Raw genomic sequence first — 72,089 nt, forward strand, 5'->3', positions numbered from 1 at the left:
GTGGCATAATATGAACTGGAGGCACTGTAATATGTCACAATATTAACTGGGGACACTGTATGTTATAATGTAAATTGGGGGTACTATGTTCCATAATGTGTACTTTCAGCCCTACAATGTGACATAACGTGAACTGCGGCACTACTATGGTTCAGAAAATGAACTAGGGCACTACCATGGGGCATAACATTAGCAATTAATGTGAAGAGGTATCTCTCTAGAAGCTCATGGACAGGGGCCCCATAAATAAATATGTTGCTATGGGGCTCACAAAGTTCTGGCTACGCCCCTACAATACTGTCTGGTGAAATGTGAATAAGGGACACTACTGTGTTGCATAATGAGTATAAGAGGTTACTATTGTGTGGCATAATGTGTTATAAGGGACACTACTGTGTGGCATAACGTTGATAAGTGGCCCTGCTCTGTGGCATAATATGAATAAGTGGCACTACTGTGTGGAATAATGTGATTAAGTGGCACTACTGTGTGGCATAATGTGATTAAGTTGCACTGCTTGTGGCATAATATGTATTTTCTATATGTTTTGAGGTTTTGTGGAGTGCCTGTGTAATTTTTTGTATGTGTGTGTTTGTGTGTGTGTGCGTATGTATGTTTGTTAAATAATTTGTTTGTAAACTACTTTGCCGATGTGAATGAAAAAATATTCTCTTTAAATGTGCTATTATAATAATACTGTAAAATAAAAATAATTACCAATTTCATGCAATAGAATTGTATTTCTTTCTTTATCAAACTAACTGCATAAACATTAGAAAAGGTAGATGTTAGAATTAGAGATGAGCGGGTTCGGTTTCTTTGAATCCGAACCCGCACGAACTTCACTTTTTTTTTCACGGGTCCGAGCGACTCGGATCTTCCCGCCTTGCTCGGTTAACCCGAGCGCGCCCGAACGTCATCATGACGCTGTCGGATTCTCGCGAGACTCGGATTCTATATAAGGAGCCGCGCGTCGCCGCCATTTTCACACGTGCATTGAGATTGATAGGGAGAGGACGTGGCTGGCGTCCTCTCCATTAGAATAGATTAGAAGAGAGAGAGAGAGAGAGAGATTGTGCAGACAGAGTTTACCACAGTGACCAGTGCAGTTGTTGTTAAGTTAACTTTTATTTAATATATCCGTTCTCTGCTATATCCGTTCTCTGCCTGAAAAAAACGATACACAGCAGTCACACAGTGTGACTCAGTCTGTGTGCACTCAGCTCAGCCCAGTGTGCTGCACATCAATGTATAAAAGCTTATAATAATTGTGGGGGAGACTGGGGAGCACTGCAGGTTGTTATAGCAGGAGCCAGGAGTACATAATATTATATTAATTTAAAATTAAACAGTGCACACTTTTGCTGCAGGAGTGCCACTGCCAGTGTGACTAGTGGTGACCAGTGCCTGACCACCAGTATAGTAGTATATTGTTGTATACTATCTCTTTATCAACCAGTCTATATTAGCAGCAGACACAGTACAGTGCGGTAGTTCACGGCTGTGGCTACCTCTGTGTCGGCAGTCGGCAGGCAGTCCGTCCATCCATAATTGTATTATAATATATACCACCTAACCGTGGTTTTTTTTTTCATTCTTTATACCGTCATAGTGTCATACTAGTTGTTACGAGTATACTACTATCTCTTTATCAACCAGTGTACAGTGCGGTAGTTCACGGCTGTGGCTACCTCTGTGTCGGCAGTCGGCAGGCAGTCCGTCCATCCATAATTGTATTATAATATATACCACCTAACCGTGGTTTTTTTTTCATTCTTTATACCGTCATAGTGTCATACTAGTTGTTACGAGTATACTACTATCTCTTTATCAACCAGTGTACAGTGCGGTAGTTCACGGCTGTGGCTACCTCTGTGTCGGCAGTCGGCAGGCAGTCCGTCCATCCATAATTGTATTATAATATATACCACCTAACCGTGGTTTTTTTTTCATTCTTTATACCGTCATAGTCAGTCATACTAGTTGTTACGAGTATACTACTATCTCTTTATCAACCAGTGTACAGTGCGGTAGTTCACGGCTGTGGCTACCTCTGTGTCGGCACTCGGCAGGCAGTCCGTCCATCCATAATTGTATTATAATATATACCACCTAACCGTGGTTTTTTTTTCATTCTTTATACCGTCATAGTGTCATACTAGTTGTTACGAGTATACTACTATCTCTTTATCAACCAGTGTACAGTGCGGTAGTTCACGGCTGTGGCTACCTCTGTGTCGGCAGTCGGCAGGCAGTCCATCCATCCATAATTGTATTATAATATATACCACCTAACCGTGGTTTTTTTTTCATTCTTTATACCGTCATAGTGTCATACTAGTTGTTACGAGTATACTACTATCTCTTTATCAACCAGTGTACAGTGCGGTAGTTCACGGCTGTGGCTACCTCTGTGTCGGAACTCGGCAGGCAGTCCGTCCATCCATAATTGTATTACAATATATACCACCTAACCGTGGTTTTTTTTTCATTCTTTATACCGTCATAGTCAGTCATACTAGTTGTTACGAGTATACTACTATCTCTTTATCAACCAGTGTACAGTGCGGTAGTTCACGGCTGTGGCTACCTCTGTGTCGGAACTCGGCAGGCAGTCCGTCCATCCATAATTGTATTATTATAATATATACCACCTAACCGTGGTTTTTTTTTCATTCTTTATACCGTCATAGTGTCATACTAGTTGTTACGAGTATACTACTATCTCTTTATCAACCAGTGTACAGTGCGGTAGTTCACGGCTGTGGCTACCTCTGTGTCGGCAGTCGGCAGGCAGTCCGTCCATCCATAATTGTATTATAATATATACCACCTAACCGTGGTTTTTTTTTCATTCTTTATACCGTCATAGTCAGTCATACTAGTTGTTACGAGTATACTACTATCTCTTTATCAACCAGTGTACAGTGCGGTAGTTCACGGCTGTGGCTACCTCTGTGTCGGAACTCGGCAGGCAGTCCGTCCATCCATAATTGTATTACAATATATACCACCTAACCGTGGTTTTTTTTTCATTCTTTATACCGTCATAGTCAGTCATACTAGTTGTTACGAGTATACTACTATCTCTTTATCAACCAGTGTACAGTGCGGTAGTTCACGGCTGTGGCTACCTCTGTGTCGGCACTCGGCAGGCAGTCCGTCCATCCATAATTGTATTACAATATATACCACCTAACCGTGGTTTTTTTATACCACCTAACCGTGGCAGTCCGTCCATAATTGTATACTAGTATCCAATCCATCCATCTCCATTGTTTACCTGAGGTGCCTTTTAGTTCTGCCTATAAAATATGGAGAACAAAAAAGTTGAGGTTCCAAAATTAGGGAAAGATCAAGATCCACTTCCACCTCGTGCTGAAGCTGCTGCCACTAGTCATGGCCGAGACGATGAAATGCCAGCAACGTCGTCTGCCAAGGCCGATGCCCAATGTCATAGTACAGAGCATGTCAAATCCAAAACACCAAATATCAGAAAAAAAAGGACTCCAAAACCTAAAATAAAATTGTCGGAGGAGAAGCGTAAACTTGCCAATATGCCATTTACCACACGGAGTGGCAAGGAACGGCTGAGGCCCTGGCCTATGTTCATGGCTAGTGGTTCAGCTTCACATGAGGATGGAAGCACTCAGCCTCTCGCTAGAAAACTGAAAAGACTCAAGCTGGCAAAAGCACCGCAAAGAACTGTGCGTTCTTTGAAATCCCAAATCCACAAGGAGAGTCCAATTGTGTCGGTTGCGATGCCTGACCTTCCCAACACTGGACGTGAAGAGCATGCGCCTTCCACTATTTGCATGCCCCCTGCAAGTGCTGGAAGGAGCACCCGCAGTCCAGTTCCTGATAGTCAGATTGAAGATGTCAGTGTTGAAGTACACCAGGATGAGGAGGATATGGGTGTTGCTGGCGCTGGGGAGGAAATTGACCAGAAGGATTCTGATGGTGAGGTGGTTTGTTTAAGTCAGGCACCCGGGGAGACACCTGTTGTCCGTGGGAGGAATATGGCCGTTGACATGCCAGGTGAAAATACCAAAAAAATCAGCTCTTCGGTGTGGAGGTATTTCACCAGAAATGCGGACAACAGGTGTCAAGCCGTGTGTTCCCTTTGTCAAGCTGTAATAAGTAGGGGTAAGGACGTTAACCACCTCGGAACATCCTCCCTTATACGTCACCTGCAGCGCATTCATAATAAGTCAGTGACAAGTTCAAAAACTTTGGGTGACAGCGGAAGCAGTCCACTGACCAGTAAATCCCTTCCTCTTGTAACCAAGCTCACGCAAACCACCCCACCAACTCCCTCAGTGTCAATTTCCTCCTTCCCCAGGAATGCCAATAGTCCTGCAGGCCATGTCACTGGCAAGTCTGACGAGTCCTCTCCTGCCTGGGATTCCTCCGATGCATCCTTGCGTGTAACGCCTACTGCTGCTGGCGCTGCTGTTGTTGCCGCTGGGAGTCGATGGTCATCCCAGAGGGGAAGTCGTAAGCCCACTTGTACTACTTCCAGTAAGCAATTGACTGTTCAACAGTCCTTTGCGAGGAAGATGAAATATCACAGCAGTCATCCTACTGCAAAGCGGATAACTGAGTCCTTGACAACTATGTTGGTGTTAGACGTGCGTCCGGTATCCGCCGTTAGTTCACAGGGAACTAGACAATTTATTGAGGCAGTGTGCCCCCGTTACCAAATACCATCTAGGTTCCACTTCTCTAGGCAGGCGATACCGAGAATGTACACGGACGTCAGAAAAAGACTCACCAGTGTCCTAAAAAATGCAGTTGTACCCAATGTCCACTTAACCACGGACATGTGGACAAGTGGAGCAGGGCAGGGTCAGGACTATATGACTGTGACAGCCCACTGGGTAGATGTATGGACTCCCGCCGCAAGAACAGCAGCGGCGGCACCAGTAGCAGCATCTCGCAAACGCCAACTCTTTCCTAGGCAGGCTACGCTTTGTATCACCGCTTTCCAGAATACGCACACAGCTGAAAACCTCTTACGGCAACTGAGGAAGATCATCGCGGAATGGCTTACCCCAATTGGACTCTCCTGTGGATTTGTGGCATCGGACAACGCCAGCAATATTGTGTGTGCATTAAATATGGGCAAATTCCAGCACGTCCCATGTTTTGCACCTACCTTGAATTTGGTGGTGCAGAATTTTTTAAAAAACGACAGGGGCGTGCAAGAGATGCTGTCGGTGGCCAGAAAAATTGCGGGACACTTTCGGCGTACAGGCACCACGTACAGAAGACTGGAGCACCACCAAAAACTACTGAACCTGCCCTGCCATCATCTGAAGCAAGAAGTGGTAACGAGGTGGAATTCAACCCTCTATATGCTTCAGAGGTTGGAGGAGCAGCAAAAGGCCATTCAAGCCTATACAATTGAGCACGATATAGGAGATGGAATGCACCTGTCTCAAGTGCAGTGGAGAATGATTTCAACGTTGTGCAAGGTTCTGATGCCCTTTGAACTTGCCACACGTGAAGTCAGTTCAGACACTGCCAGCCTGAGTCAGGTCATTCCCCTCATCAGGCTTTTGCAGAAGAAGCTGGAGGCATTGAAGAAGGAGCTAACATGGAGCGATTCCGCTAGGCATGTGGGACTTGTGGATGCAGCCCTTAATTCGCTTAACAAGGATTCACGGGTGGTCAATCTGTTGAAATCAGAGCACTACATTTTGGCCACCGTGCTCGATCCTAGATTTAAAGCCTACCTTGGATCTCTCTTTCCGGCAGACACAGGTCTGCTGGGGTTGAAAGACCTGCTGGTGACAAAATTGTCAAGTCAAGCGGAACGCGACCTGTCAACATCTCCTCCTTCACATTCTCCCGCAACTGGGGGTGCGAGGAAAAGGCTCAGAATTCCGAGCCCACCCGCTGGCGGTGATGCAGGGCAGTCTGGAGCGACTGCTGATGCTGACATCTGGTCCGGACTGAAGGACCTGACAACGATTACGGACATGTCGTCTACTGTCACTGCATATGATTCTCTCAACATTGATAGAATGGTGGAGGATTATATGAGTGACCGCATCCAAGTAGGCACGTCACACAGTCCGTACTTATACTGGCAGGAAAAAGAGGCAATTTGGAGGCCCTTGCACAAACTGGCTTTATTCTACCTAAGTTGCCCTCCCACAAGTGTGTACTCCGAAAGAGTGTTTAGTGCCGCCGCTCACCTTGTCAGCAATCGGCGTACGAGGTTACATCCAGAAAATGTGGAGAAGATGATGTTCATTAAAATGAATTATAATCAATTCCTCCGCGGAGACATTGACCAGCAGCAATTGCCTCCACAAAGTACACAGGGAGCTGAGATGGTGGATTCCAGTGGGGACGAATTGATAATCTGTGAGGAGGGGGATGTACACGGTGATATATCGGAGGGTGAAGATGAGGTGGACATCTTGCCTCTGTAGGGCCAGTTTGTGCAAGGAGAGATTAATTGCTTCTTTTTTGGGGGGGGTCCAAACCAACCCGTCATATCAGTCACAGTCGTGTGGCAGACCCTGTCACTGAAATGATGGGTTGGTTAAAGTGTGCATGTCCTGTTTTGTTTATACAACATAAGGGTGGGTGGGAGGGCCCAAGGATAATTCCATCTTGCACCTCTTTTTTCTTTTTTTTTTCTTTGCATCATGTGCTGATTGGGGAGGGTTTTTTGGAAGGGACATCCTGCGTGACACTGCAGTGCCACTCCTAGATGGGCCCGGTGTTTGTGTCGGCCACTAGGGTCGCTAATCTTACTCACACAGCTACCTCATTGCGCCTCTTTTTTTCTTTGCGTCATGTGCTGTTTGGGGAGGGTTTTTTGGAAGGGACATCCTGCGTGACACTGCAGTGCCACTCCTAGATGGGCCCGGTGTTTGTGTCGGCCACTAGGGTCGCTAATCTTACTCACACAGTCAGCTACCTCATTGCGCCTCTTTTTTTCTTTGCGTCATGTGCTGTTTGGGGAGGGTTTTTTGGAAGGGCCATCCTGCGTGACACTGCAGTGCCACTCCTAGATGGGCCCGGTGTTTGTGTCTGCCACTAGGGTCGCTAATCTTACTCACACAGCTACCTCATTGCGCCTCTTTTTTTCTTTGCGTCATGTGCTGTTTGGGGAGGGTTTTTTGGAAGGGCCATCCTGCGTGACACTGCAGTGCCACTCCTAGATGGGCCCGGTGTTTGTGTCGGCCACTAGGGTCGCTTATCTTACTCACACAGCGACCTCGGTGCAAATTTTAGGACTAAAAATAATATTGTGAGGTGTGAGGTATTCAGAATAGACTGAAAATGAGTGTAAATTATGGTTTTTGAGGTTAATAATACTTTGGGATCAAAATGACCCCCAAATTCTATGATTTAAGCTGTTTTTTAGTGTTTTTGGAAAAAAACACCCGAATCCAAAACACACCCGAATCCGACAAAAATAATTCGGTGAGGTTTTGCCAAAACGCGTTCGAACCCAAAACACGGCCGCGGAACCGAACCCAAAACCAAAACACAAAACCCGAAAAATTTCAGGCGCTCATCTCTAGTTAGAATATGAAGTAGTGGAAGTGAAATGATAGGTTATTAAAATATCCAACTTCATATTATTGTGGATCTATAAAACTTTTACAACCCAGTCTGATTTGCACAGAGATTACATCTCCAAAGCTCAGTTCCAAAGACACATGTTAATAAGCTCACAACTTTTAATTAAGCAATATGTATAAGTAGATTCCCATTAAGAGTGATTTGTGGGCTAGTTCATTACAGTGGGTTTCAACCACAAGACACATATCCAATACCAATCAAGGAGTCTGAATATTATCTGGCTTAATGTGAGTTTATGTGTTATACTTTATTGCTGGTTCATAGTGGTTGCATGCATCTTGTATTTCCGATCAGCAATCTTGTGGTTATGGGAAGCTAATGAATGCATTTCCTCAGTGAGAATGTTAAATAATTTCTTTTAAAAATACATGTTTTGATAGATTAATATTACAGTCTTAATTAATTGTACTTTTATAGAAAATGCTTGGTTTGGTGAAAGTTAGGTCAAAGCAAACAACATTTTTTTAACTCTTTCATCACAAAAGATAAAACATTGACCTCCCCTTCTGGTGGGGCTCAGTAGCAATATTTATATCCAGATAGTATTCTCTGCTTACACTCATACATTCTGTAACTTAAAATTATCGACAAGCACAGAGTAACATAAAGCACATGCATGGATCTGATTTGTTTTATAATACGTTCTTCTCAAACACAATAATCTGTTATTGAATAATTCTGTTCTGTGCTGCAGGAGGTACTTCCAGGGTTCTGTAACTCAGTTTATGGTCAGAAATTATCACCAGTGTTTCCCTACTGCAAATCGATATTACTGTACATGACTGATGCCAGGCACACAAAGTATGGTTGGAAATCCTAATGTTACCAAAGTGGGTAAGACATTTTTTTGTTGCATTAGCTGTACATCATTGTGCCAGAGTTACTGTTATATAAAAATGTACCCACCTGGTCAGGAATTAAGAAGTAAATGTTGTGCAGTTAAGCAAATATAATAAAGTTTATATATATATATATATATATATATATCTATCAGGAGGCACTGGCTAGCACCAGAGCTCGGTTTACACACAATATATATTAGCCAAAGGGTACATCTGGACATTATACACAGGTGCAGCAGTATAAACTCCTGGAAATTTGATGAGTTTTTATCAGAGATGTGCGAAAAAGAGAGGCTTACCTGCCATAGACTTTTTACTCCAGAGTTTTGGCTATAAAAATTATTAGCAAAATGCAAAGAAGATTTTTCAAACACATTCTTTGTATTTTTCATATACTTTATACAGTGAAAACTCTGGCACATATGTTAGTTTGGCAGGAAAGGCTCTGACTCACCTGCCTCACCCCACCGCACTTCACTGATAGATAGATAGATAGATATCCCCCCCCCCCCCCCCCCCCCACAAAAGTATAAAAGAGCCAATGGTGTAACTATAGAGGGTGCAAGGGGATGCTATAGGGCCTGGCAGCTTGGGCAGGAGGGGCTCAAAGGCAATCCCAGTCTACCCTCTAATAACCATTTATTTCTTAATTTTTATTTTTAATTACTGGTAGGGAGGCAAAGCCGCTTGTTCTAGAGAATCCGGAAGTGTTGCTGCGCCTGCAGTAGCTGTACTGGGGCAGCGTGGCTGATAGAAGCGCACAGATTGTGCTTATACAGTGCCATATCCATCAGCCGCGCACTGGCAGTGGCGCTACTGCATTCGCAGCCACGCTGATGGATTCTCTAGAACAAGGGGCTGTGCCTCCCTACCAGCAAGTACATTGCTGGGCCCCGAACCCAGCACAGCAGCAGTAAGTGAAAATAAAAGAATTAAGAAAAATACAATAATATTAAATAATAATAATACATTTTAGATGGTGCAGAGGGATTGCCCTCAGGACCCCCTCCCCCCCCTTTCCCCTCCCCCTCATGCTGCCAAGCACCATAACAGCTGCATCCCCTGCACCTTGTATAGTTGTAGGCTCTGGCCATGTCTGTCCATCTATGCCCCTCTCATCCGTCCGTCTATGCCCCATCTTAAGGCATGAGAAAGATACCAGTAGTTATCAAAACTAGTTGGCTGCAAGGAGGACATGGGGACCGTTTGGACTTATCATCAGACTGCAGATCTATGCATATGCTCTTTTGTCTACTCTGTGTGTAGATATAGCCTTCTGGTGAGAGTCCATCGTTTTACCCACTGTATCTATTTTATTGTTTTATTTATTTTAACAGTCATTAAATACTTCACTATTGGAGCACTTTGCTTCTTTCTTTATTCTAGGTCCAAATTGAAAATTGGCTGGAGATTACTATAAGGAAAATTTGTGTCTAGCAGTGTCCGCTCCTGAGTGTGCCTATTTGTCTACAGTTAGTAGACCATCCATTTTGGTATGAATATATGCATGCATAAGTATGAAAGATCTGAGGAGATGTATATACACTTGCACTATGATATGTTATTTTATTTCTCACCACTTAGTAGAATATAGGTGCCATATTGTGAGAATTCACATTGAGATGCATCAAGGTCATACAGAGAAAATTTAGCGCCTATCAAACAGAAACTTCACAAAGGCTTCCAAAGGTGGATATATAACACAAGGTGATCTCTGGTGAGAATTTAGTGTATTCAAATGTAACTTTTCGTAAACTTCTAAAATGTGAATAAATAGTGCCTTGCACAGTATGACAAGAACTTTGTCTGTTTAGTGAACTACTATACCTCCTTCTTTACTCACTATATGTGATCTGTGCACACAAGAAAAGGATAATTGCTCACTCAGTAGTAACTTAGGGGGACATGTACTAAACAGAGATAAAAGTGGAGAAGTGAGCCAGTGGAGAAGCTGCCCATTTCAACCAATCAGCATTGACGTTACATTTATAATTTGCATACTATAAAAGTATACAGAGCAGCTGATTGGTTGCCATGGGCCACTTCTCCACTGGCTCACTTCTCCACTTTTATCACTGCTTAGTACATGTCCCCCTTAGTAAGGAGTGAAAGAAATTTATTATAAATTACGTAGTATATAAAATACAAACAACAACAATGACTAAATTATTAAGATAAAACAAAATACATTAAATGGCACTAAAAAGTCAGATAAAAAAATAGAAACTCTTAAAAATGCAAATCAATTAAAAGAAAAAAAAAGTAACATAATAAATGTGTCTCTTTTATTTGGAAACTCGCAACATCTTTCATGGCTCAACCATTTCCTCACTGCCTAAGTAGCTCAAATACAATAGTAGTATGTTGCCTGGTAAGAAAAAATAAATATAAGTATATATATATATATATATATATATACACAGTATATATTTATTTATTTATTTATTTATTTGCTTATACTGTATATAAAACTACCCCCTATCTCTTCCGTCCCCCAGGGACATAAACATGAAGGGAAACAGGGAACTAAGATTATCACTATTATTATTATGTGAATGGATAAGTGTTTCTCATCATCCTGTTAAACGCGCACTGTAGTGCTAAATGATATGTGCCTCCACTAGAAGCAAATTACTTAGCACTTCAACAAACACAGCATGGAAGCATTCCAATAGAAACTGCACTGCTGACATGCTCAGGCTTCAGATTTATTAAATAAATCAAGTGATAAGGCTTTGAGGAGCAATGGAAAAGAGCAGCAGCGACGCTACAACAATTGGTTTGCATTTAAGCAATGTACTATATAAAATGTTAAGGCAAGAGTAAAAAATTCAAACTCAATGATATGTAACAGATTATATGCTGCCACATTTACCATTCTATTTACAGGATGAGTAACCAAACTTGTAAACATATCAGTAACATCCAGCTTAACTAATGATCTATTCTACATAAACTTTTATAGAGCAATCCATTTAGCTAATGTTTTTGTTTCGTATTTATGCAATAAAAACTATATACATAAACTACAATTATGATTGTATTATATACAATATATTTATTTCAAGAATGAAAATAACCCTTCACTATTGAAATATAAAATGTACACAATACAGTATGCAGCATACTACGACTATAGTGTATTACTGGTGTTGGGGGACTACACACCTTAGAATACCTTAGCTGCCACATGCAGATCGATCAATCTATCTATTTTTTATACATATGTTTATACATATGTTTATATATGTGTGTGTATATATATATATATATATATATAAATATATATATATATACATACACACACACAGTATATATTTTCCTGGGTAGCAGTGACAATACCGCCGGGCGGGGGCCTGGTGGTCAAAATACCAACGCCAAAATCCTAACTTGCGGCCACAATACCGACGTCAAAATGCTGATGAGGGGAGGGGGGGGGGGGGATCCTGGCATGAAAATACCGATACCGGGAATCCCGATTGCCCTCTCAGTGGGACGAGCTCACTTCCTGCAGCATGAGGGGGGTTAGGTTTACACATTAGAAGGGGGGTTAGGGTGTAGGGACAGGAAGGTTAGGGGTAGGTACCAGGGAGGGAGGGTTAGGTTTATGCACTTAGAAGGGAAGGTTAGGGTTAGGCGCCAAGTGGGGAAGGTTAGGTTTAGGCACCCCTGGGGAGGGTTAGGCACCCACAAGGGAGGATTAGGGTTAGGGTAGGGGGAAGGGGAGGGTTAGTGTCTTAACTACGGGGCTGTCAGGATTTTGATGGCCGGTATTCTGAATGACGGCATCCCGTCTATCGGGATAGACCATTCTTCCTCTCTAGAAAGTGCGCATACCAGCTGCCGTCATTGCAGGGAGTATGACCATCATAGTTCCTGGAGGTGAGAGGGCCCTACAATGCAGCTCCATCCTCCCTAGGCCCTTGTTCTGCTACTCATAAGAAAAATAGGATTTTAATACCTACCGGTAAATCCTTTTCTCTTAGTCTGTAGAGGATGCTGGGGTCACCATAGAACCATGGGGTATGGACGGGATCCGCAGGAGACATGGGCACTTTAAGACTTTCAAAGGGTGTGAACTGGCTCCTCCCTCTATGCCCCTCCTCCAGACTTCAGTTATAGGAACTGTGCCCAGGGAGACGGACATTTCGAGGAAAGGACTTATTGTTAAACTAAGGTGAGATTCATACCAGCTCACACCACAAGCATGCCGCACAACGTGGCATTCAACAGAACACAAGCCAACGGCATGAACAATGTCAGCAACAGACTGATCATAAACATAATACAACATGTGTGTAACTACAACTACTAACTGCAGATACAGTACGCACTGGGACGGGCGCCCAGCATCCTCTACGGACTAAGAGAAAAGGATTTACCGGTAGGTATTAAAATCCTATATTCTCATACGTCCTAGAGGATGCTGGGGTCACAATAGAACCATGGGGTTATACCAAAGCTCTAGAACGGGCGGAATAGTGCGGATAACTCTGCAGCACCGATTGACCAAACTTGAGGTCCTCATCGGCCAGGGTATCAAATTTGTAAAACTTTGTAAAAATATTTGAACCCAACCAAGTAGCATCTCGGCATAGTTGCAATGCCGAGACCCCCGGGCAGCTGCCCAGGACGAGCCCACCTTTCTAGTAGAATGGGCCTTCACCGATTTCGGCAACGGCAATCCAGCTGTGGAATGAGCATGCTGAATCATATTACAGATCCAGCGTGCAATGGTCTGCTTGGAAGCAGGACACCCAATCTTGTTGGGAGCATACAGGAGAAACAGAGCTTCCGTTTTCCTAACCGGAGCCGTTCTGGCAACAGTAGCCACTGGCACCACAATAGGTTGGTTCATGTGGAAAGATGAAACCACCTTTGGCCGAAATTGCTGACGAGTCCTCAATTCCGCTCTATCTTCAAGGAAGATCAAATAAGGGCTTTTGTGAGACAAAGCCGCTAACTCAGACACCTGCTTTGCGGATGCCAAAGCCAACAGCATGACCACTTTCCAAGTGAGGAACTTCAACTCTACCTTCTGTAAAGGTTCAAACCAATGTGACTGCAACACCACATTAAGATCCCATGGTGCCACAGGGGGCACAAATGGGGGTTGGTTGTGCAACACACCTTTCATAAAAGTCTGAACTTCTGGAAGGGAGGCCAATTGTTTTTGCAAGAAAACCGATAAGGCTGAAATCTGTACTTTAATTGAGCCCAACTTTAGGCCCGCATCCACATCAGCCTGTAGAAGATGGAGAAAACGCCCTAGCTGAAATTCTTCCGTAGGAGCCTTCTTGGATTCGCACCAAGACACATATTTTCTCCAAATACGGTGGTAATGTTTCGACGTTACTCCTTTCCTGGACTGAAGAAGTGTGGGAATGACTTCCCTGGGAACACCCTTTCGAGCTAGGATTTGGCATTCAACCGCCATGCCGTCAAACGTAGCCGCGGTAAGCCTTGATACACACACGGCCCCTGTTGTAACAGGTCCTCGCGTAGAGGAAGAGGCCAGGGATCTCCTATGAGTAATTCCTGAAGATCTGGATACCAAGCCCTCCTTGGCCAGTCTGGGACAATGAGGATCGCTTGAATCTTTGTTCTTCTTATGATCTTTAGAACTTTTGGAATGAGAGGAAGTGGAGGGAATACATACACCGACTGAAACACCCATGGTGTCACCAGAGCATCCACTGCTATTGCTTGAGAATCCCTTGACCTGGAACAATATCTTGGAAGCTTCTTGTTCAGCCAAGAGGCCATCATGTCTATTTGAGGAATTCCCCAATGACTTGTCAGTTCTGTAAAGACTTCTTGATGGAGGACCCACTCTCCTGGATGGAGATCGTGTCTGCTGAGGAAGTCTGCTTCCCAGTTGTCCACTCCTGGAATGAAGATCGCTGACAGATCGCTTGTATGCTTTTCCGCCCAGCGGAGATCCTTTGTGGCTTCTGCCATTGCCGCTCTGCTTTTTGTTCCGCCCTGGCGGTTTATGTGTGCTAATGCAGTAATATTGTCCGACTGGATCAGTACGGGCCGATTGCGGAGAAGACGTTCGCCTGTACAAGGCCATTGTAAATGGCCCTTAACTCCAGAACGTTTATGTGGAGACAAGTTTACTGGCTTGACCATCTTCCTTGGAAGTTTTCGCCCTCTGTGACTGCTCCCCAGCCTTGGAGACTTGCATCCGTGGTCACTAGGATCCAGTCCTGGATCCCGAACCTGCGCCCCTCTAGGAGGTGAGAACTGTGCAGCCACCACAGGAGTGAGATTCTGGTCTTGGATGACAGGATTATCCTTCGGTGCACGTGCAGGTGGGATCCGGACCACTTGTCCAGCAAGTCCCACTGGAACACTCTGGCATGAAATCTGGCAAACTGAATGGCCTCGTAGGCCGCAACCATCTTCCCCAGCAACCAAGTGTATTGATGGATTGACACTCTTGCTGGTTTCAGAATTTGTTTGTCCAGACTCTGAAGTTCCAGAGCCTTTTCCACTGGAAGAAAAACTCTCTGTAGTTCTGTGTCCAGTATCATTCCCAAAAACGACAACCGCGTCGTCGGAATCAACTGTGATTTTGGCAAGTTTAGGAGCCAACCATGTTGCTGAAGTACTGTCAGGGAGAGTGCAACGTTTTGCACCAACTGGTCCCTGGATCTCACCTTTATCAGGTGATCGTCCAAGTACGGGATAATCGTGACTCCTTGCTTGCGAAGGAGAACCATCATCTCCCCATCACTTTGGTAAAAATCCTCGGAGTCGTGGACAGACCAAACGGCAACGTCTGAAATTGGTAATGACAATCCTGAATTGCAAATCTCAGGTAATCCTGATGCGGAGGTTAAATGGGAACATGCAAGTAGGCATCTTTTATGTCCACCGACACCATAAAATCCCCTTCCTCCAGACTGGAGATCACTGCTAGGAGAGACTCCATCTTGAATTTGAATTTCTTTAGGTAGAAGATTAGGGATTTCAGGTTTAGGATTGGTCTGACCGAACCGTCCGGCTTTGGGACCACAAACAGGCTCGAATAAAAGCCTTCTCCCTGTTGTGACTGGGGAACCCTGACGATGACCTGATTTTGACACAACTTTTGTATTGCGTCGCAAACTACCTCCCTGTCCGGAAGAGAAGCTGGTAAGGCCGATTTGAAAAACGGCAAGGGGAAACATCTTGAAACTCCAGTTTGTACCCTTGGGATACTATTTGTAAAACCCATGGGTCCAGGTCCGAACGAACCCAGAACCGACTGAAGAGTTTGAGACTTGCCCCCACCGATGCGGACTCCCACATAGGAGCCCCAGCGTCATGTGCTGGACTTGGCAGAAGTCAGGGAGGACTTCTGCTCCTGGGAACCCACCACGGCTGGCGATCTTTTACCCTTTCCCCTTCCTCTAGTGGCAAGGAAGGAAGAACCTCGCCCTTTTCTGTATTTATTGGGCCGAAAGGACTGCATCTGATAGTGGTGTGATTTCTTTTGTTGTGAAGGAACATAAGGCAAAAAGGATGACTTACCCACGGTAGCCGTAGATACCAAATCTGCGAGGCCGTCACCAAACAAGACACCACCTTTATATGGTAGAGACTTCATATTCTTCTTGGAGTCAGCATCCGCATTCCATTGATGAATCCACAATGCTTGCCTAGCTGAGACCGCCATGGCATTGGCCTTTGATCCCAAAAGGCCAATATCTCTCGCAGCTTCCTTGATATAACCCAGCGTCAAGAGGATGCTATCCCTATCTAGGGCATCTATATCAGATGACAAGTTATCCGCCCACCTTTCGATAGCACTACTCACCCACGCAGATGCAATGACCGGTCTGAGTAGCGTACCTGTGATCGCATAAATGGATTTTAACGTATTTTCCTGTTTACGATCCGCAGGGTCCTTAAGGGCTCTCGTGTCAGGTGATGGGAGGGCCACCTTTTTTGACAAACGCGATAGGGCCTTGTCTATAATGGTGGGCAATTCCCACTTTTCCCTATCCCCAGAGGGAAACGGATAAGCCTCCGGAATCCTTTTGGGAATTTGAAACTTTCTGTCAGGGCTTTCCCAGATTTTTTCAAATAGGGTGTTCTGTTCATAAGAGGGAGGAAACGTTATCTCAGGTTTCTTTTCCTTATACATACAGACCCTTTTATCAGGGACAGTCGGGTCCTCAGTGATATGTAATACCTCTTTAACCGCCCCAATCATGTACTGAATGCTCTTTGCCAATTTTGGATCTAATCTGGAATCGCTATAGTCGACACTTGAATCAGAGTCCGTGTCAGTACCAGTGTCTGCCAACTGGGCCAACGTACGTTTTTGTGACCTCAAGGGGACCTGAACCTGTAATAACATATCCTCCACAGATTTCTTCCATGTCTGGGTCTGAGACTCAGACTTATCCAACCTCTTACTAATAAGAGCCACATTAGCATTTAAGGCATTCAACACATTTAGCCAAACAGGCGTCGGCGGTGCCAACAGGGTCACCCCCGCAGCCGTTTGTGTCCCTAGTACAGCCTCCTCCTGGGAAGAGCCTTCAGCCTCAGACATGTCGACACACGTGCACCAATCACCCACAGACACACCGGGCATATAGGGGACAGACCCACAGTGAAGTCTGTCAGAGAGACACAGAGGAGATTTTCCAGCTCACAACCCAGCGCCAAATCAATGGGTCTGAAACCACTAAGAAATTGCCTCAGACCTGTAGCGCTTTTACTATCAAGTATATTGCACCAATTTATACTGTGCCCCCCCCCCGCCCTGTTTTGCACCCTGATACTTGTCATGGAAATGGCACCGTGAGCTGTGAGGAGGAAGCTCCACCCCCTTAATGGCGCGCTTCTGTCCCGCTTTTTTAATAATTATACTGGCGGGGGTTAGGACAGTGCCTTGGCACTAGTGCCCTCTCTTGCCAGTGTTAGATTGAGAATTTTTATAGCTGCCCAGGGCGCCCCATGCGCCCTGTAGTGCTGTGTGTGGGAGCCTGGCACGCAGCATCCGTTCGCTGCGCGGTACCTCAGAAAATGCCATCACTGAAGAATAAGTCTTCTTTTCTTCCGTTACTCACCTGTCTTCTGGCTTCTGGCTCTGAAAGGGGGTGACGGCCGGCTGCGGGAGTGAGCATCTAGGCGTACCCAGCGATCAGCACCCTCAGGAGCTAATGGTGTCCTGTAGCCAGAAGCAGAGCCATTAAACTCACTAGAAGTTGGTCATACTTCCCTCCCCTAAGTCCCACGAAGCAGGGAGACTGTTGCCAGCAGCCTCCCTGAACATAAAAAAACCTAACATAAAAGTCTTTTTCAGAGAAACTCAGTAGAGCTCCCCTGTAGTGCGTCCAGTCTGCCTGGGCACAATTCTAAAACTGGAGGCTGGAGGAGGGGCATAGAGGGAGGAGCCAGTTCACACCCTTTGAAAGTCTTAAAGTGCCCATGTCTCCTGCGGATCCCGTCTATACCCCATGGTTCTATGGTGACCCCAGCATCCTCTAGGAAGTATGAGAAAGCTTCTTAGCAGATGAGTGTTAAATAAATAACAGGTTTAACTACAGAACACAGCAGTGCTTAAACTGTGCTAAATGTCATTATAGCAAGTATGATTTTATAGAGGCTGTCATATATTGTAATTATTGCAATTTTATACTTTTGTATAGATAATACACTTGTTGATGGTGGGGTAATAACAACGGAACACTATATTTTTGTGGTGGTACAGTACACCTTGATTCTGTTGTTTATAGGGGATGTAGTCATGTGACCGGCGGTCGGGATCCCACCGGTCACTATACCGACACTGGAATCCCAATCTCTGGCCAGCCCAACAGTTGGCATGCTGACTAACAGAGACTATTCCCACTCATGGTTGACACCCATAGAGTGGGAATAGAACCTGTGGGGAGCGCAGCGAGCCACCAAGCCTGCTGCGTGGCGAGCGCAACAAGCCCACTAGGGGATCAGTTGTGATTGCTCCCCTCATCGGCATTCTGGCGGCCGGGATCCCGGTGTCGGTATGGTGACCTCAGGGATCCTAAACTTCGGTCTGCCGATACCAACCCTATAGTACTGTGCAGAGTAATTCAGGTCTCCCTTAGAGAGCCTGTACACCAACACAACATAAATGCCAAACCCTTATTTTTACTATGATTGGCCAGGAGAAGCATCTTTTAAAGGAAATCCACTAATATTTCATGATCTGGCTCTCTCCACCATTGCCAAATATTATGATCTCAGGGAAATAACTGCTATTCTCCATGATCTAGGCTATGAAACAAGTGGGAGTTAACTTTCCACTTGCAAGTTGAGAGTAATGGCAGAAAGCACTCCATTCACACTGTGAATGATTGCATGTCCCTGCTTTATAGACTCAAGTAGCTCTCCCAGCCCTCACAGCATCACTCCGAGAATGCTAGTCCGGTCAATTGATTGACATTATGAGTCTGCTAATATTAATGTTGCTCCTACACTGTTGATGGTGGATTCTTCATTGTCATGGACTGGCAACACCTGACACCATCTTACAGAACGTTTTGTATCTCTGTTTCTTATGCATATATTGTGTAATGTGTGCCTAGTGTTCCTATTGTCTACAGTATATGGCATTAACAGTGACGCTGACAGTGGGGAAAGAGCCTACAGGTGCAGTGAGCTGGAACAACTGCAACTGCTAGGTGGAGTATCAGTGCCGCAGGAGAGGTCCCACTCAGATAAGTATTGATTACTTTCTTCTTGTGTATTGATTGTATTGGTTAGTTGGTTTTTAGTCTCTTTATTGTACTTTCAAAAGGTAATAGGGAGTTGAGTTTTCAAACAATGGGAGGGGCTGTGATTGACTCACTCAGTGTGTGTCGTGCAAGATGTATGCGTACCTGGAGCAGCCGACCCAGGGTGAATACATATGCACGAGATGTGAGCGAACGGTTACCCTGGAAGCCCAGGTAACTGATCTAGAGCAGACCGTTACGCGACTGAGGAATATTCACAATCTCGAGCGAAGTTTAGATAGAATGGTGGAGGAGTTGCAGCAGGGGTCACTGGTAGATGAGGAAAATCAGGTAGGCAGTTGGGTCACTGGTAGAAGGAAGAAAAAGAGGGGGAGGCACGACATCTCGGATCTATCAAACCCGAACAAATTTGCCCGATTGGATGAAGATTCGGTGGATGACAGCGACGAAATGACGGAGCTCCCTCTAGCAACCGGAGGAGTGGTCCCTCTGGCTCAGATGGGATGAAAGCTAGAGAGGCGCCCAGGCAGATGGTGGTGGTAGGGGACTCTATCATTAGGAAGGCAGATAGGGCAATCTGCTACCAAGACCATGATCGCCGTATGGTCTGTTGTCTCCCGGGTGCTCGAGTATGGCACATCGTGGACCGGGTAGACAGATTGTTGGGAGGGGCTGGGAAAGACCCGGCGGTCTTAGTGCACGTTGGCACCAACGACAAAGTTAGTGGTAGGTGGGATGTTCTTAAGAAAGATTATAGGAATTTAGGCCAGAAACTAAAAAAAGGACATCTAAGGTAATTTTCTCTGAAATATTACCAGTGCCACGTGCTAGCCCAGGGAGACAGAAGGAGATTAGGGAGGTAAATGTGTGGCTCAGAGACTGGTGTAGGAAAGAGGGTTTGTGTTCTTGGAACACTGGGCGAACTTCTCAGTCAGGCGCTATTTTTTTTCTCGTGACGGATTGCACCTGAATGAGGAAGGGGCTGCGGTGCTGGGGGGTAGGATGGTTAGTAGGTTGGAGGAGCTTTTACTTATACTTATGTCAGGGCGGTGAATTTAGACGGGAACATTGGGTTGACCAAAGAGAATAGTAAGGTGGGCAATACTAAGTACGGTGGGGTTGGAGAGGGAGCGAGAAGGACAGTCTGTATCTGTAACTCTACGGATGCACTAGTTAACCAGAATGGGGAATCTTTAGGAAAACAAACAAATAAAGGAACCGATAAACTAAAATGTATGCTTGCAAACCCAAGAAGTCTAGCAGGTAAAATGGGGGAATTGGAATTGTTAGCATCAAAGGCTGAGTATGACATTATAGGTATTACGGAAACATGGTGGGACGACTCTCACGACTGGGTTGCTAACTTGGAGGGGTATTCTCTTTTCAGGAGGGACAGGGCTAACAAAAGAGGAGGAGGTGTATGTCTTTATGTTAAACCATCACTTAAACCATACTTAAAGGAGGTTATCTATGAGGATACTGGCGATAATGTGGAGTCACTATGGGTTGAAATCTCAAGTGGGGGAATTGATGAAAAAAAAATAGTCATAGGTACGTGCTACAAACAACCGGATATTAGCATACATGAGGAAGAACAACTTTTGCAGCAAATCAAAATGGCTGCTGGATTGGGGGACATCCTTGTGATTGGGGGTTTTAATTACCCAGATATAAACTGGAGTAACGATTCATGTGCTAAAGCGAAGGGCAGCAGGTTCTTAAATATGTTTAGGGATCACTACTTGTCTCAATTAGTCGAGGACCCAACTAGGGGTAAAACTACCCTGGATCTAGTAATTACTAATAATGTGGACATTATATCAAACACTAAAGTTGGGGAGACTTTGGGTAACAGTGATCACTATATGATCACATTCGACATCAGTTTCAGGAAACATAGCTACAGGGGTTCCACCAAAACTTCAAGAAAATTATGGGATGCCCTCCTAAAATACAATTGGTACCAGGATGTCTGAGGAAAGTACTCTTTTAGAGATTGCTATCCCCATATGTTTTAGTGGCAGGTATTGCTGGCTTGTTAATCAGTATAATTTCCTGTGTTTTCTCTATGAAAGAAATGACAGAAATCATCAATGTTCCTCATGGAAAAATATGTTTTTTCACGCTGTACCATACACTTGGATGTCTATGACTTCGAAGGTTACAGTATGGCTTTACATTAAAACATATTGTACAAAAAGAGTTGAAAATAATATAAATTGTTGAAAAATTCACAAAACACACACACACAAATACACACACACACACACACACACACACAAATACACACAAAAAAACTAGAGATGAGCGGGTTCGGTTCCTCTGAATCCGAACCCGCCCGAACTTCATGTTTTTTTTCACGGGTCCGAGCGACTCGGATCTTCCCGCCTTGCTCGGTTAACCCGAGCGCGCCCGAACGTCATCATCCCGCTGTCGGATTCTCGCGAGGCTCGGATTCTATCGCGAGACTCGGATTCTATATAAGGAGCCGCGCGTCGCCGCCATTTTCACACGTGCATTGAGAGTCATAGGGAGAGGACGTGGCTGGCGTCCTCTCCGTTTAGAGAAGAGAGAGACACAGTATTTTGGGGAGCATTATTAGGAGGAGTACTACTATACTTATACTATACTGTATACTACTATACTACTTGCTGAAGTGATATTTATAGATTAGATAGTGTGACTGTAAGTGTATCATCTGACTTGTGGGGGAGACACTGACAGTGGGGAGCAGTTAGAGTCTGAGAGCAGGACTCAGGAGTACATATAACGTACAGTGCACACTTTTGCTGCCAGAGTCAGTGCCAAACTGCCATTGTTGTGACCACACTGACCACCAGTATAATAATATATTTTGTGATTGTCTGCTTAGGACTCGGAGTACTAGTTGCAAGTTGCAACGTGAGTGACCTGACCACCAGTTTAATAATCAATCACCACCAGTTTAATATATATATATATATATATATATAATTGTATATAATATATATATATATATATATATATATATAAAATTGTATACCACCTACCCGTGGTTTTTTTTTTTCATTCTTCTTTATACATACTACTATAGTAGCTTACTGTAGCAGTCTGCGGTGCTGCTGACCTGACAGTGTCCAGCAGGTCCGTCATCAGTCATTACATAATAAATATATATAGTACCTGTCCGGCTGCAGTACTAGTGATATTATATTGATTTCATCTCATTATCAATAATTTATCATCCAGTCTAGACTCTATATTAGCAGCAGACACAGTACGTTAGTCCACGGCTGTAGCTACCTCTGTGTCGGCACTCGGCAGTCCATCCATAATTGTATACCACCTACCCGTGGTTTTTTTTTTTTCTTTCTTCTTTGTACATACTACTATAGTATAGTAGCTTACTGTAGCAGTCTGCGGTGCTGCTGAGCTGACAGTGTCCAGCAGGTCCGTCATCAGTCATCATTACCTAATAAATATATTATCTACCTGTCCGGCTGCAGTACTAGTGATATTATATATACATACATATATATATATATATATTGATTTCATATCATTATCATCCAGTCTATATTAGCAGCAGACACAGTACGGTAGTCCACGGCTGTAGCTACCTCTGTGTCGGCACTCGGCAGTCCATCCATAATTGTATACCACCTACCCGTGGTTTTTTTTTTTTCTTTCTTCTTTGTACATACTACTATAGTATAGTAGCTTACTGTAGCAGTCTGCGGTGCTGCTGAGCTGACAGTGTCCAGCAGGTCCGTCATCAGTCATCATTACCTAATAAATATATTATCTACCTGTCCGGCTGCAGTACTAGTGATATTATATATACATACATATATATATTGATTTCATATCATTATCATCCAGTCTATATTAGCAGCAGACACAGTAAGGTAGTCCACGGCTGTAGCTACCTCTGTGTCGGCACTCGGCAGTCCATCCATAATTGTATACCACCTACCCGTGTTTTTTTTTTTTCTTTCTTCTTTGTACATACTACTATAGTATAGTAGCTTACTGTAGCAGTCTGCGGTGCTGCTGAGCTGACAGTGTCCAGCAGGTCCGTCATCAGTCATCATTACCTAATAAATATATTATCTACCTGTCCGGCTGCAGTACTAGTGATATTATATATACATACATATATATATTGATTTCATATCATTATCATCCAGTCTATATTAGCAGCAGACACAGTACGTTAGTCCACGGCTGTAGCTACCTCTGTGTCGGCACTCGGCAGTCCATCCATAATTGTATACCACCTACCCGTGGTTTTTTTTTTTCTTTCTTCTTTGTACATACTACTATAGTATAGTAGCTTACTGTAGCAGTCTGCGGTGCTGCTGAGCTGACAGTGTCCAGCAGGTCCGTCATCAGTCATCATTACCTAATAAATATATTATCTACCTGTCCGGCTGCAGTACTAGTGATATTATATATACATACATATATATATTGATTTCATATCATTATCATCCAGTCTATATTAGCAGCAGACACAGTACGGTATTCCACGGCTGTAGCTACCTCTGTGTCGGCACTCGGCAGTCCATCCATAATTGTATACCACCTACCCGTGGTTTTTTTTTTCTTTCTTCTTTGTACATACTACTATAGTATAGTAGCTTACTGTAGCAGTCTGCGGTGCTGCTGAGCTGACAGTGTCCAGCAGGTCCGTCATCAGTCATCATTACCTAATAAATATATTATCTACCTGTCCGGCTGCAGTACTAGTGATATTATATATACATACATATATATATTGATTTCATATCATTATCATCCAGTCTATATTAGCAGCAGACACAGTAAGGTAGTCCACGGCTGTAGCTACCTCTGTGTCGGCACTCGGCAGTCCATCCATAATTGTATACCACCTACCCGTGGTTTTTTTTTTCTTTCTTCTTTGTACATACTACTATAGTATAGTAGCTTACTGTAGCAGTCTGCGGTGCTGCTGAGCTGACAGTGTCCAGCAGGTCCGTCATCAGTCATCATTACCTAATAAATATATTATCTACCTGTCCGGCTGCAGTACTAGTGATATTATATATACATACATATATATATTGATTTCATATCATTATCATCCAGTCTATATTAGCAGCAGACACAGTACGTTAGTCCACGACTGTAGCTACCTCTGTGTCGGCACTCGGCAGTCCATCCATAATTGTATACCACCTACCCGTGGTTTTTTTTTTTTTTCTTCTTTGTACATACTACTATAGTATAGTAGCTTACTGTAGCAGTCTGCGGTGCTGCTGAGCTGACAGTGTCCAGCAGGTCCGTCATCAGTCATCATTACCTAATAAATATATTATCTACCTGTCCGGCTGCAGTACTAGTGATATTATATATACATACATATATATATTGATTTCATATCATTATCATCCAGTCTATATTAGCAGCAGACACAGTACGGTAGTCCACGGCTGTAGCTACCTCTGTGTCGGCACTCGGCAGTCCATCCATAATTGTATACCACCTACCCGTGGTTTTTTTTTTCTTTCTTCTTTGTACATACTACTATAGTATAGTAGCTTACTGTAGCAGTCTGCGGTGCTGCTGAGCTGACAGTGTCCAGCAGGTCCGTCATCAGTCATCATTACCTAATAAATATATTATCTACCTGTCCGGCTGCAGTACTAGTGATATTATATATACATACATATATATATTGATTTCATATCATTATCATCCAGTCTATATTAGCAGCAGACACAGTACGGTAGTCCACGGCTGTAGCTACCTCTGTGTCGGCACTCGGCAGTCCATCCATAAGTATACTAGTATCCATCCATCTCCATTGTTTACCTGAGGTGCCTTTTAGTTGTGCCTATTAAAATATGGAGAACAAAAATGTTGAGGTTCCAAAATTAGGGAAAGATCAAGATCCACTTCCACCTCGTGCTGAAGCTGCTGCCACTAGTCATGGCCGAGACGATGAAATGCCAGCAACGTCGTCTGCCAAGGCCGATGCCCAATGTCATAGTACAGAGCATGTCAAATCCAAAACACCAAATATCAGTAAAAAAAGGACTCCAAAACCTAAAATAAAATTGTCGGAGGAGAAGCGTAAACTTGCCAATATGCCATTTACCACACGGAGTGGCAAGGAACGGCTGAGGCCCTGGCCTATGTTCATGGCTAGTGGTTCAGCTTCACATGAGGATGGAAGCACTCAGCCTCTCGCTAGAAAAATGAAAAGACTCAAGCTGGCAAAAGCAGTTGCACCGCAAAGAACTGTGCGTTCTTCGAAATCCCAAATCCACAAGGAGAGTCCGACTCCAATTGTGTCGGTTGCGATGCCTGACCTTCCCAACACTGGACGTGAAGAGCATGCGCCTTCCACCATTTGCACGCCCCCTGCAAGTGCTGGAAGGAGCACCCGCAGTCCAGTTCCTGATAGTCAGATTGAAGATGTCAGTGTTGAAGTACACCAGGATGAGGAGGATATGGGTGTTGCTGGCGCTGGGGAGGAAATTGACCAGGAGGATTCTGATGGTGAGGTGGTTTGTTTAAGTCAGGCACCCGGGGAGACACCTGTTGTCCGTGGGAGGAATATGGCCACTGACATGCCTGGTGAAAATACCAAAAAAATCAGCTCTTCGGTGTGGAAGTATTTCAACAGAAATGCGGACAACAGGTGTCAAGCCGTGTGTTGCCTTTGTCAAGCTGTAATAAGTAGGGGTAAGGACGTTAACCACCTCGGAACATCCTCCCTTATACGTCACCTGCAGCGCATTCATAATAAGTCAGTGACAAGTTCAAAAACTTTGGGTGACAGCGGAAGCAGTCCACTGACCAGTAAATACCTTCCTCTTGTAACCAAGCTCACGCAAACCACCCCACCAACTCCCTCAGTGTCAATTTCCTCCTTCCCCAGGAATGCCAATAGTCCTGCAGGCCATGTCACTGGCAATTCTGACGATTCCTCTCCTGCCTGGGATTCCTCCGATGCATCCTTGCGTGTAACGCCTACTGCTGCTGGCGCTGCTGTTGTTGCTGCTGGGAGTCGATGGTCATCCCAGAGGGGAAGTCGTAAGACCACTTTTACTACTTCCACCAAGCATTTGACTGTCCAACAGTCCTTTGCGAGGAAGATGAAATATCACAGCAGTCATCCTACTGCAAAGCGGATAACTGAGGCCTTGGCATCCTGGGTGGTGAGAAACGTGGTTCCGGTATCCATCATTACTGCAGAGCCAACTAGAGACTTGTTGGAGGTACTGTGTCCCCGGTACCAAATACCATCTAGGTTCCATTTCTCTAGGCAGGCGATACCGAAAATGTACACAGACCTCAGAAAAAGAGTCACCAGTGTCCTAAAAAATGCAGCTGTACCCAATGTCCACTTAACCACGGACATGTGGACAAGTGGAGCAGGGCAGGGTCAGGACTATATGACTGTGACAGCCCACTGGGTAGATGTATGGACTCCCGCCGCAAGAACAGCAGCGGCGGCACCAGTAGCAGCATCTCGCAAACGCCAACTCTTTCCTAGGCAGGCTACGCTTTGTATCACCGGTTTCCTGAATACGCACACAGCTGAAAACCTTTTACGGCAACTGAGGAAGATCATCGCGGAATGGCTTACCCCAATTGGACTCTCCTGTGGATTTGTGGCATCGGACAACGCAAGCAATATTGTGTGTGCATTAAATATGGGCAAATTCGAGCACGTCCCATGTTTTGCACATACCTTGAATTTGGTGGTGCAGAATTATTTAAAAAACGACAGGGGCGTGCAAGAGATGCTGTCGGTGGCCAGAAGAATTGCGGGACACTTTCGGCGTACAGGCACCACGTACAGAAGACTGGAGCACCACCAAAAACTACTGAACCTGCCCTGCCATCATCTGAAGCAAGAAGTGGTAACGAGGTGGAATTCAACCCTCTATATGCTTCAGAGGTTGGAGGAGCAGCAAAAGGCCATTCAAGCCTATACAATTGAGCACGATATAGGAGGTGGAATGCACCTGTCTCAAGCGCAGTGGAGAATGATTTCAACGTTGTGCAAGGTTCTGATGCCCTTTGAACTTGCCACACGTGAAGTCAGTTCAGACACTGCCAGCCTGAGTCAGGTCATTCCCCTCATCAGGCTTTTGCAGAAGAAGCTGGAGACATTGAAGGAGGAGCTAACACGGAGCGATTCCGCTAGGCATGTGGGACTTGTGGATGGAGCCCTTAATTCGCTTAACAAGGATTCACGGGTGGTCAATCTGTTGAAATCAGAGCACTACATTTTGGCCACCGTGCTCGATCCTAGATTTAAAGCCTACCTTGGATCTCTCTTTCCGGCAGACACAAGTCTGCTGGGGTTGAAAGACCTGCTGGTGAGAAAATTGTCAAGTCAAGCGGAACGCGACCTGTCAACATCTCCTCCTTCACATTCTCCCGCAACTGGGGGTGCGAGGAAAAGGCTCAGAATTCCGAGCCCACCCGCTGGCGGTGATGCAGGGCAGTCTGGAGCGACTGCTGATGCTGACATCTGGTCCGGACTGAAGGACCTGACAACGATTACGGACATGTCGTCTACTGTCACTGCATATGATTCTCTCAACATTGAAAGAATGGTGGAGCATTATATGAGTGACCGCATCCAAGTAGGCACGTCACACAGTCCGTACTTATACTGGCAGGAAAAAGAGGCAATTTGGAGGCCCTTGCACAAACTGGCTTTATTCTACCTAAGTTGCCCTCCCACAACTGTGTACTCCGAAAGAGTGTTTAGTGCCGCCGCTCACCTTGTCAGCAATCGGCGTACGAGGTTACATCAAGAAAATGTGGAGAAGATGATGTTCATTAAAATGAATTATAATCAATTCCTCCGTGGAGACATTGACCAGCAGCAATTGCCTCCACAAAGTACACAGGGAGCTGAGATGGTGGATTCCAGTGGGGACGAATTGATAATCTGTGAGGAGGGGGATGTACACGGTGATATATCGGAGGATGATGATGAGGTGAACATCTTGCCTCTGTAGAGCCAGTTTGTGCAAGGAGAGATTAATTGCTTCTTTTTTGGTGGGGGTCCAAACCAACCCGTCATTTCAGTCACAGTCGTGTGGCAGACCCTGTCACTGAAATGATGGGTTGGTTAAAGTGTGCATGTCCTGTTTATACAACATAAGGGTGGGTGGGAGGGCCCAAGGACAATTCCATCTTGCACCTCTTTTTTCTTTAATTTTTCTTTGCGTCATGTGCTGTTTGTGGAATGTTTTTTGGAAGGGCCATCCTGCGTGACACTGCAGTGCCACTCCTAGATGGGCCCGGTGTTTGTGTCGGCCACTAGGGTCGCTTATCTTACTCACACAGCTACCTCATTGCGCCTCTTTTTTTCTTTGCGTCATGTGCTGTTTGGGGAGGGTTTTTTGGAAGGGCCATCCTGCGTGACACTGCAGTGCCACTCCTAGATGGGCCCGGTGTTTGTGTCGGCCACTAGGGTCGCTTATCTTACTCACACAGCTACCTCATTGCGCCTCTTTTTTTCTTTGCGTCATGTGCTGTTTGGGGAGTGTTTTTTGGAAGGGCCATCCTGCGTGACACTGCAGTGCCACTCCTAGATGGGCCCGGTGTTTGTGTCGGCCACTAGGGTCGCTTATCTTACTCACACAGCTACCTCATTGCGCCTCTTTTTTTCTTTGCGTCATGTGCTGTTTGGGGAGGGTTTTTTGGAAGGACCATCTTGCGTGACACTGCAGTGCCACTCCTAGATGGGCCCGGTGTTTGTGTCGGCCACTACGGTCGCTTATCTTACTCACACAGCTACCTCATTGCGCCTCTTTTTTTCTTTGCGTCATGTGCTGTTTGGGGAGGGTTTTTTGGAAGGGACATCCTGCGTGACACTGCAGTGCCACTCCTTGATGGGCCCGGTGTTTGTGTCGGCCACTACGGTCGCTTATCTTACTCACACAGCTACCTCATTGCGCCTCTTTTTTTCTTTGCGTCATGTGCTGTTTGGGGAGGGTTTTTTGGAAGGGACATCCTGCGTGACACTGCAGTGCCACTCCTAGATGGGCCCGGTGTTTGTGTCGGCCACTAGGGTCGCTTATCTTACTCACACAGCTACCTCATTGCGCCTCTTTTTTTCTTTGCGTCATGTGCTGTTTGGGGAGGGTTTTTTGGAAGGGACATCCTGCGTGACACTGCAGTGCCACTCCTAGATGGGCCCGGTGTTTGTGTCGGCCACTAGGGTCGCTTAGCTTAGTCATCCAGCGACCTAGGTGCAAATTTTAGGACTAAAAATAATATTGTGAGGTATTCAGAATAGACTGAAAATGAGTGTAAATTATGTTTTTTGAGGTTAATAATACTTTGGGATCAAAATGACCCCCAAATTCTATGATTTAAGCTGTTTTTTAGTGTTTTTTAAAAAAAACACCCGAATCCAAAACACACCCGAATCCGACAAAAAAAATTCGGTGAGGTTTTGCCAAAACGCGGTCGAACCCAAAACACGGCCGCGGAACCGAACCCAAAACCAAAACACAAAACCCGAAAAATTTCAAGTGCACATCTCTAAAAAAAACCCTTTCCTGAAAAACAATTGATGAACTGATGTTATTAAAACAGTAAGGGGCTGTACAAGTAAATAAAGTGTGTTAGAGAATCATAAAGGGGAGGGGGGTATATAAAACCTTATATCGAACACATACTGTAGCAACCAATCAGACTTTGGTCCTCCCTCTCCAGTGTACCTCAGGCCTGTGCTGAATCCCGGGTCTATTCCCCACACCCCTGGGCTGTGGGTGTGGAGTTGATAGTATTTCAGTAAAAGTTAGAATTTAAATAATATAATATTTTACAGGAGACTACAGGTCCTGACAAGGCTTCCCCACATTCTGGTACATAGAGAACTACAAATACAACCGCTCGCATAACTTTCATAAACGTTCCTATCAAATTGCATCCACTCTGCACTGTCCACACACATCCTCACATGTCTTCTCATTCTTCACTTTCCCTTCCTCCCGACCCCGGTTCATCATTGCTGTGTGACCATATCATACAGCCCACCAGGAACCTTTGCAATGTGGTGGACAACTCTGCAATAGATAGCACCTATCCTTGTGTATCCATGCCTATTTCCCTATAGAGTGTAAGCTTGCTAGCTGGGCCTTCCTACAGTACCTCTATGACTGTTTGTTATTACCCAGGTTTGTTATATCATTGTTATTTCCAATTGTAAAGCACAACGGAATTTTCTGCGCTATATAAGAAACTGTTAATAATAATAATAATAATAATAAGTACCAGCATGTATGGCATTAATGGCCCACTGGTACCTAGAGTCTCCCTATAAAAAAATATATTACAGTCAACACATTACTCAAACACCATAGGAAGTAAAGTTTACATACACTCACACTCTACTCACGTTGTCCAGTATGTATACTAGGTTGCATTTGGTCCTCTTCTCCAGTAGTCATCCCAGGGGTTAAAAACACAAACCAAAAGCCCGAACCCTTCAGACATATCCACACTATATGTAAATGCTGTACATACATCACGGCTCCAGCAAGTAGCTGTACCCAAGATTATACACTGTGATACCACACCAAGAGGACTTGATACACTGGATTGGTTCCTTTGTAACAACTCTTGAGCAGTGTAACAGTGGGTCATTTATACTGCTATTACGGTTGACCTTAAAATATTTTTTTCTGCAACTTTTTATTATTATTTTGATTATTATTATTATTATTATTATTTTTTTTTCTACAACATCTGTTTGTTTGATCAAGGAACAGGAGCAAAGGGGGCAATTCAGCATGGTTAGCAAAAGTGTGGAAATTGCTATTCTGTAATTTCCGCACTTCTGCGCATACACACATGCTGCTGCATGCATGCGCGAGGACTTCTATTGCAATTACACATGATCGCAATCTTAGTCCCGGGGTGGGGGGTGAGGGGGGTGGCAACGGGGCAGTGGCACGTAATTTTATGGGCAGCGGCGTGGCATTGTGGAGCACAGTCGGGATAATGGAGGCGTGTCCGGATCGTTTGTGGGGTGGGCTGTGGTGGCTGCGCGGCGTCACGCACTGCCTCACCTGCCAGAGACTTTTTACTCCAGAGTTTTGGCTATAAAAATTATTAGAATAATGCAAAGAAGATATTTCAAACATATTCTTTGCATATTTCATATACTTTATATTGTCAAAACTCTGGCGCAAATGTTAGTATGACAGGAAAGGCTCTGCCTCACCTGCTTGACCCCACCGCACGTCACTGCTGTACTGTACGTATATTCTAAAATGAGAATAGGAAGAACTGATAAGCAATAATGATAGTTAATGGGATTATGTTAAAGTATCCAATCTCTGGCAAGTTAAAAAGAAAATCACATTATAAAGTAATTTATTATAGCTACAAAGGTAAATCCACCATATTTGCTACTTGCTCCAATGGCCGTTTGCCAGGATTCATACCACTATTAGTGGACTATCACCGCTGCCTCTATATATTATATAGAGAGAGGAGCTCCTCTGCTACTTACAACTACCTATTATACAGAAAGTATTCTGTTTTGGGACACATTGTAACTATTCAGAGTTACAACGGCAATAAGTGTTACAGTTGCCAGATTATCAGCTTTTCCATCTACTACAGCACTGATCGATTTACCAGCAACGCTTATATTTGGGGATTATTTTGTGTACGGACATTATTGCTATTTATCCGTTTACGGTGACCCAGTGAATTGTTTATACATATAGGCCCTCATTCCGAGTTGATCGCTCGCAAGGCGATTTTAGCAGAGTTACACACGCTAAGCCGCCGCCTACTGGGAGTGAATCTTAGCTTCTTAAAATTGCGAACGATGTATTCGCAATATTGCGATTACAAACTACTTAGCAGTTTCAGAGTAGCTTCAGACTTACTCGGCATCTGCGATCAGTTCAGTGCTTGTCGTTCCTGGTTTGACGTCACAAACACACCCAGCGTTCGCCCAGACACTCCCCCGTTTCTCCGGCCACTCCTGCGTATTTTCCGGAAACTGTAGCGTTTTTATCCACACGCCCATAAAACGCCGTGTTTCCGCCCAGTAACACCCATTTCCTGTCAATCACACTACGATCGCCGGAGCGAAGAAAAAGCCGTGAGTAAAAATACTATCTTCATTGTTAAATTACTTGGCGCAGTCGCAGTGCGAATATTGCGCATGCGTACTAAGCAGAATTTCACTGCGATGCGATGAAAATTACCGAGCGAACGACTCGGAATGAGGGCCATATTTCTGTATACTTATTTTATATTCAGGAATTCCATTCATACTAGATTTAAATGTGATATTTTAATAAATATTTTTAAAATAACATTACGTCAGCTATCCTTTTATGTGTTAATTCTCATTCCCATGAGCGCAGCCATTTCTCTTTCCTATTTGTCTTGTATTCCTTAAAGGTGCATACACAGTGCCTCACGGCACTGCACAGGGGAATTGGAATATACTTTATTTTTACTTAGGCGCTACTTAGCAGCAGGGGTGTATCTAGGTGTCCGAGCACCCCTGGCAAAGAAAAGTACTGATGCCCCCCCACACTCCCACGCACGCGCACACACACACACACACACACACACACACACACACACACACACACACACACTTGAAATAGGGAAGGCACATGTGCTAAAAAGTAGAGATGAGCGGGTTCGGTTCCTCAGAATCCGAACCCGCCCGAACTTCAGGTTTTTTTACACGGGGCCGAGCGACTCGGATCTTCCCGCCTTGCTCGGTTAACCCGAGCGCGCCCGAACGTCATCATCCCGCTGTCGGATTCTCGCGAGGCTCGTATTCTATCGCGAGACTCGGATTCTATATAAGGAGCCGCGCGTCGCCGCCATTTTCACACGTGCATTGAGATTGATAGGGACAGGACGTGGCTGGCGTCCTCTCCGTTTAGACTAGAGTACTAGAGAGAGACACAAATTTTGGGGAGCATATTATTAGGAGGAGTACTACTTGCTGCTGATAGTGTGACCAGTGACCACCAGTTTAATTAATCCGTTCTCTGCCTGAAAAAAAACGATACACAGTGTGACACAGTCACATACCATATCTGTGCTCAGCCCAGTGTGCTGCATCATATGTAATACTGTATATCATTATCTGACTGTGCTGAGTGCTCACTGCTCACACAGCTTAATTGTGGGGGAGACTGGGGAGCAGTTATAGCAGGAGTACATATTTTAAGTACAGTGCACACTTTTGCTGCCAGAGTGCCACTGCCAGTGTGACTGACCAGTGACTACTGACCACCAGTATTGTGATTGTCTGCTGACCACCAGTATATTGTGATTGTCTGCCTGAAAAAGTTAAACACTCGTCGTGTGGTGTTTTTATAAACGCATTCTGCAGACAGTGTCCAGCAGGTCCGTCATTACATAATATATACCTGTCCGGCTGCAGTACTAGTGTGATATATATATATATTTTAATTTTATCTCATTATCATCCAGTCTATATTAGCAGAAGACACAGTACGGTAGTCCATGGCTGTAGCTACCTCTGTGTCGGCAGTCGCTCGTCCATCCATAATTGTATACCACCTACCCGTGGTTTTTTTTTTTATCTTCTTGATACTAGTAGCTTACTTTAGGAGTCTGCAGTGCTGAGTCTGAAAGACAGTATCCAGCAGGTCCGTCATTACATAATATATACCTGTCCGGCTGCAGTACTAGTGTGATATATATATATTTTAATTTTATCTCATTATCATCCAGTCTATATTAGCAGCAGACACAGTACGGTAGTCCACGGCTGTAGCTACCTCTGTGTCGGTAGTCGCTCGTCCATCCATAATTGTATACCACCTACCCGTGGTTTTTTTTTTCTATCTTCTTGATACTAGTAGCTTACTTTAGGAGTCTGCAGTGCTGACAGACAGTGTCCAGCAGGTCCGTCATTACATAATATATACCTGTCCGGCTGCAGTACTAGTGTGATATATATATATATTTTAATTTTATCTCATTATCATCCAGTCTATATTAGCAGCAGACACAGTACGGTAGTCCACGGCTGTAGCTACCTCTGTGTCGGCAGTCGCTCGTCCATCCATAATTGTATACCACCTACCCGTGGTTTTTATTGTTTTCTAACTTCTTGATACTAGTAGCTTACTTTAGGAGTCTGCAGTGCTGAGTCTGACAGACAGTGTCCAGCAGGTCCGTCATTACATAATATATACCTGTCCGGCTGCAGTACTAGTGTGATATATATATATATTTTAATTTTATCTCATTATCATCCAGTCTATATTAGCAGCAGACACAGTACGGTAGTCCACGGCTGTAGCTACCTCTGTGTCGGCAGTCGCTCGTCCATCCATAATTGTATACCACCTACCCGTGGTTTTTTTTTTCTATCTTCTTGATACTAGTAGTTTACTTTAGGAGTCTGCAGTGCTGACAGACAGTGTCCAGCAGGTCCGTCATTACATAATATATACCTGTCCGGCTGCAGTACTAGTGTGATATATATATATATATTTTAATTTTATCTCATTATCATCCAGTCTATATTAGCAGCAGACACAGTACGGTAGTCCACGGCTGTAGCTATCTCTGTGTCGGCAGTCGTTCGTCCATCCATAATTGTATACCACCTACCCGTGGTTTTTTTTTTTCTATCTTCTTGATACTAGTAGCTTACTTTAGGAGTCTGCAGTGCTGACAGACAGTGTCCAGCAGGTCCGTCATTACATAATATATACCTGTCCGGCTGCAGTACTAGTGTGATATATATATATATATTTTAATTTTATCTCATTATCATCCAGTCTATATTAGCAGCAGACACAGTACGGTAGTCCACGTCTGTAGCTACCTCTGTGTCGGCAGTCGCTCGTCCATCCATAATTGTATACCACCTACCCGTGGTTTTTTTTTTTTTCTATCTTCTTGATACTAGTAGCTTACTTTAGGAGTCTGCAGTGCTGAGTCTGACAGACAGTGTCCAGCAGGTCCGTCATTACATAATATATACCTGTCTGGCTGCAGTACTAGTGTGATATATATATATATTTTAATTTTATCTCATTATCATCCAGTCTATATTAGCAGCAGACACAGTACGGTAGTCCACGGCTGTAGCTACCTCTGTGTCGGCAGTCGCTCGTCATCCATAAGTATACTAGTATCCATCCATCTCCATTGTTTACCTGAGGTGCCTTTTAGTTGTGCCTATTAAAATATGGAGAACAAAAATGTTGAGGTTCCAAAAATTGGGAAAGATCAAGATCCACTTCCACCTCGTGCTGAAGCTGCTGCCACTAGTCATGGCCGAGACGATGAAATGCCAGCAACGTCGTCTGCCAAGGCCGATGCCCAATGTCATAGTACAGAGCATGTAAAATCCAAAACACCAAATATCAGTAAAAAAAGGACTCAAAAATCTAAAATAAAATTGTCGGAGGAGAAGCGTAAACTTGCCAATATGCCATTTACCACACGGAGTGGCAAGGAACGGCTGAGGCCCTGGCCTATGTTCATGGCTAGTGGTTCAGTTTAACATGAGGATGGAAGCACTCAGCCTCTCGCTAGAAAAATGAAAAGACTCAAGCTGGCAAAAGCACAGCAAAGAACTGTGCGTTCTTCGAAATCCCAAATCCACAAGGAGAGTCCAATTGTGTCGGTTGCGATGCCTGACCTTCCCAACACTGGACGTGAAGAGCATGCGCCTTCCACCATTTGCACGCCCCCTGCAAGTGCTGGAAGGAGCACCCGCAGTCCAGTTCCTGATAGTCAGATTGAAGATGTCAGTGTTGAAGTACACCAGGATGAGGAGGATATGGGTGTTGCTGGCGCTGGGGAGGAAATTGACAAGGAGGATTCTGATGGTGAGGTGGTTTGTTTAAGTCAGGCACCCGGGGAGACACCTGTTGTCCGTGGGAGGAATATGGCCATTGACATGCCTGGTGAAAATACCAAAAAAATCAGCTCTTCGGTGTGGAAGTATTTCAACAGAAATGCGGACAACATTTGTCAAGCCGTGTGTTGCCTTTGTCATGCTGTAATAAGTAGGGGTAAGGACGTTAACCACCTCGGAACATCCTCCCTTATACGTCACCTGCAGCGCATTCATAATAAGTCAGTGACAAGTTCAAAAACTTTGGGCGACAGCGGAAGCAGTCCACTGACCAGTAAATCCCTTCCTCTTGTAACCAAGCTCACGCAAACCACCCCACCAACTCCCTCAGTGTCAATTTCCTCCTTCCCCAGGAATGCCAATAGTCCTGCAGGCCATGTCACTGGCAATTCTGACGAGTCCTCTCCTGCCTGGGATTCCTCCGATGCATCCTTGCGTGTAACGCCTACTGCTGCTGGCGCTGCTGTTGTTGCTGCTGGGAGTCGATGGTCATCCCAGAGGGGAAGTCGTAAGCCCACTTTTACTACTTCCACCAAGCAATTGACTGTCCAACAGTCCTTTGCGAGGAAGATGAAATATCACAGCAGTCATCCTGTTGCAAAGCGGATAACTGAGGCCTTGACAACTATGTTGGTGTTAGACGTGCGTCCGGTATCCGCCGTTAGTTCACAGGGAACTAGACAATTTCTTGAGGTAGTGTGCCCCCGTTACCAAAAACCATCTAGGTTCCACTTCTCTAGGCAGGCGATACCGAGAATGTACACGGACGTCAGAAAAAGACTCACCAGTGTCCTAAAAAATGCAGTTGTACCCAATGTCCACTTAACCACGGACATGTGGACAAGTGGAGCAGGGCAGGGTCAGGACTATATGACTGTGACAGCCCACTGGGTAGATGTATGGACTCCCGCCGCAAGAACAGCAGTGGCGGCACCAGTAGCAGCATCTCGCAAACGCCAACTCTTTCCTAGGCAGGCTACGCTTTGTATCACCGGTTTCCAGAATACGCACACAGCTGAAAACCTCTTACGGCAACTGAGGAAGATCATCGCGGAATGGCTTACCCCAATTGGACTCTCCTGTGGATTTGTGGCATCGGACAACGCCAGCAATATTGTGTGTGCATTAAATATGGCAAATTCCAGCACGTCCCATGTTTTGCACATACCTTGAATTTGGTGGTGCAGAATTATTTAAAAAACGAGAGGGGCGTGCAAGAGATGCTGTCGGTGGCCAGAAGAATTGCGGGACACTTTCGGCGTACAGGCACCACGTACAGAAGACTGGAGCACCACCAAAAATGCCTGAACCTGCCCTGCCATCATCTGAAGCAAGAAGTGGTAACGAGGTGGAATTCAACCCTATATATGCTTCAGAGGTTGGAGGAGCAGCAAAAGGCCATTCAAGCCTATACAATTGAGCACGATATAGGAGGTGGAATGCACCTGTCTCAAGCGCAGTGGAGAATGATTTCAACGTTGTGCAAGGTTCTGCTGCCCTTTGAACTTGCCACACGTGAAGTCAGTTCAGACACTGCCAGCCTGAGTCAGGTCATTCCCCTCATCAGGCTTTTGCAGAAGAAGCTGGAGACATTGAAGGAGGAGCTAACACAGAGCGATTCCGCTAGGCATGTGGGACTTGTGGATGGAGCCCTTAATTCGCTTAACAAGGATTCACGGGTGGTCAATCTGTTGAAATCAGAGCACTACATTTTGGCCACCGTGCTCGATCCTAGATTTAAAACCTACCTTGGATCTCTCTTTCCGGCACACACAAGTCTGCTGGGGTTCAAAGACCTGCTGGTGAGAAAATTGTCAAGTCAAGCGGAACGCGACCTGTCAACATCTCCTCCTTCACATTCTCCCGCAACTGGGGGTGCGAGGAAAAGGCTCAGAATTCCGAGCCCACCCGCTGGCGGTGATGCAGGGCAGTCTGGAGCGACTGCTGATGCTGACATCTGGTCCGGACTGAAGGACCTGCCAACAATTACGGACATGTCGTCTACTGGCACTGCATATGATTCTCTCCCCATTGAAAGAATGGTGGAGGATTATATGAGTGACCGCATCCAAGTAGGCACGTCAGACTGTCCATACTTATACTGGCAGGAAAAAGAGGCAATTTGGAGGCCCTTGCACAAACTGGCTTTATTCTACCTAAGTTGCCCTCCCACAAGTGTGTACTCCGAAAGAGTGTTTAGTGCCGCCGCTCACCTTGTCAGCAATCGGCGTACGAGGTTACTTCCAGAAAATGTGGAGAAGATGATGTTCATTAAAATGAATTATAATCAATTCCTCCGTGGAGACATTGACCAGCAGCAATTGCCTCCACAAAGTACACAGGGAGCTGAGATGGTGGATTCCAGTGGGGACGAATTGATAATCTGTGAGGAGGGGGATGTACACGGTGATATATCGGAGGATGATGATGAGGTGGACATCTTGCCTCTGTAGAGCCAGTTTGTGCAAGGAGAGATTAATTGCTTCTTTTTTGGTGGGGTCCAAACCAACCCGTCATTTCAGTCACAGTCGTGTGGCAGACCCTGTCACTGAAATGATGGGTTGGTTAAAGTGTGCATGTCCTGTTTATACAACATAAGGGTGGGTGGGAGGGCCCAAGGACAATTCCATCTTGCACCTCTTTTTTCTTTCATTTTTCTTTGCGTCATGTGCTGTTTGGGGAGTATTTTTTTGAAGGGCCATCCTGCGTGACACTGCAGTGCCACTCCTATATGGGCCAGGTGTTTGTGTCGGCCACTAGGGTCGCTTATCTTACTCACACAGCTACCTCATTGCGCCTCTTTTTTTCTTTGCGTCATGTGCTGTTTGGGGAGTGTTTTTTGGAAGGGCCATCCTACGTGACACTGCAGTGCCACTCCTAGATGGGCCAGGTGTTTGTGTCGGCCACTAGGGTCGCTTATCTTACTCACACAGCTACCTCATTGCGCCTCTTTTTTTCTTTGCGTCATGTGCTGTTTGGGGAGTGTTTTTTGGAAGGGCCATCCTGCGTGACACTGCAGTGCCACTCCTAGATGGGCCAGGTGTTTGTGTCGGCCACTAGGGTCGCTTAGCTTACTCACACAGCTACCTCATTGCGCCTCTTTTTTTCTTTGCGTCATGTGCTGTTTGGGGAGTGTTTTTTGGAAGGGCCATCCTGCGTGACACTGCAGTGCCACTCCTAGATGGGCCAGGTGTTTGTGTCGACCACTAGGGTCGCTTAGCTTAGTCATCCAGCGACCTCGGTGCAAATTTTAGGACTAAAAATAATATTGTGAGGTGTGAGGTGTTCAGAATAGACTGAAAATGAGTGGAAATTATGGTTTTTGAGGTTAATAATACTTTGGGATCAAAATGACCCCCAAATTCTATGATTTAAGCTGTTTTTTAGTGTTTTTTGAAAAAAACACCCGAATCCAAAACACACCCGAATCCGACAAAAAAAATTCGGTGAGGTTTTGCCAAAACGCGGTCGAACCCAAAACACGGCCGCGGAACCGAACACAAAACCAAAACACAAAACCCGAAAAATTTCAAGTGCACATCTCTAATAAAAAGGGGCATGGTCACACAATAGTGCCCCCAATTCAAATTATACTACACAGTAGCGTACCTTACGAACATTACACCACACAGTAATGTCCATTATTCACGTTATGCTATATAGTATGCCACATGCTAGAGCCCTTATTAACATTATGCTACACAGTAGTAACCCTTATAAACATTATGCCATGGCAAGACACAGGGCGATCGGGCACAGGTCACATTAAGTATAATAACGTATCTTGAAGAAAGACCAAAATTGGACAGTGAATTACCCTTGATAATGGGAAAGAGAAAATATTCACAATTTTCTCCTAATATATGCTGTCCTGGTTGGTGGTGCACCCAGAGCCAGAAAGTACACAGACTAGCAATGGGAGAGAAAGAAGGCTCTTGTGTGGGCGCTCTCTTGTACAAGGAAAAAAGTTCCAGTAATATATATTAAGAAGTATTTAAAACATAACTTTTATTGATAATATTTAAACTATGATTACCCATCCAAAAGATCCATAAGAAAATAAAGAATTATTTAAAAAAAAAAAAGTTCTGGTCTCTTTATTTCAAAGAGTGATTGGAAGGGTTGTAGACACTATATTGTCATACCCCCATTTCCCCTGACCAGTACAGAATTTCTGTATTGATGGGACATAGGAGTGGTCAAAAAAATTAGGAGAATGTCCAATTAGGATCACTTAGATTAAGTTAATAATGATCAATGGTCACCAAAAATTAAGCACCTGAATTATAGACAGCTACCATATTTGTAGATAGAAAATGAGGCATTGAACTGTAATAAACATGGAATAAATAGGTGAAAAAATGGAGAAATACGGGATAGAATCAGTGGTGATACTGCTGTTGGTGTCCCTTCTCACATAGAGAGGGAAATAATTCCTGCTCTACAACACCAGGTATTCACAGGCAGTCTCCTCTCCTGGTACTAACCCGGCCCAACGCTGTTTAGCTTCCAAGATCGGATGAGATCGGGCATTGGCATCGTGGTATGGTAGTAGAGGGTTATGTGATCTGTACACCAATGAGAGTGCACCTATATAAGAAATTATAAAGTGGGAAATGATAAGAAAAAAGAAAAAAGAGAAGAATGAATAAGTGAAGTGGGTGAAAATGTGTGGATCTGCTTTCTACGTTAGTCACGGTTCAACAGTTCCCACATTCGTGGTACTGTGCTCCGTGGATCGTGGATGAGAGTCCACGAAATAAGTTGAATTATAGAAGGAGGGAATAGATTCCTATAATTATTATTCTAGAGCAGAATAGGTATTGAACCGAACAAAAGTTAGATTCAATGAAAAGTGTAAATCGCTACAAATGATGTTATTCTCCTGATATGAACTATTTTTAGTGGCGGCGGTGTTGATCTTGTAAATTCTCACAGCTGAAATTAAGCATGTGTGTATATTTTCTACATATTAGGCCGTCCAAACCAACATAAAAGTCCAAAATTAACACAGATATTCCTGTAGGTAGACCAGTGTGACAGAGTAGTTGTCTCAATTGGAAATAAAACAGCCTGCCTGCAGTTTGTAGTGATACTGACACAAAGATATCTCACAGGTGCTATGGACCCTATAAGTTATGGAACAAAAATTGCCAGTGTCCTAACCTCTGTTGAGGATTGGACTTAGAACCTGTATCAGAGAACAATCTTCTCATAGAAAAAATGATTATTCTGGAGAAAGTGCATAAGTCACCATAAGTTGACACAGAATGTTGTAATGGGCAATGACATTAATGACAATGACATTCTTACAGCAAAAAGATATATACATATATATACGTGTATAAGAATTTCTTATGTAATGAACCGTCTGAGCCAACCTATAGTCAGAATATTTAAGTGTCAGAAAGTCCAAAATTAGTACAGATCATTGCTATAGATAAACCAGTGTAACAGAATCAATGCCTCAATTAGGAATAAGACAGCCTGTCTGCTGATTTAAATAGTCCTGACACAGAGATGTCTATACGATACTAAGAATCATAAGGTTTATAGCATAGAGAATGATAATGTCCTGGCCTCAGTTGAAGATTACAATACCAGCCCGTGTCAGAGAGCAAAACTCACATAGAGAAATTAGCTCTGATATACAGTTGATACAGATACAATTAAGAGTGTCAACAGATGGGGCATCCACACAGCAGATGGGGCTTATGGAACTCCAAACCAAGGGACAGGTGAGCGGGTCAGTACTGCGTCAGGTGAGAGGAAATGGTGCCATGAAGTCACTCCATGAACAGACCCCCCGAGGAAGACGTGTTTCGCCCATCAGGGCTTGTTTACTTCCGGGTTCGGAAGGGTCAGAGGGGGATGAGTTTTTTAAAGCAGCTACATTGCATGAATCAACTAATGGTCAGGAGCAGGTGCGGTGGGCGGGAGCGCTACGTTGCTGCTTCCGTCCGCCGCCGCTCCAGAACGTGGTCCGCTGATATTGCGTGAAGTGTGTGCTGAGCAGATCAGCCTGCATCTAGGAAGCCTGAAATGCCATCTTGGTAGAGGGATGGGGTAATGCTGGGTTAATTGGAATATAGGCAGGCCAGGAACAGCAACTGCGAGACCTGGGGCGCCATTTTATTAAAGGGATAAAGTGGCGTCGATATAATAGGAGAATGGGCAAAAAGAAAAATGGTTGTAGTGGAGGTGCAAACAGTGCACCAATCGATGTAGAGGTCCAATAGAGGAAAATTAAAGAATAGGGGCATGTAAAAAACCGAATAGGCTAATGGTATGGGTGAAGAAAAATACTAATATTGGTAACATATTACTAATAAGAATGAAAAAAGAAAATGCTGGCTGAGCCTGGAGAAATGTGAGGAGAAATTATATTAAGTGAAATGGTAGAATGGGAATGAAGTGTGGGGTGTGAGTGGAAATGGGGCGAAAAAGTTGCGTCTTAGGACGTTGTTTGGATGTCAGGATATGTGAGCAGTGAGTGAAAAAGGCTAATAAAGAATGGATATCATCGATGACGGGCTGTGGGAGTGAAAAATGAGGGAGGTGGATAACGGGTTAAAAGGGATGATAATTATTGGGCTCAGTGAAAATTACACTTGAGGAGGAAATGAATTATGGATAGCAAAGAAGGGAATAAAATAAAAAATAAAATATAAAAATAAATAAATAAAAAGATAATATAAATAGAAATATATATGGATAAGGAAAACATTAAGATTAAATTAAATGAGCGTATAAACAAACAAAGGTTGTGGGTAAATAACAAAATATAAAGTAGAAATATTAATTTCACTGTGTGGATGATGCTAATTGATGTGAGTTGTGGTCCAGCTGGCATTAGTAAATTAATTTAGATAGATGGACAGATGAAAGCTAATTAATGGATTGGACATATAAGCATACCATCACATAATCTGATTGGATATTTTTAAGGAAATGAGAAATTCATTTAAAGTTATACATATGTATACACATATATGAGTAAGGGATAACTGTATAAAGCTGAAGTGTTGAGGGAAGGAGAGAAAATCAGTGCGGAAGAGTGGTGTTACAATGGCAATATCTTAGAGGTGCAGTGTAAGGTGTGCCTGGGTATAAGCACTGTAAGTCACTTGAGAAATAATTATGATGAAGGATAGTATGGAAAGAGGAAATATGATGTGATTAGAAAAAATGGGGAAAATCACCGCAGGGATGGGATGCTGGTGACAGAAGAAAGTGAATGGAATAAGGTGCAAAAAAACGGGGATGAACATGGTGAGGGCTGGGTGGGATAGCTGTTATTGGATTACAAGCTGATTGAATCATAAGGAAAAAGTGCAGGAAATATAGTGAGGGTGATTAGTAGTGTGTGGTGATTAAATTAGGAAACTGTACTGTGTGTGTCTATGGAGATGCAGATGAATTTTCGGAAACCAGTAGCTCACAGGAAAAATGCGTAATTTATATTTTCTTTCAGACCAGAGGGCTTGAGACTATTGAGGCGAAAAATCCACTCGCTCTCTTTCTTGTAGAGTTCCTTGGTAATGTCTCCTCCTCGTACGCCCAAATGAACGTGGTCCAGGCCAAAGGCCTTGAATTCTTTAATGGATCCTTTGTGGTGAAAGTGAAAGTGCCTGGCAACCGAGGTAAGCTGTTTCATACGTGCAAGATCTTTTGATGCGTTACGAATCTTGCGCAAGTGTTCCAGGACCCTCTCTTTCAGTTTACGTGTGGTCATGCCAATGTATTTGAAATTGCACCCACAAGTTATGCAGTAAATCACAGCTTGAGTATTACAATTGAAGAAATGTTGTAACATTACTGATTGGCCATATCTGTCGATGACAGTGTTTGTTTGCAAAATCTGTGGGCACGATTTACATTGTCCACAAGGAAAGGAGCCAGAAATAGATGGTTTTTTGGGTATAGATGTAACAAAATGGCTGCGCACTAGCTGATCTTTCATGTTCTTGGATCTGCGCCAACTCATCTGTAATGGAGAATTCAGAAAAGGAGATAAATCGGGGTCCAGCTGTAAGATGGAAAGATGTTTGGTTATGGCATTCTTCAGCATTTTCCATTCAGGACAGAAGGTTCCTATAAATCTAATGGTGTCATCTTGCTTGATGACCTCTTTTTTCTCCCCAAAAATTAGGCTCTCCCTCTTGACTGCTACAGTGGCTGAGTATGCTCGTTTGAGTGAGCATTTACTATAGCCCCTAGCTAGGAGGCGATTGGTAAGTTCTCTGCTTTTAGTTTTAAAGACTTGGTCCTCCGAGCAGTTACATCTCAGCCTAAGATATTCTCCTTTAGGGATATTTTCAATAGTTGGGGGGAAATGTGAGCTGGTTTGAAAAAGGAGACTGTTGGTTGCAGTCTCCTTGCAATATAGTTCTGTTTCCAAGTAACCTGTATTTGATTTGTAAATGTTGAGATCGAGAAAGGGGACCATCTCAGAACTAATGGTGTGTGTCAACGTGATATTGAGATCGTTGGTATTGAGGAGTTTAATAAAGTCCATAAGGAGACCTCTTTCTCCATTCCAAATAATAAATATATCATCGATATATGTCAACCACAATATCACATGCATGGTATATTTCTCATTTATGGTATTGAAGACATGGAAATGTTCCCACCACCCCAAAAAGAGGTTTGCGTATGTGAGTGCGCAAGCAGCGCCCATTGCGGTTCCCCTTACTTGCAAGAAAAATTTGTCTTGAAAAACAAGATAATTTTTGGAAAGAACAAAGTTCAGTAACTTGTGAAGGAAATCTGAAAATTATTTTGTGCCTCCTTGATCCAGGTAGTATTTGACTGCTGTGAGGCCTTGATGATGATTAATGCTTGCGTAGAGCGCCACTACAACTAGAGTCACTAAAAGGAAATTGTTCTCAAAATAATGACGTATCCTGCAGGTAGGAGGGTAAATCAAGGACAAATTTGCGTAAATGTAAGTCCAGAAATTGGCTAGGTTGCTCCAAGAGCCCACCATTACCTGACATTATTGGTCTGCCAGGTGGGTGGTGAGCATTTTTGTGAATCTTGGACAAAAGATAGAATGTTGGTGTTTTGGGATTCTGGACAGTGAGGTATTGTAGTTCCTGTTTCGTGATGGTACCTTGGGCAGCAGCTTCTTGTAGCAAACTGTTATAAGCATTCAGAAATCTGGTAGTTGGATCGCTAAGAAGCTTCTTGTAGCATGAAAGATTGTATAATTGTCGGTGTGCTTCGGTGATGTACATTTCTCGAGGCCAAAGAACGATATTGCCACCTTTATCGGATGGTTTTATAATTATATCATGCCAAGTTCCCATTTCTTGCAGGGCTTTTCTCTCTTTAAATTTGAGATTTTTAGAAGAGTGGTGGAGGCCAGTTTTGGTTTGAACATAGATGTCAAATTCTTTAGACACCCGGTTCAAAAAGACCCTGATCTCTGGGCTGGTATTATCAGGAGGGAAGAAGGATGATTTGGGTTTGCATTTCGGTCTGTAAGTGGTTATTTCATCCATATTTGATTCCGTTTGAAGTTCCTCTAGTTCCTGGATAGCGTGGAGATCATCCGTGGACAGTTTTTTTGACCACTCCTCGGTCCCATCAATACAGAAATTCTGTACTGGTCAGGGGAAATGGGGGTATGACAATATAGTGTCTACAACCCTTCCAATCACTCTTTGAAATAAAGAGACCAGAACATTTTAACATTTTTTCAATTATTATTTTTTTATGGATCTTTTGGATGGGTAATCATAGTTTAAATATTATCAATAAAAGTTACGTTTTAAATACTTCTTAATATATATTACTGGAACTTTTTTCCTTGTACAAGAGTGCGCCCACACAAGAGCCTTCTTTCTCTCCCATTGCTAAACATTATGCCATGTTAGAGCCCACTACATGCATTACACCACAGTACAGCAGACCCCTTATACACTTTGCACTGGGTAGAGCCCCTTATACACACTACACCAGGTAGAGACCCTTATACACACTGCGCCAGGTAGAGACCTATATACACTGCACCAGGTAGAGCCCCTTATACACACTGCGCCAGGTAGCCCCTTATACACATTGTACCAGGTAGAGCCCCTTATACACAATGCGCCAGTTAGCCTCTTATACACACTGCGCCAGGTAGCCCATTATACACACGGTGCCAGGTATCCCATTATACACACGTGCCAGGTAGCCCATTATACACACAGTGCCAGGTAGCCCATTATACACACGGTGCCAGGTAGCCACTTATACACACTGTGCCAGGTAGCCCTTGCTGCCGGGAGCTCCTGAGCTCTCAAGGGCTGCTGGGAGTTGTAGTTTATGTAGCGTTTCTTGATTTCAGTGCGGACACCGGACACTGCCGCCAGGAACTGTGGCTGCTGCTGCCAGCTCTGTATGTTGCTGTGTCACTGTGGGGGGGAGGCACACACAGGTACTGCCTCTAAAAATGTACCCCCTATCCATGGGTGGCACCACCAGGCAGCACCCCTCCTTTGCTGGTGCCCCTGGCGAGTGCCATCCTGGCCAATGGGTAGATACGCCCCTGCTTAGCAGTATTTTGTTTTTGTTTGAAGTGTATTTAAAACACTGCAAAATATTATCAGAATTACCAACTTGGACCTTTGCACCAATCCTCAGGCATCTGAAACATAAATGCCAAATTGTGGGTATATATGCATGTTTCTGTATTTCTGTATATGACTATTTGTATTTGCATGAACACACACTTACTGTGCAGTACTAAGTGTATTTCAGACCATCCTGTCCCTAACAAGACACTCCAGGTGGAACGAAGTGCAAGTGTCAGATACGAGGCCCAATGCATTCCTGGAATTTAGTGAAAGCAGTGTGCCTATTTGACACAAAAATTATTTAGTTAGGCACACCAGTCCCTGCCTCTCCCCTCTTGCTACAAAACAAAAATAACTCATTGGTATACATGGTACTGTATACCTGATTTCTTACTGCCATATGAACATGTGTATACTGTACCTTATAGTGTATAAACATATGCAAAAATACATATTTCTCTTTATCTGCACTTTAGGCCAATGTTTGTATCCATTAATCCCAGGTAAAGGTTGTATTGGTCACTATCTGGTTTTAAGGCTAATACTGTTCATTATTAGCAAGGTAGACCCATTGGGCCAGATGTAATAGTGCCCAAGTTCGGCGGCCGTGTGGGATGCCTGTTGTACTCTGATATTTTTTTAAAGGGGCATTTTTTTATGAATAAGGCATGGTTTAGCCCCTTTAAAAAAGAACATGATTGCCCCTTTAAAAAAGAACGTCCGAGTTAGGCCGGCATCCCACACGGCCACCGAATTCGGGCGCTATTACATTCGGCACTATGTACACTATTATTGTTTTAATCTTTTTACTTGAACTATTTACATTGAAGAACTTTTATTTTTAAGCTCATTTTGTTCTGGGAATTTCTTTATCTTTTTTGGCACACTGATCTATGAAAAGGGTAAATTGTTGCTGAATATGCTTCTACGTTCATGTAGGGAAGATTATGCTGTAAACTTCAGTGAAACTCAAAATTTTTTACTTAAGTGCAGAAATTGTAATCTTAGACTATGTTACTGCATTTCACATTACAGAGTGCACTGTCACAATTTAAGACATTGGGCCACCTACTCTCCCTTCAGTAACACTCAGCCTGCGGTCGTTGCTATACTCCAATTATTCAGTATGTGGAATGAAAACTATTTAAGGTCATAATATCCCAAAATAATTTGAAGGGAAGGTCTGTCTCTTTTACTCCATAGTGATTCATCTTAGTTATATATATGAAGACAGCCTGTGGAGGCATTGCCATACAATTACTCTGCCAGGAATGTGTATTCATTGTAGATAGATAGATAGATAGATATTTTATATAAAAAAATGAACTCTTGGGGTTATACCATGAGTGCGCACAAGGCATTTCTAGGAAATCCACTTACCACCACCACATTTGGAAAAAGACTGGGAGATGGTGGGACTTATATCTTTTGGGTTATTTAAATATCATTCAAAATAAATAGCAGAATTTTTTACACTGAAATGGATTTAATTTTAAATGTGAACTATGACAGCCACAAGAAAAATAGGATTTTATATACCTACCGGTAAATCCTTTTCTCGCAGTCCGTAGAGGATGCTGTGGTCCCGTTAGTACCATGGGGTATAGACGGGTCCGCAGGAGCCTTTGGCACTTTAAGACTTTTTACAGTGTGAACTGACTCCTCCCTCTATGCCCCTCCCCAAGACCTCAGTATAGGGACTGTGCCCGAGGAGACGGACAAACTTCGAGAGAAGGATTTACTTTAAGCTAGTGGCGAGACTCACACCAGCTCACACACCCTCAACCATGCCGCACAACATGGCATACAACTCAAACACATGCCAACGAGCATGAATAACTTTACAGCAACTGCTGAACAACATGTGATAACTTGTGCAAGAAGAAAAGATAATATGCAGGAATAAAGGAGCACTGGGAGGGCGCCCAGCATCCTCTACGGACTACGAGAAAAGGATTTACCGGTAGGTATATAAAATCCTATTTTCTCTAACGTCCTAGAGGATGCTGGGGTCCAATTAGTACCATGGGGATGTACCAAAGCTCCCAGTATGGCGGGAGAGTGCGGATGTTCCTGCAAAACTGATTGACCAAACTTAAGGTCATCAGCGGCCAAGGTGTCAAACTTGTAGAACTTAGCAAACGTGTTTGCCCCTGACCAACTAGCTGCTCGGCAAAGCTGTAGATCCGAGACACCCCGGGCAGCCACCCAGGAAGAACCCACTTTCCTAGTAGAGTGGGCCTTAACCGAATTCAGTACCGGCAATCCTGCCGTGGAATAAGCATGTTGAATCGTACATCTGATCCATCATGCAATTGTCTGCTTAGAAGCAGGACACCCAATCTTGTTGGGATCATACAGGATAAACAATGCTTCTGTTTTCCTAATACAAGCTGTCCTCGTAACGTAAATCTTCAAAGCTCTGACCACGTCTAAGAACTTTGAAGGATCAGAGGTGTCAGTAGTCACTGGCACCACAATAGGTTGGTTAATATGGAATGAAGACACAACCTTTGGAAGAAAATGCTGACGAGTTCTCAGTTCAGCCCTATCATCATGAAAGATCAAATAGGGGCTCTTGTGAGACAAGGCCCCCACCTCAGACACCCACCTCGCGGATGCCAAGGCCAACAGCATAACCACTTACCAAGTGACATACTTTAACTCAACCTCTTGCAGAAGCTCCAATCAATCTGACTGAAGGAACTGCAACACCACGTTAAGGTCCCATGGTGCCGTAGGAGGCACGAATGGTGGTTGGATGTTCAGAACCCCCTTCAGGAACGTCTAAACTTCAGGAAGGGAAGCCAATTGTTTCTGAAAGAAAATGGACAAGGCTGAAATTTGGACCTTGATAGTCCCCAATCTTATGCCTGCATCCACACCAGCCTGTAGAAATTAGTGTTGTGCACCGGAAATTTTTCGGGTTTTGTGTTTTGGTTTTGGATTTGGTTCCGCGGCCGTGTTTTGGATTCGGACGCGTTTTGGCAAAACCTTCCTGAAATTTTTTTGTCGAATTCGGGTGTGTTTTGGATTCGGGTGTTTTTTTACAAAAAACTCTCAAAAACAGCTTAAATCATAGAATTTGGGGGTCATTTTGGTCCCATAGTATTATTAACCTCAATAACCATAATTTCCACTCATTTCCAGTCTATTCTGAACACCTCACAATATTATTTTTAGTCCTAAAATTTGCACCGAGGTCGCTGGATGACTAAACTAAGCGACCCAAGTGGCCGACACAAACACCTGGCCCATCTAGGAGTGGCACTGCAGTGTCAGACAGGATGGCAGATTTAAAAAATAGTCCCCAAACAGCACATGATGCAAAGAAAAAAAGAGGTGCAATGAGGTAGCTGTGCGACTAAGCTAAGCGACCCAAGTGGCCGACACAAATACCCGGCCCATCTAGGAGTGGCACTGCAGTGTCAGACAGGATGGCAGATTTAAAAAATAGTCCCCAAACAGCACATGATGCAAAGAAAAAAAGAGGTGCAATGAGGTAGCTGTGTGACTAAGCTAAGCGACCCAAGTGGCCGACACAAACACCCGGCCCATCTAGGAGTTGCACTGCAGTGTCAGACAGGATGGCAGATTTAAAAAAATAGTCCCCAAACAGCACATGATGCAAAGAAAAAAAGAGGTGCACCAAGGTCGCTGGATGGCGAAGCTAAGCGACCCAAGTGGCCGACACAAACACCTGGCCCATCTAGGAGTGGCACTGCAGTTTTCTAGCGAGAGGATGAGTGCTTCCATCCTCATGTGAATCTGAACCACTAGCCATGAACATAGGCCAGGGCCTCAGCCGTTCCTTGCTCCATGTCGTAAATGGCATATTGGCAAGTTTACGCTTCTCATCAGATGCTTTTAATTTTGATTTTTGGGTCATTTTACTGAACTTTTGTAGTATACTTGACAACTCAGAGGTAGAGCAGTGGACTACTGTACCGTACTGCTATATATATATATATACTGGTGGTCAGCAAAATTCTGCACTGTCCTCCTACTATATACTGTGCACAACTAAAATGCAGCACAGGTATGGATGCATAGTATACTTGACGACACAGAGCTAGAGCAGTGGACTACTGTACCATACTGCTATATATATACTGGTATTCAGCAAAATGCTGCACTGTCCTCCTACTATATACTGCGCACAACTAAAATGCAGCACAGGTATGGCTGCATAGTATACTTGACGACACAGAGGTAGAGCAGTGGACTACTGTACCATACTGCTATATATATATATATATATATATATATATATATATATATATATATATATATACTGGTGGTCAGCAAAATTCTGCACTGTCCTCCTACTATATACTGCACACAACCAAAATGCAGCACAGGTGTGGATGCACAGTATACTTGACGACACAGAGGTAGAGCAGTGAACTACTGTACCGTACTGCTATATATATACTGGTGTCAGCAAAATTCTGCACTGTCCTCCTACTATATACTGTGCACAACTAAAATGCAGCACAGGTATGGATGTATAGTATACTTGACGACACAGAGGTAGAGCAGTGGACTACTGTACCGTACTGCTATATATATTCTTCTTATGATCTTGAGAATCTTTGGTATTAGCGGAAGTGGAGGGAACACATACACCGACTGGAACACCCACTGGGTTACCAGTGCATCTACTGCTATTGCTTGTAGGTCTCTCGACCTAGAACAATATTTCTGAAGCTTCTTGTTGAGACGAGATGCCATCATGTCTACTTGAGGAATGACCCAACTATTTGCTACCTCTGCAAAGACCTCTTGGTGGAGGCCCCATTCCCCTGGGTGGAGATCGTGTCTGCTGAGGAAGTCCGCCTCCCAGTTGTCCACTCCCAGAATGAAGATTGCTGACAGAGCTTGTGCATGACTTTCTGCCAAGAGGAGTAGTCTTGTTACCTCTGCCATTGCCGCTCTGCTTTTTGTTCCACCCTGACGGTTTATGTAAGCCACTGCTGTTACATTGTCTGATTGGATCTGTATGGGACGATCTTGAAGAAGATGCACCGCTTGTAGAAGACCGTTGTAAATGGCTCTCAACTCCAGAATGTTTATGTGAAGAAGTGTTTCTTGATTTGGCCATCTTCCTTGGAAGCTTTCCTCTTGCGTGACTGCTCCCCAACCTCGGAGACTTGCATCCGTGGTCACTAGGATCCAGGCTTGAATCCCAAACCTGCTTCCCCCTAGGAGGTGAGAACTGTGTAGCCACCACAGGAGCGAAATTCTGGCTTTCGTTGACAGGATTATTCTCTGGTGCATGCGTAGATGCGATTTGGACCATTTGTCCAATAGATCCCACTGGAACACCCTTGCATGGAATTGGCCATACTGTAGAGCCTCGTAAGATGCTACCATCTTCCCCAGCAAGTGGATGCACTGATGAATCGACACACGTGCTGGTTTCAAAATTTGTTTGACAATTTTCTGGATTTCCAGAACCTTTTCCACCAGTAGAAATACTTTCTGTACCTTGGTGTCCAGTATCATTCCCAGAAATGACAATCTCATCGTCGGTTCCAACTGTTATTTTGGAAAGTTTATGATCCAACCATGTTTCTGAAGTACTGTCAGGGATAGTGCAATGCTCTGCACTTACTTTTCCCTGGATCTCGCTTTTATCAGGAGATTGTCCAGGTAAGGAATTATGTTGACTCCTTTCTTGCGAAGGAGAACCATCATCTCTGCCATCACCTTGGTGAACACTCTCGGTGCTGTGGAGAGCCCAAATGGCAATGTCTGGAACTGATAGTGACAGTTCTGAAACGCAAACCTCAGGTATGCTTGATGTGGAGGGTAAATGGGAACATGCAGATAAGCATCCATGATGTCCACCGACACCATGAATTCCTTCTCCTCCAAACTGGAGATCACTGCTCTTAGAGACTCCGGCCCTCATTCCGAGTTGTTCGCTCGGTATTTTTCATCGCATCGCAGTGAAAATCCGCTTAGTACGCATGCGCAATGTTCGCACTGCGACTGCGCCAAGTAACTTTACTATGAAGAAAGTATTTTTACTCACGGCTTTTTCTTCGCTCCGGCGATCGTAATGTGATTGACAGGAAATGGGTGTTACTGGGCGGATACACGGCGTTTCAGGGGCGTGTGGCTGAAAACGCTACCGTTTCCGGAAAAAACGCAGGAGTGGCCGGGGAAACGGTGGGAGTGCCTGGGCGAACGCTGGGTGTGTTTGTGACGTCAACCAGGAACGACAAGCACTGAAATGATCGCACAGGCAGAGTAAGTCTGGAGCTACTCTGAAACTGCTAACTCGTTTGTAATCGCAATATTGCGCGTACGTCGGTCGCAATTTTAAGAAGCTAAGATTCACTCCCAGTAGGCGGCGGCTTAGCGTGTGTAACTCTGCTACATTCGCCTTGCGAGCGAACAACTCGGAATGAGGGCCTCCATCTTGAATTTTAATCTTTTTAGATAAAGCGTCAACGATTTTAGGTTTAAAATCGGTCTGACCGAGCCGTCCGGCTTCGGTACTACAAACAGGCTTGAATAAAATCCCTTTCCACGTTGTAGCAATGGGACTAAGGTGATTACCTCGTCCTGACATAATTTTTGTATTGCTTCCGTTATTTTCTATCTGTCTTGTACAGAAGTTGGTAAGGCTGATTTGAAAAATCTGCATGGGGGAGATCCTGAAATTCCATCTTGTAACCTTGAGATACTATTTGCAATATCCAGGGATCCAGCTCTGATTGTTTCCAGATCTGGCTGAAGAGTTTCAGACATGCCCCCACCTGAGCGGACTCCCGCAGGGGAGCCCCAGCGTCATGCTGTGATTTTTGCAGAAGCAACGGCTGACTTCTGCTCCTGAGATCATGATGCTGCTCAAGGTTTTTTACCTCTTCCCCACCCTCTCCCTGTGAAGAAGGGGGTACCCTTGGCCTTTTTGTACTTGTTGGGCCGAAAGGGCTGCATCGGATGAGCAGAGTATGTCTTCTTTGCAGGTGCTGCTGCATGAGGAAGAAAAGCTGACTTACCTGAGGTAACTGTTGAAATCCAGGTGTCCAGCTTGTCCCCAAAAAGTGCCTCACCCATATAGGGGAGAGCTTCAATATTCTTTTTAGATTCTGCATCTGCATTCCACTGGCGAATCCACAGTGCTCTGCAAGCCGAAACTGCCATAGCTAAGGATTTTGAACAGAAAAAAACAATATCCTTCATTGCTTCCACCATGTAACCTGCAGAATCCTTTATGTGACCGAGAGTTAAGATCACATTATCCCTATCAACTGTGTCTAGATTATCTAGCAAGTTTTCTGACCATTTTACAATAGCATTTCCAACCCAGGCGCATGTAATGGTGGGCCTGAGTGCTGCTCCGTTAGCCATATAAAGGGATTTTAAAGTTGTCTCCATTTTACGGTCAGCCGGCTCCTTTAAGGAAGCCGACCCAGAAACAGGTAGAATAATTTTTTAAGACAACCTAGAACCGGAGGTGTCTACCATGGGGGGTGATTCCCATCTCTTCCTATCCTCTTCAGGGAAAGGATACGCCAAACGTATTCTTCTGGGAATATGAAACTTCTTTTCTGGGTTAGCCCAGGATTTTTCAAAGAATGTATTCATTTCCTTTGAAGGAGGAAAAGTTACCACAGATTTTTTATTTAAATTAAAATAAGCCTTTTCCTCTGGATCAGGTATTGACTCTGTAATCTCTAACACCTCTTTAATAGCCGCTATCATATATTGAATGCTTTTTGCTAATTTGGCATCTACCCAGCTCAAATCCCCAGTGTTGACACCTGTGTCGGAATCTGTGTCTGTGTCACCTTGCATAATTTGCGCAAGTGACCTCTTGTGGGAACTTGAGGTGGGACGTGTGGATGACGTGGAGGGGTCGGCATGCAGCACAACTTCCACTGAATTTCTCCAATATTTAGTCTCTTGTTCAGACTCTGAGAACTTTCTAGAAAACTGGGAAATCATCTGTTGTAGATTTTCCTCCCACACTGGGTCCTTCCCTGTGGGAAGGGCTACCACATTACACTCCTGCGTATCTAAAATGGCTTCCTCAGGGGAAGAGCTCTCTGTAATGTGTGACATGTTTACATTCGACATGACACTATCGTGCACTTTCACACTACAGTCACACAGGGAGCTATCGGTGACAGACCCACAAAAATCTGTCAGAGAACACGCAGAGGAATTTGCCAGCTCACACACCGTGCCCTATGAAGTGAATTGTGTATATAATATAGACAAAACCTTCAGCGCTGTAATATTCAATATTAGGCTCGCTCACCTAATTTTCTATACGCTCCCCCCTATCTATAACACCCTGGTACTTGTTCAGCGGCATTATGAGGAGGAAAACAGCATCTGTCAGTCTTTTCTCTGTGTATCTGCAGTAGAAAATGGCACTGAGTGAGTGCTGGCAAGCCTGAGAAGCTCTGCCCCCCTGTAATGGCAAGATTCTACCTCAGAAGCAATTATTTTTATACTGGCTGGGGTTGTGTAAAACCAGAGGCTGTACTTGTGTCTTATGTTTTGCCAGTGAGAGTAGGATTTATCATGCAGCTCAGGGCACACCCACCCGCGCCCTGCACCCTGTGCGTGAAGGGCTTATAGTGTTATGGAGATGCATGTCAGTGCAGCCATCCCACCGCTGCGCTGTACCTTTTGCCACCAACGATGACCGGAGGGCCCCTCTCTGCAGGTCTCCGGTGATATACTCACAACTGTTCTGACTTCTGTCTCTCTTAGGGGGGGCCGGAAGTGCTGTGGGAGTGAGTGGTAGCCAGGCGTGGGCTATGTTCAGCACCCTTCAGGAGCTAATGGTGTCCTGTCAGAGGGAGCAGAGCCATGGAACTACACAGGAAGTTGGTTCCTACTCCCCCCCCCCCTAAGTCCCACGAAGCTGGGAAGCTGTTGCCAGCAGCTTCCCTGAAAATAAAAAACCTAACAAAGTCTTTTCCAGCAGAACTCTGTAGAGCTCCACTACACTAGCGTGCCTCCAGTCTCACCGGGCACAATTTCTAAACTGAGGTCTGGAGGAGGGGCATAGAGGGAGGAGCCAGTTCACACTGTAAAAAAAGTCTTAAAGTGCCGAAGGCTCCTGTGGACCCGTCTATACCCCATGGTACTAATTGGACCCCAGCATCCTCTAGGATGTTAGAGAAAGATTAATACCCCAAATGTGTAAATTAGCACTAACTTTAAACATTTTCTCTGCTTAATTATGCTGTGCACAAGGAATAAGCAAAGTATATTTCCATTTAATCACTCTGATGAGGCTACAGTATATAACAAAGAGGCCTATCTACTAAGCTTTCTAGGGAGACAAAGTGGAGAGAAAAAAGTACAGGTCAATCAGCTCCTAATGTTACAGGCTGTGTTTGAAAAATGTCAGGAACTGGCTGGTTGATACTTTATCTTTCTCCACTTTATCTCTTTCCAATGCTTTGTACATAGACCACAGAGAGTTGTGCCTGCTACCTCTTTACCTACTCTATACCATGTTTTAGAACATTGGGGGTCATTACAAGTTGATCGCTCACTAGCTACTTTTTGCAGCGCTGCTATCAGATAGTCCCCGCCTATAGGGGAGTGTATTTTCGCTTTGCAAGTGTGCGAACGCCTGTGTAGCCGAGGCTCTGCAAAAACATTTTATGCAGTTTATGAGTAGGTCTGAACTTACTCAGCCCTTGTGATCACTTCAGCCTGTCTGGTCCCGGAATTGACGTCAGGCACCCACCCTGCAAACGCTTGGACACGCCTGCGTTTTCCCAAACACTCACAGAAAACGGTCGGTTGACACCCATAAACACCTTCTTCCTGTCAATATCCTTGCGAACGGCTGTGCAAATGGATTCGTCATTAAATCCATCGCTCAGCAACGATCCACTTTGTACCCATACAACTCGCCTGCGCATTGCAGTGCATACGCATGCGCAGTAGTCACCTGATTGCAGCATGCGAACAGGTCGGAATGACCCTCATTGTTGGGTACACCAATAATGATGTCATACCCCACTCTCAGTGATGTCATCTAATTCTTTCCATTAGGACACAACTCCAATTTATTGCATTGTGAAAGGATTATTACACCTGAATTATATTGAAAGGGTAGATACAGCAAAATATAAAGTATTCTGAGGAGAAACCAAACAATGGAAATGTAATAAATGATCAGGAATGCAAGAAGGCTTAACATCACCATCATAGCACTAGGTCCTATAACAAAATACATCATGTAATATGTCATTTAAATGAATAAATACAAAATAAAAACAAATACAGTTACAGGCCTTTTAAATAGCTTTGTAAACAGAAAAGAATGAGATGTTCATTATAATTGTACATTTCATGTACAATTTATGTCATCGATATAACAGTATGTTATTATTTATTTTATTGCACAATAATACAGAAATGGTTTTATTTTAGGTGCTTCAACAAAGTTTAAAATCAGAAAAGATTGGGTCATTAGCTGTTTCTCTATTTTATGTAGTTACTGAGGCTGTTGTAGAGTTCCATAGAAATGCCTATAGTCTGGCTCTGCTTCTTTTCCAGCAGGTGTTACACAAAAAACTGAAGTTGCCTTTCTTGCATCTTGGTGATTTATTTCTATGTAGATCTCATCTGAGCGTATCCAGTTGTTTTGAACATTATGATCCTGGTTGTTCCATTCTTAATGATGCATATGAATGGTAAACTAAAAATAAAATATAACTATCATTAAGAATATGACTTTTAGAGTGCATTTTTTGCAGAACATTGTAATTGCTTAAAGATGCAGCTTTAGACGATGTCCTAGAATGGACAAGTTTAATTACATTTAATTTACAATTCTCCTGCTTTCCGTAGTGATTTCCTGTAAAAGTGGAATACTTGTGCTCGTCTATTTTTGCTCTTGTATGTGTTGCATATATTACAGAGCATTCAATCGCTGTAAATTAGAATATAGACATGAATTATTTACCACAGAAAACAGCTTGTATTGTATCTCTTCACTAGTTTACATATTACTTTTATAAATTATTTAATTATTGTTAAAAGACAACTTAACCCCCTAAAAAGGCAAAATCCAACCCAGGTAACATTCTGTGCACCTAGTTTTAAAGTAACGTGTTGATATATTTCCTCACTCCTATCCATTACAAATTGCAAAATATACTGACAACGTACAGACACTCACAAAAAGTCTACTGCAATAGTTCTAAAATCTGTTCTAGGACTTTGGCCCAAATGTATTCAACTTTAACAAGAGATAAAGTAGAGATGGATAAAGAGTGATAAATGACCAACCAATCAGCTTCCTAACTGCCATGTCATTTATCACTCTTTATCCGTCTCCACTTTATCTCTTGTTATGGCTTAATACATTTGGGCCTATATCACTTACGTGCAATCCATGCACTACTGTATGAGTTAAGAAGCTTTACTGGAGGCTTATGTGCATTATCCTCCTCCCCTCTTCAATACAAGTGGCGTAAGCTGTGGCAAATATTTAATGAAGCAATACAGTACAGTATATAAATATACTTATATATCTGGGTTAAATGCACTCAATACTCCTGAAGGAAGTTAGAGAACTACTGACTCTACAGTACTTCAAGTCAAAAAAAGTTTGTTTAAGATTTATTTAACTGTATATAGCATACAATAATACTTGATCTATTAAACTCACACTCATATCTGCCAATATAAATATATTTGTAAAAATTGAGCTTATACAACTTTGATAAAGGATTTAAATGGGGCTAATGAGTAAATGAGGGCATGGAACCAAATCGATTGTATTCATCGACTTGAATTCAAATTGCTCAGGGTTGTTACAAAACACCAACTGAACTTGCGAGATAGGTGGGGGCAGAGTGGGGTATTTGTTATAGGGGAGAATGGGTAATGGAACAGAGCTTTCCAGTATTATTTTCAGGCTGAAAATTAGCTCACACAAATTGTGTTTCTCTCCCTACAGCTGGGCCTGTGCAAAGTTTGGAATGAATTATGTGATTATAGGGATACCTGCTTTGTGGGTGTCCACTTACTTTAACCATCATTGATGCAGATAAGTAGGGGGCTAACTACTCTGAATAGAGTAGCCAAAATATTTTTTATCAGAATAATGCACAGATTTAATTTTTTGCCTACAGGTATAGGCCTAATATTACTCAATAAGACTTATTTACAAACTGCTAAAAGTGAAAACTCACAAATCTTATTTCAGCACCAGTGGCTACTTATCCTTTCTTCATATTTCAAGGTACAGGGTTGTTTTTTGGTACTTGATTCTTACCAGGCAAAATATAACATGTAACATGTAGTAAAAACTGTCTGATGTCCCTTTACCTTTTTAATAACAATTTAAGACTAAAATGAATATAAACCAAGTAGTTGGGTTTTTTTGTAGAAAAAAAACATGTTAAATTGATAAAGGGAATAGTTCTAAACAGAGGTGTAGCAAGGTGTCATGGTGCCTGGAGCAAGGTATGTTTCAGCACCCCTATCCCCTGTACTGAATTGGGGGCGTGGCCACCGGGGCCCTCTCTAGACCTTGTGTCATCGAGGGTGAAAGTTTCCTTTGGCGTTACCCCCCACACACAAACCCATAGGTCAAACATAGTGCGCACCGAAGGCGCGCGTCAAAAAATAGGAGCATGGCTTCATAGGGAAGGGGTGTGGCCACAGTTATGCCCCCTGTAGTTATGGACCCAGTAGCTGTGCTCCCTGTAGCTGTGCCCCCTGTAGATTTGCCCGAGTAGATGTGCACCCTGTAGATTTGCCACTAGTAGATGTGCCCCCTGTAGCTGTGCCCAGAGTAGTTGTGCCCCCTGTAGCTGTGCCTCCAAGTAGCTGTGCCCCCTGTAGATGTGCCCTGAGTAGTTCTGCCCCAGTAGCTGTGCCCCCTGTAGATTTGCCCCCAGTAGTTGTGCCCCCTGTAGATTTGCACCCAGCAGTTGTGCCACCTGTAGCTGTGCCCAGAGTAATTGTGCCCCCTGGTTTATGCCCCCTGTAGCTGTGCCCCCTGGTAGCGCCACTTACAAACACTAAAGATTAAAAAAAAAATACTCACCTGCTCTGCTCCTGCTTCCCAAATGCTGTTGCCGCTGCTGCTCCGTCACCGCAGTCCCTCTGAGTCTGGCCGCATTTCCGCCCATCTGACACCCGTTCATGTGAGGTCACAATGTCACGCGCAAGTCACAGAGTGCGGAGGGGAGGAGTGAGGGAAGTAGAGAGCAAATGCAGCTCAGGCTCTCAGCTATCAGTGACTGACAGCTGTGGCTGCAAGCTGCGTGCAGCCAGGCGGAGGTTCCGGCAGAGTTGAGCTGTGGCGCCCTGTACTGTCGTGGGTGCCTGGAGCTTGAGCTCCATCAGAACCGCCCTCCCTACACCCCTGGTTCTAAAGTAACTTTCATAGTTTCACCATTTCCAGTTCTTAGTCTTATCTGCTCTGTTTACAAAGACAGAGAAGTGGGCATGCATCTTGAAATGCTATTTGCACATATTGGCCCGAATGTAAAAGCCTTAACAAGAGATAAATCTGAGATGCATAAGGAGTGATAAATGACCAGCCAATCAGCTTCCTAGATGCTATGTCATAGGCTGTGTTTGAAAAATGACAGGAGCTGGTTGGCTGATCATTTTGTCACTCCTTATGCATCTCAACTTAATCTTTTGTTAAGGCTTAATACATATGGGACAAAGAAACTACATTAGTTTACACTTTTTGTGGTTCATAAATGACTTGGTAACATGGTTTTGTGTCTTTGAAGCTTTATATTGCATGTCAGTTCTGAAGGCATCGGGTTAAAAGGTAACACTGAAAGTAAAATGTAAAGGTAATGAGATATTACCTCCTCAGCTGCTTGCTGTACTTTTTTCCTCTCTCGCAAATCCGTTGTAACATCATCACATGCTGTAGAGTACAGTTGGTTGACATGTTCTTCAACAGCATTGCTTATTTCATTAGGTAACAAGTTTATGCCACTGAAATCTCCAAATATCTAATGGAAGCAAATAAACTAATCAAATCATGCTTCAATTGTGCACTTACAGTATTTTACATATCTAATAATACAGTATGTGCAGTCTCTGTTGTTGTTGTTTTATTTATAGAACTGAATAAATCAGAGCAAAGAAATCTACAAGCTTGTTAGAGGGGACTCTTTAAGATGTTAGTGGTTTCTTGTGTATGCAGTACTGTATGTTAATTGGTTGATGAGGTGGAAATATGACCATTTATTATAGGTAAAGGCATCTTTAGGGGATTATGTTAGTGATTGCTGGCAGCCATTTCTTCCTCTTGCCTGCTGGAAACCCTCTCCTTCCCCTTTTTTGATGTTGCCACTTTTTTGTTGTGGTGGCAGAAATAATGGCTGTTACAGTAATTGAGTTATTATTCCTAAATTTGGTGCGCTCTCTTCAGTCATCTTGTTCCCTCTGGAGAAACCACCATGAATGGTGGAGAAATGCATCAGGTTTCTTATCTAAGTGAAGCTGACTCCAGTTTATTCTGATTAAAGAAAACCTCCTCTGCCCATTGTGGTTCCCGACTAACAATCTTTGACAAAAGCAGTGTGCTCTCTTCTGGGTAAGCAGCACTGCTTGATAACCACTATTCTCCTGGCTAATGGATGGAATCCAATCTCCTAGAAGCCATAACAGCTGCAGCTGCTATCACTTTTAGTTTGTCTGTGAGTGCAGTGCAGTAAACCTAATTCAGCTTTAATACTTTGATTTCATCAAGCTGATAATTTAATACTAAAGCAGCACTAATGGCTACAGATGAAATAATACAGCCATGTTTACTATTAAGCAGTGCCTGCTCTGAGGGCTACATTAAACTTTGTCGGCTATATGGTTTATTGGAGAGCAGTAGCCCTGTTTTAAAAGCATTATCACCAATAATCAATTTTAAGACAGATACAAGTATCAAATCTACCCTTTAATAATACCAGGATTATTATAAGTGCATACCTTTGAGCCATGGATGAGATCTATGCAGATCAAGTTGTTATTGAACATTCTTACACATTGGTGGTATCCTTGGTTTAAAATAATATTATATTATATTATATTATATTATATAAATGATATAAGATTATTGTCATGGCTGGACATTTGACACGGTCTGTCTGGATGTAGCTAATATTGGGGAGTGGAACACCAATGTTTGAGCTTGTAATGAAAATAGTTAAACATCAACAACAGGTATTTTGCCTTGGCATTTTGCCGGGGTACCCAGACTATAGATCAACAGGTCAAAAGGTTGACATGTAAAAGGTAGAAAGTCCAAAAGGTCCAAAATGACAATGGTTGACACACATATGGTAGACACACGTTTTTCAGTTTTTTCAACTTTTTCATACTTTACCATCCACGTGGACTATGATTGGAAATAGTAACCTTGCCCGAAGCATGGTGAGCTAAGCGACCCATGCAAGGGGACGTGGTACATTAATGAGGATTTTTATGGCAGAAAAGTGCTAAAACACCCCCCAAAAAAACCTGTTTACCTTTTTTGTGTTGACCATTTCCATGTCGACCTTTTGACCCTGTCAACCTTTAGACCCTGTCAACCTTATCAATTGTCTACCTATTCCATGTCGACATTTTGACCCTGTCGGCCTAATGCATGTCTACCTTTAGTGATAGACTTATTGGGCGGTATTCAATTGTTTGAAAAGTCAGTTGGGTGTCTGTTTTTTCCTATCTAATAGACAGGAAAAAACAGACATCCAACCGAATTTTCAAACAATTGAATATCCCCAATTGAAAGTATACCATTTTAGTGTAGATGTAATAATCCACACCCTTTTACTGGTATAGATAAATGAGACAGCTAATGCATTATTCTTTGTATATAGTAAGAATTTGGTAAACACTGTGCCCTGCAGTTACATAAAGTAAATAAAATAATGAATGTGTTCTATATTTGTGTTTGTATTTATTAACCTCCTAAATTGCACCTAATAACTGCCCCGGAGGGTATAAAAAGTGGCTAAAAGAATACACTGCAGCCTCTCTTGGAACTATGACAGGGTCCATTTCCACCTGGGTGTCTAACTGAAGTAAGCAATGGGGCTCCAAATGAATCATCCCTGATGTCTATAAACTGCACTGAGCCAACATTAGCTAAGTACAGTATGACTAATAAACTTTATTTCTGCTTATTAATTCTATAACATTGTGATGAGTAGTGTTCACTCTAGGCTGTTTTAGCAGGGCGCCGTGCCCTGCCCGTTTTTTAGAAGGCAAAACCCACCCTGCCCCTTTTGCGGCTCCCTGCTAGAACAGCCGCCCGCTTCCTGCCCTCCCCGCATGCGCGCAGCATCCATTCACGCATTGGGAGAGAGCTGGGGGAAGCCCAGCACCGACGGAGGTGCTGGGCACGCCCCCAAAAGTGATGTCGCCGGCCACAGACGCCCTCTATAGTAGCGTCTGTGGGCCGCACCGCCCACTAAAATGACGGAGGCATGGCCATGCCCCATAATTTGCATGGCCGCGCGCGAGCGCCAATGTGCCCCCAAACTCTGGCGCCCTGCCCCTGCCTCATCCTAGGGGGAACACTAATGAGTGTTTATTTTGATCACTTATTATTTTTGCTGGTATTACTGTGTTAAGTTGAATGACCCAAAGCTGTTATTTTTGCTTATATCCCTTTGTTATAAATGCTCAGATGGCACTGAGGTGCAACCACCCACAACAGAACCTAGGCCTGTGTAGATTATGCGGTACCTCAGGAAGCTGCTGTAGGTCCTCTTTTTCGGCCTCCTGGACCCTTCTAGTCAGGTGGTGGAGCCTGCATATCTAATGTAAGTGGTGAGCATAGAATATCCTTGAAACACCATATTTCCTACAGTCACAGTGCAACACATGGTTGTGTCCCTTTTTATAGGCATCATGATGAATCGTTTACCAATAGAATGGTATTTTTTGGACACAAACTCACTTATGTATTGGTAACAGTGGCGGATTTCCAGTAAAATCCACTCTCACCCCTGGCAAACATGAGCTGTGAAGAGTGGACTAGCAGAGCAGTGGTTTCCAATGGGAAGTGGTCCCTGCAAAGTACAACTGGACAGGCAGTCCCAGGGAACTGCCAGTCCAGGCTGCAATTAACAGAAAGAGCACTTCCAATCCAAAGCTACTTTCCTGCTATAATGTCAGCCCAACCTGACTTCTTGGGGCTGCAGACAATGCAGTCCATAGAAGCTTGCTTCCTGATTTGTGCACATGTGCAGGATTGCAATCCCGTGCATGTGCACATTGGAGAGTTGACACCAGCCCGGCAGTGGGCACCAGAGTGAGTATAAGGCTGCAGGAAAGCCGGCGGAAGGTCCACAGAGAGCGAAACTGTGTGTGAAGACCCTTACTGCCCACTTATTCCTAAAGTTAGAGATAGGAGATGGAGAGAGGAGCAGCTGCTGCTTGGTAGCCTATTATTTGGGCATTTTTAACATAAGCTTCGGAATCAACATTTAGTAGATCCAGGGTTTTAGACTTACTGTATGCTGGCTAAAACATTGATAATGAGCCCATGTTTAATTACATTCAAAAGTCAGACATATTGGGGGTCATTCCGAGTTGATCGCTCGCTAGCAATTTTTAGCAGACGTGCAAATGCTGTGCCGCCTCCCACTGGGAGTGTATTTTAGCTTAGCAGAAGTGCGAATGAAAGGATCACAGAGCAGCTACAAAAAAAATGTGTGCAGTTTCATAGTAGCTTCAGACCTACTCAGCGCTTGCGATCACTTCAGACTGTTCAGTTCCGGATTTGACGTCACAAACACACCCTGCGTTCTCCCAGCCACGCCTGCATTTTTCCTGGCACGCCTGCGTTTTTCCGAACACTCCCTGAAAACGGTCAGTTGCCACCCAGAAATGCCATGTCAATCACTCCGCGGCCAGCAGTGCGACTGAAATGCATCGCTAGACCCTGTGCAAAACTACATCGGCTGTTGTGAAAGAACATCGCGTGTGCGCATTGCGCCACATACACTTGCGCAGAAGTTCCGCTTTTTCACTTAATCGCTGCGCTGCGAACATTTTTATCTAGCGATCAACTCGGAATGAACCCCATTGTCAGATACTTGTCGGTTCTGACATAAGCAAATATGCCAATTTCAAAACAATGGGAAAACTACAAAAAAAGTTAAAACTGATGCTTAGTACATTTACCAATAGGGCTCAATTATTAATGTTAAAAAATGTTCATGTTTTTTGCCTGGCGGCTGCTCCTCTGTGCTACTGCCGGGTGGGGGGTCATGCTGTGTTGACCGATCAGCAGTGATTGGCAACATGGCAGACACTGGGGGAGGGTGCAGGGAGGCAGAGAGGCCGGGTGCCAATAGGATATCCCCCTTTGCGTCTACCTGGGGAAATCAAAGTTGCAACGGTTTCCAATGTTCCGATGGTGATGTTCCCCTGTTCGAATTTTTTTAAAAACTGATATTTGACATATACATATATATATATATATATATATATATATATATATTTATTTATAAGGGCCCTAGGCTGATAGCTGAGGGTCACCTCTTTCCAGGGGTACCAGATTTTTGAAAATCGGCCCCGGGGAACCGGAGATATCTGACTTCGAAGCAGTGGTCCCCATCCAAGACTGTTAATTGCTCTTCCCAGCCAGATATCTCGGGTTCTGTCTGAATTTTTTTGAGACTAATCTCCAAAAGATGGGACTCCCCCCTTTTAGTCGACACTGGCAGATTGTCTCTATTATGCACAGAACCGGAGATATAAGCCTTCAAGCAGCTGGTCCCTGCTCCAGCTCCACACATCTGGTTTGAAGTTTTATATTTTTGCCAGTGGATTGCTCTGGCTCCTGAACTCTGATCCCCAAGTCCCCAGTACCTCTTGAAAGGTGGGACTCTCTAGTTTTTTATTGCATTCAAAGCTAAGAAATTTATTTGCAGGAACTGGAGATATCTGCAGTCAACCAAGCTGCCCTCCCACCGGAAAATGATGAACATTAAGTCCACTCCACTATCCACCCCTCCACTGCATATTACACACCCCCTGCCACCCTGGAAGTTATGTACCGGGGCCCCTTTATTCATCCCAATGCCTCTTTTACAGTTTAGTGTTCTCCCTCCGACCCCATCTTACACCATCTGTGCAGTAAAGGAGTAATTAGCAGAAATTACTGCTCCAGGTCCTACATACTGAGTGGCAGATAGAACACCCCCTACCGCCCACGGGACAGCAATGCTGCTGCTGACAGCACCCCCCACCACTATCGCTGGAGGATGGGTAAGGGGCTCAGTGCATTGTTGTGCCAAGGGGCCTACAGTGCTGTTAAGACGGCCCTGATCAGACATTGTGTTTTTGAAAAGGATAAACAAAAACAAACCCTCTGTGAACTTTTTTCATAACTGACTGTTATTTTATCCAACTTATAAACTCACCCACCATTTACTGCATTTATCTTTGTATATGTTTACTTAGTATTTGTTAGATTTCATATTTTCCGACACAGTTAAGCAAAAATATATCAGATTTTGATTATTGTTTAATTTATAACGTGGAATGGGTGAAAATATTCTGAAACATTATAAAAACTGGTATAGTGTTTCCCTGTCTCTAGATTAAATATTTTGAGTCCTGTTAAAATATGAAAAATCTTACCTATGCTCTGTATGTGAATGTAAAAATAGAAGTTTTTTTAACTGATTCAATTTAGTTGGTAAAATTGTAGAGCCGGACATAGTCGGAAGTAGTTCTCAAATATTTTGATCTTTTAAAAGATTTTGAAAGTAATTAATGTTATTAATGTAGTATATAAGTGAAAGGAGAAAATCAAATGGAGGAATAATAAGACTTAAGACAGAGATTGAGCATTTGGTGGAGGGTGACAAGGCAATAGCAGATCACCTAAATAATTATTTTTGCTCTGTATTTACTACAGAAGAAGGGATGGGGCCACAGTTAAGTTGCAAGGACATTCATAAAAATAATGTAGATGAAAGTACATTTACAGAGGAGAAGGTCCTAACAGAACTTTCACAACTAAAAGTGGATAAATCAATGGGACCAGATGGGATACACCCAAGGATACTCAAAGAGCTAAAAGATGTGCTGGTTACACCTTTAACAGAATTATTTAACCAGTCACTAAATACAGGTGCTATTCCAGAGGACTGGAAAAGAGCAAATAAAGTTCCACTGCACAAAAGTGGAAGCAAGGAAGAAGCAAGTAACTACAGACCAGTAAGCCTTACATCAGTAGTAGGGAAAGTAATGGAAAAACTATTAAAAGAAAGAGTTGTGGAATATCTTAAATCAAACCACTTACAGGATCCAAAACAGCATGGATTTACTGGTGGGAGGTCATGCCAAACAAATCTTATTGACTTTTTTGACTCTGTGACGAAAATAATAGATCAAGGGGGAGCTGTAGATGTAGCATATCTAGACTTTAGTAAGGCATTTGACACTGTCCCACATCACAGACTGCTAAATAAACTTGAAAGCGTGGGGGTGGATTATAAAACAGTTAAATGGATAAGATCTGGTTGCAGGATAGGAAACAGACAGTTGTAGTTAATGGAGTGCAATCTATGGAGGGAAATGTTACCAGTGGAGTACCCCAGGGATCTGTACTTGGTCCAGTTCTCTTTAATATCTTTGTTGGTGGCATTGCAGATGGTATTGAAGGGAAGGTATGCCTTTCTGCAGATGATACAAAGATATGCAACAGGGTAGACACACCGGGAGGGGTAAAACAAATGATTGATTACCTAGGTAGGCTTGAGAAATGGTCAAGAACATGGCAACTACAGTTTAATGCTAAAAAATGCAAAATCATGCACTTGGGTCTCAAAAACCCAAAGGCTAAATATAGTATCAAGGGTACTATACTGGAAACTACTGAGGAGGAAAGGGATTTAGGAGTCACTATTTCAAGTGACTTGAAGGCAGGAAAGCAATGCAACATAGCAATGAGAAAGGCAAGTCAGATGCTTGGTTGCATAGGGAGAGGAATCAGTAGTAGGAAAAAAGAAGTGATAATGCCACTGTATAGGTCATTGGTGCGGCCCCATCTGGAATACTGTTTCCAGTTCTGGAGACCATATCTCCAGAAGGATATAAATACATTAGAGAGTGTACAAAGAAGGGCAACTAAAATGGTGCATGGCCTACATCACAAAACGTACCAGGAAAGGCTAAAAGATCTTAACATGTATAGTTTGGAGGAGAGAAGAGATAGGGGGGACATGATAGAAACTTTCAAATATATCAAGGGTCTTAACAAAGTTCAGGAGGGAAACATTCTTCAAAGGAAGAGAAATAGTAGAACTCGAGGACATACACTGAGACTGGAGGGGGGGAGGTTCAAGGGAAATTTAAGGAAAAATTACTTCACAGAAAGGGTAGTGGATAAGTGGAATAGTCTCCCATCAGAGGTGGTAGAGGCTAAGACTGTAGAGCAATTTAAACATGCTTGGGATAGGCATATGAATATCCTTACAAAGAATTAGGGTTCAAAAAGGGTTGAGATTGCCTAAAGGATAAAAAAAAGGGGCAGTCTAGATGGGCCAAGTGGTTCTTTTCTGCCGTCAAATTCTATGTTTCTATGTTAATGTTAAATTTGGTTATAAAAATTATCCTAATAAAAACATCAGAACTTAAAAGGCATAGAAGATCTGAATTAATTAACGTGTATAGTATGTGTGAAGAACTATAATCTTTTGCCCTTTATAGGCTTGTTTATTGAAAGATGTTGAACCATTAGGTGTCACTGGAAATACTGTAACCTTTGCTGATGAAGATGAGAATTTTACTTTTTTCTAGTATTAATTTTGTAACATTCAAAGACATTAAACTCACTAGTTAAAAAAGCGTAGTTCACAGCCAATTCGATTATAAGACAAAACAACCCGGAGCATAAGCCTAAGAATACAGAGAAACTAATTTGTTTTTATTAAGGGAGGATAGATGGGCTGGACAGTTAAAAAAAATCAAAGAAACCTGGGGCTAGAATTTCAATTCTAATTATATGACCTATTGTGTCACCTGCTATCATAGTAAATACAACTATCTATTAATGTAGATAGCAACACTTCAGAAACAAACACACATTTAACAAGAGTGGCACAGCAGTTGACATGCTAAATTTTACACGATGCCCTTTAATCAACTCTTGTAAATGTAATGTGTGCTGCAATGCTTTCCAAACCGCCTGTTGTTATAACAGCTCAAATGCTTTAAGTCTTTGTATTTCTACATATGCAGTGATTTAAAAAAATGAATTCAAGAAAAGAAAGTAGACACTCTTTAAATGTATTACGAATGCACAATTCTTACAGAGAGAAACCAGGATATTTTTCCAGCTCACAATTCATTTTACAGTAAATGTGGTTAAGATATATCACATTTGAGATAGCTTTCATTCATAAGATGTGGAACTTTCTGTCATTGTATCCATTTACACATTGGTGGTTTCATTTACCATACAATACACATTTCTTTTACCATACAATACTTTTATAAACTATAACCAAATCATAAATAACCTACAGTACTAGTAGTACCGTATGCACATTTTGCATACAGATGGCCTGTGCTCCCTTTGAAGAAGTCGACTGTGGGAATACCATTTGCATTTAATTCCAATAATTATAATGAACAGTTTGCCTTAATGCTCAGTTAGGATAGACTGTAAAGTTGCGACTTCAGTGTACGTGTTAGTACAGATGCAAAATCGCGGCACAGTATGTGTATTTTGGTTGCATAAACTTAGGTTATGTGTAAATGAAAATACAAAGGATAAGGCTACATAGAGATACACGTAAGGCAGATCTAGATGTGGCCTTAGTAAAGACGTATACCAGTCATTATCAAATTAATGATGATGGCTGTTGTTTATTAATTCAATAAATAATTTAAGAAAATGTTGCTTCCCCAAACAGTAACCAACACCAGTGATTGCAGGTGAGAGATCAAGGGGGTGCGGTTCCCCACAAAGTTACAACCAATGTCGGGCTATGCCAAGCTATGGTTTATAGTATACAATATAACATTAAAAATTATCTGAAATTTATTTAACACTATACAAATCCCTCAAACATTTATGGGTCTCAATACACTTCAAACTGCTATACCATCACTTCTGAGGTATCACTTTTACTACTGTTTTAGTGTTTGATTTCTACTTATAAATGATGGTCATACCTCAACAATAGCGCCATCAGGTAGACGAAGAAACTGTCGATAAAGGTCCCGGAAGCCTCTTAGATGAACGGTGTAAATGAGTATATGTGTAGTTATGTCTTTTGAGTTATCCCCATTACTTGTTGAATCATGATGCTCCAGATGCTGGATGTCAGTTGTTACTTTTTTCCATATGTAATCATAAACTGTGACCTAGACAAACAAATCAGCTTATATAATTAGTACTTGTCATTATAGGAAACAAATTTTATAATGTTTTTAAAACCTATATAATATTTAATAAATATTAACACTTATTTAAATGAAGAATTTGGTGATCGAGAGACAAAGTGATTAAATATGTTTATATCTAGAGGGATCAAGATCCCGGCGCTTGGGATGCCGGCAGTCATAATACTGACAGCAGAATCCCGATGCAGAGGATCCTGACACCTTGTAGGTACTGTAAATATTCTATATCTAATCCCCAAACCCTCTAACCATAACCTTCCTTTTCTACAGCCTGACCCTAACCCTCCCCCCACCGCAGCCTAACACTAACTCTCCATGGTAATACCTAACCCTAGTCTCACTTTCCCACAGTCTAAACCTAACTCTCCCTCCTCTGCAACCTAACCCTAACCATTCCCGGGGGTGCCTAACACTAAGTCCCCCTCCCTACAGCCTAACTCTAACCCTCCCCCCACAGCCTAAAACGAACTTCCCCCCATCCTGACTGGATCTCCTGTTACACAAAGACAGGTACTCTTTTTGTTAAAGCATTTGGAATACAAAAGCCACTTTCCAAATCCCATTTATAGTAGATATGAGTGGTTCAATTTTGTTGAAAAATGAAGACACCCAAAATTGGGTGATCTGAGTTTAACCGAGTCCTGGCTCGGGACTTCCCACCAATTTCTGATCTCAGATCTAAAAAACAAATCTTGCATGTTTTTGGATGGCATTCGAGTTCCTATCTCATGATTTCAGGAGCCATCTCACACTGGAAATTACTGAAAACAGGTCAAAATTACACGTGTTTAGCTGTTTTTATAGATATTTTTAAGAAATCCATATACAATACCAAAACACAATGATAATTTAGAACCAAAACTAAAATTGAAACATGTTGGTCTGAGCACAGCTCTAATTTATTGTACTTTTTTTTTTATATCAAAGGCTGGATTTGAATGTTTCCTGATCATCTCTGCAGTATAAAGAAATGCTTTTTATAAATAAAAATAAGTGATAAGGTGTACACTAGTGTGTGCACTGTTAGGGGGGTGAGGATATAAGAGTGTGTGAAGGGTTAGAAGGATCTGGGCACATTAATGTGTGCAGGGTAAGTGTACAATAGTGTGTACAGGGTTAGGGGGTAAGTGTACAATAGTGTGTACAGGGTAAGGGGGTAAGTGTACCATAGTGTGTGCAGGGTTAGGGGGTAAGTGTACCATAGTGTGTACAGGGTTAGGGGGTAAGTGTACAATAGTGTGTACAGGGTTAGGGGGTAAGTGTACAATAGTGTGTACAGGGTTAGGGGGTAAGTGTACCATAGTGTGTGCAGGGTTAGGGGGTAAGTGTACCATAGTGTGTGCAGGGTTAGGGGGTAAGTGTACAATAGTGTGTGCAGGGTTAGGGTACAAAAGTATTTGCTAGTTTAGGGGGGTGAGGGTACAGTAGTGTGTGCAGGGTTAGGAGGTAAAGATACAATATTGGGTGCAGAGTTAGTGAGTAAGGGGCAACGCTCACATCTACATGATGACGTACTGTAATTGCGGATGTGGCACATGCATGTCAAACCTGTCATGCACATTGCATGCCCCAGCTCCCACTGCGCACGCCATACATGTTAGGTGTGACGTGCTTGGTGCATTGACAGGAGAGAAGAGCACCAGGAGGGAATCAGTATAACGGGGGGAGATGCTGAGGGAATGGGCAGCTGAGGTGGCCCGGCAGAGGCTAGGTCCATGTGTTACTAATGCACCATCTCCCAGTAAAATTGTGAGTAACCAGCTGTTGTGGAACTACATGTACTAGCATACCCCGGCAAGCCTGGTATGATATTCTGGGACATTAGACTCACACAATAGCTAAAGTACAGCACATTACTAGCGTGAATGTGGCCCCAAAAGGAAGTACCATACTATACCTGCTGGCTGCAGCCAAGTGATAGATCCATAGTACCTGATCCGGCAGTATTAGGTATTGGCAGTTCCACTACCACCAATGGCAGCACATGCTCTTTGGCAGGCATGGGAGAAGCTACCAAGCAAAAAGATCATCACAAGCACCAGCATGTGCCAGTGAACCAGTGGGTGCAGCTGAG

At 43.5% G+C, this 72,089-nt stretch overlaps 1 pseudogene; it reads right to left on the minus strand.

Annotated features, from left to right (window-relative positions):
- Positions 1-40,485: 40,485 nt before the first annotated feature.
- On the minus strand, positions 40,486-40,604 carry LOC134930609 (5S ribosomal RNA; annotated as a pseudogene).
- Between the last annotated feature and the right edge of the window lie 31,485 nt (positions 40,605-72,089).

This window comes from Pseudophryne corroboree, chromosome 5, assembly GCF_028390025.1.
Source record: "Pseudophryne corroboree isolate aPseCor3 chromosome 5, aPseCor3.hap2, whole genome shotgun sequence".
NCBI classification, from domain to species: Eukaryota; Metazoa; Chordata; class Amphibia; order Anura; family Myobatrachidae; genus Pseudophryne; species Pseudophryne corroboree.